Source organism: Aplidium turbinatum, chromosome 5 (assembly GCF_918807975.1).
Source record: "Aplidium turbinatum chromosome 5, kaAplTurb1.1, whole genome shotgun sequence".
Lineage (NCBI taxonomy): Eukaryota > Metazoa > Chordata > Ascidiacea > Aplousobranchia > Polyclinidae > Aplidium > Aplidium turbinatum.
This window is the reverse complement of record NC_137476.1, coordinates 3,743,231-3,814,394: the sequence shown is the minus strand read 5'-3', so window position 1 is coordinate 3,814,394 and position 71,164 is coordinate 3,743,231. Positions and strand designations below refer to the sequence as shown.

Here is a 71,164-nt window from a genome sequence, read left to right as displayed (position 1 = left end):
CCGGCCAAAACAAGTTTGATTTGATTCGGGAGTCCCGAATTAATATTTACGGAATATTTACAAACAAGTCCCGAATTAATTCCGTCGATGCGACATTTTGAGGAAGTTTTGCTCGCATCTCGGCCAGCACTTCGGAAGGCAGTCGATCGCCGATTTCAGACAGTGACATGACGTCAGCGATACGTTCGTTCAACGTCGGTTCGAAATGCTGAAGCGTTCCTTTAATTTATCATAGTCTGCCCCGGCGCTAATTAAATCTTGTATGTTGACAGTCATATCATAAGGCAGACACGATACAAGTTTGTCTGTTTTTAAACGTTGGCAATCAATCTGATATGTGGTGAATCTATTTTCTAAAATGGTAATCACAACCTAGGGGTATCTTTCCAAAAAGTGTCGCAAAAATTTTCGCCAGGAGAGATTTTAATTTTTTCAGTTCGCTTTCGGGTAGAGATTTTCTTGGGGCCATAATATAGATTGTATAAAGCTAAAAATTACAATTAAATTGTGAGATCTACAACAAGAGATATTGCGGCGATCGTAACACAAAAATAAGGAATACAAGTACTTACCAATATTCTGACGTTTTGTTTTGTAAAACCTACTGAAGTGCGGGGTCACCAATGTGGTTACTTTTATTTTAAGTATGAGAATGTGGTTGCGTTTTATTTAGGCCTATTTTATTATTTAAGGTCTTATGTTTGTTTATAAGTTGAATTAATATTAAGGCTGTCTAACTGCTTGATGAAAGTTCATCTATCTAATTTATCTAATTTGGCTATCTGACTCCATGAACTAATTTCCACACAATTATTGTTATTCGAATTATAATTTTAGGTTATCAGAAGGTGTTCGTATAATGTTGTAGGTCTATAACACAAATTGAATTTAAACGTTACAGAATAGTGAAATTGCAGAAAAGTAAAACATCATCACGAATTATTACATTCTAAGTAAACAATCAATTTAATGTTTTCTGAGAGCTGAACTGGTCTAACTGAACCCTCGTCAAATGCGAACAAATCATTTTATTTTCTGTTCCTTTTTTTCTATTTACTTCGGGAGCAGTTTACATGAAACATTACAGAAACACTAGGAAATAAATTTAAGTTAAACTAGTTCACTATAGTAAAAGGCAGGAAAACTTACATGATGAAATAATGGATCACTACAACACACTTGGCAGCAGGCCTTGCCAGTCTCCCGCCAAATAGGGTATTTCCCTTATATAAAAACAGTTATTTTAAAGTTATTTTTTTATCTGGCTCGGAGAAATATTGTACATTCGGCCTTGAGAGACCTTTTATTTCGTCTGTTGAGAAAATAGTATACGGTACAAATATAAACCGGTACAAATATATTCAACGACAGAGACAACGACACAGAGACCAACAACAGAAATGCGTTCAACAACAGTTCCTGAGCTGACTGGTCACAACCAGTGGCGTACGCAGGATTTTCTCAAGGGGGGGCCATTGAGAGTAGCGTAACCAGGAATTTTAAAAGGGGGAGTTTTACGGCCGGCGGGCGAAGCCCGACGGCGTTTTCGCCTAAAACGACACCCAGTGGCGGGGGTCTGGGGGGCCTCCCCCAGAAAATTTTGAAAAATTACTTCGAATTTGGTGCATTCTGAGAGCATTTTCAACAAAAATGTGGGTATGAATATTCCTGTAAAATGGTGCTGTCAGGTGGCATAGCAAAAGGATAAGATCATGTTTTCTTCGGCATTTTTCGGAAATAAAGCTAGACGTTTTCATGATATCCCAGTATGGTTTTAGTTTAGACTTTATCCATTTCTTTCTCACTATAATAGGCTTACAGAACACTATGCTACATTGGCATACCTGGGGTGGGGTAGGTGGATTGGGCCATGTATTTCGTATTGGCTTAGTCTATATTGTTAATTGCTTTGACAGAGCAATGCAAAACATATTAAATGGCTTAATCTACGTCGTTAACTATTAAAACATTTTAAAGGGGGGGGGGCCATGGCCCAATGGCCCCCTCCTGCGTACGCTAGTGGTCACAACGGTAAACCATAATCTCTTCGTGGGAAATTTGTAACATAAATTTCCCTGATCCGTTCGTCTGTATGCAATGACCGAAAGAAACACTCTTCTGAAAATGTCTATTCAATAATTGTATTTCTGTAAAAATAGTCTCAAGGCTGTCGAAGAATGGAGGAAACACCGTAGGCTACCCACTAAAACTTGTCACTACAATACAAATTACTGAGATAAAGACAGAAATTTCGTCTAGTTGGTAAACACAAACAAAACCGTTTTAATATGCGACCAACGTTTCAAGCAACAATTTTAAGAATGACGAGAATAGATTGCAATCTTCCAAACGCACGTAACCATCTTCTGTGACGTAATAATGATAAGCATTATGAAGCTATTCAAGCACCTGTTCAATTTGGCTTACACCATATCTCGTAATTCAAGATTTAACGATGATGTAATGTTTCAACAGGTGTATCAAAGGTGATGCAATCTTTGCTTATTTCTAGCAAGTCCATGACGTACGACGTCAGGTTCAGTAGACAACGGTTTTATGTGACGTTTGATTTGTACAGAGATTGTCCGTACACTGACCAAAAGCTAACAGAGAAGAGATGTAAACAGTTTACTTCGTCTGTTGAGAAAATATAACATTAAATGACACAGCACACAAACAAATCACACTTTAATAAAAAAATATAGTTAAAAAAAATACACTGTATTTTCAAGTGAATGACCATGGGAAGTTGCGATGATGAAGTGGCCATGACGATCTTCAAGCCAAATAGCCGCTCTCAAACAGTTAAGATCTTTTAGCGACAGCGTTCATTTTTAGTTTTATATCTGGTTAGGGATATCTGGTTTACGATGTCATCACATGTGGTGCCGAATTAAGGAGGTGGGAGGTTATATCCCCCCCAATATTTTGGCTGCATCCCCACCAATAATTTAGAAAAAAATATTTGCTATAAAGTTGTACTTCGATTTAGTTGTTTGCAAGCATCTCGAATTGCTGTTGTTTTTCTTTTATTGATGTTTGATCACAGTTCTAAATTGTCTTGGATTTGACGTTAGACAATGAAGGACCTTCATTGAAACAATCTCGAATTGCCATTGTGCCCAACGAGATGGTTGTGCACTGTGCAGGGTGACACCGATAGGCTACAGCCAACGGTGGTCAACTATCATGTCATCACGAAAACTTTGTCAGAAATTGTTGCTTTTGGTCTACTGTCTACGCTAGATGCAAAAATAAAAGCACAAGGAATTTTAACAAGCTTAGTTAAAGCTGAAACATATTTGGGACTTGTGTTGATCTTGAAACCTTTGGCACTTATGGAGCAATTTAGTAGCCTATCACGTTGCAAGGGAAAAGCTTGACATTGACTCTTGTGAAGAGCTGTTTCAGATCCTAAAAATCACTCTAGAGAAATATCGTGATTTGAAGTTTGAGAACAATTACAATAATGCAGTTTCACTTCCGGAGAAATTTGCTGCTAATTTTATTACGTCTTTGCAAGCTGTTCCCGACAATTTTCACCAAATCAAACGTCATATAAAAACCAGTTATGGTCTACTTAACCTAGCTGGCATCTTACGTCATGGAAATTGCTAGAAAATGTCCAAATATTGCACCATCGGTCGTAAGACCTGATGAAATATTGCATCACTACCTTTGAACAACGGTTTGAATTGCGTGACAATGTCTTTCATTATTGCGTCACAGTTACTGTCTACGTGCATTTGAGATCAGGGTTGCCAGATGGCCTTTTTTTAGGCCAAATTTCAGAAAACTGGCCTTTTTAAATTGCAGTTGGCCTAAAAAAATTGATGCAAATAAGGCCAGTAAATCTGGCCTTATTTGGCCCTTTTTATGGCTGCAAGTTTTGACCGGTTTAGAAAGTATTATTTTAAGGAAATTCAATTTCAATTGTAATATAAAAGTATCACCTATCATCACTTAGAGCCTAGCTTATATTCGTTTTAATTTTAATTCGTGAGTAGAGACATAGGTAGAGAGTAGAGAATGTGTTAGCGTTGGACAGGGCGGTTCTATTAAGTTGCACCTGCCGTAAACCGTAAAGTATACACTTGCCTTGTTTGTTAATGTGATGTGTTTGCATTCCATTTGTTCAATCTTGTCGTATTTTGTTTGCTGCTAAATAATTTCAAAACCGAGTATTAGTTTTAGTTCTTATGACATCTTAAATGTATTGATTTCGTACTGGGTTGGTCTGTGAATAAGTTTATTATCAAAGCCTACGACAACACATTTCACTGATTGTTGAACACTCCACGTTTACTTCTGATCCGGTTTGCAATACGCAAAATGCTACAGAACGACAAGGAATCTTTGCATTCGTTTATTTTTGATTTTTTAGATTCGTGGTTTTAAACTTCTATATTATACATCAAATAAGTTTTGATGTGAGTGAAGGCTATATTTTATATTGTTATTGCGAAATTGAATTTAGACATTCTTTAGTTGATACATACAGTGTTTTATTTTAATATATAATTCTTCTGTAGTCATGTATATCACTGAAAATAGTTTCCAATCCTGCAGTTGTAGACATCCCTGATTCCCTGGTACATATACTCAACTAGACAAATTCATGCTTATTGCTTAGCTAGATGTTCCGAATAGCACTGTTCATGAATTGAAGTAATATATAATGGTTTCTAGTTTATCTGCTACTACAGTAATTTTTCATTAATCAAATTATGCAAACGAACCGGTCATTATGCTCTGACAGTGCTAAATTATTATCTGTCACATTTGATTGTAAAATGGCATTTTCAAAAAATTATTTTAATTAAGTTGTTAGCGTTTATTTAGCCTTAGAAGTAAATAAAAAATTTGGCCTTTTTTGGCCTTATTTTATAATGGATTTGGCCTTATTATAGCTTGAGTATCTGGCAACCCTGTTTGAGATATCGCAAATTATTCTAGTCATTCGTAAAACTGTTTGTTGGAAGTCAGTCGCATATTTAACTGTTTGCTTGGTGCTTGCTAGCTGGACAAATTTTCCGTCTTTTATCTAAGTAATCTGTTCTGTAGTGACAAGTTTTAGTGGTGTACGGCGTTGCATCCAATTTCGACAGCTTTGAGGCTATTTTTACAAAAATACAATTTTGAAAAGACGTTTCGAAGGAGTGTTTCTTTTTCGGTCATTACATACAGACGAACGGATTCGGGAATCTTATGTTAGAATTTTCCCACGAAGAAATTATGGTTTACCGCTGTGACCATAAATAATAAAAGACGTGACTTGTTAGCTGGTAGGCCAAGAAGCACTAGAAGCAGTGGCGCCGGCAGGGGGGGGCAGGCGGGGCAGCTGCCCCCCCAATGTTTTGGGCATCATCTTTCAAATTTTTTTTTTTTTATTAATACATATTAATATTATTTTTTTAATATTTGGATCCCAACCTCAAGTAAGTCAACTCAAGTTGCAAAGGGGGGGAGGTAAAAGCTCTCTCTTTAAAAAAAAATATGGAAAACCTTTATGACTAAATTGTACAGTAGATAAAAAGATTTTCCACAGAAGCAAAGATATAGACTTTTTAAAGTTTTAACTAACGTCACATTGATGTAGAAAAATAACAACCTGTTAAATTTTTGATACCTCACACTCCCATGACTTCTTCCGCGCGCATTTTGACATTGGTTGCTTGCAGTGATTCTTTCACTTAAACAAAACGTTTTGTTTCAGCAGTTTTGAGTAGTTATTAAGTTGTAAAGGAGACTCCATTTCTCCAATGTTTATCATTTATGTTTCTTCTTTAATCTCAACAGAGTATAAAACTTGTAAAAGTTTTTCATCCATACGACGTCATGAATGAAATTATATCTCAAATCGGCGTAATGACGTGACATCATCTAAACATTTTACCGAATAATAAATTAACAAATTCGATCGTCAAAAGTGGTTTGGTGGTGGTAAATATTACGTAATGAAAAAATGTGATAAGGTTGGAAGACATTACGTCATGTATTTTCAATACAAATATGAAGTTTAAAATTTATTCTTTTGTTCATAGTCGTAATCCACCTTCAAAGCGGCACTACAAAGAACAATTTTCGATAAGGGGGGCATCAAGAATAAGTCGACATGACTTTTAACCCTTAGAAGGTTGGGCTCCTGGAGTCTTGCTCAGTTTGTGGGGGGGGGGGGCTGTCAATTCTTCTTATGCTTTAGGAGTGATATCTCTGTTATTTTGGCACGGTTTCAAAATTTGGGATTTACTTTGTAAAATTATTCACGCTGAGCATATCCGAAAATTAAAACTATGTGAATTTTAGAGATATACGTTGAAATGTTGAGGTCACTTATGAGTGTAATTTGTAACGTGAGTTTACACATTATTTTTTGGTAGAATAATGAAGAACGTGCACAGTAATGTTGTGATTAATTTTTTTTTTTACATTATTTTACATACAGCCAATGCCCTTCACGCTGTGAAACAGTTAGGATTAACGAGACATGGGCCAAATTAATTACTTTCATCCAGCTGGTGGGAAAATGTTTCACAATAGAATATGAAATATTTCAGAGGATGTGCTGAGAAATGCCTTATATCTTTTAATTTATAACCTTTATTCGCTCAAAATTTCAGCTCAATAAAGGTGAATAAAAGTTAGGAAAAGTCAAGAAATCTCGTAGTCGCAGCCTCAGTGGTTTTAGAGATACAACTGTTGATACAAAAAAGTTGAATTGACAGCCCCCCCCCAACCTTCAAAGGGTTTGCATTGAGTCAACAGATCTATGCCTTAAGGTTTACGTCAGCTCCGGAGATCAGTAAAATATAAGGTTGTCATCTTCAGTGCAACAAGACCATTGATTGATTGGTTTAGTGAGGATTCGTGGTCCCATTGCTTTTATTTTGAGTGATCATACTGATTTTCAATTTATTCCTACAAGACGTTACGTAATGAAAAAATATATAACTAAGGTTGGAAGACATTACGTCATGTCTTTTCAATTCAAAATGAAGTTTAAAATTTATTCTTGTGTTCATAGTCGTAATCTTCCTTCAAAGCGGTATTACAAAGAACAATTTTCGATAAGGGGGGCATCAAGAATATGTCGACATGACTTTTAAGGTTTACGTCAGCTCCGGAGATCAGCAAAATATAAGGTTCTCATTATCGTGATTGTAAGCCGCGGGAAATTTTTTCTCTAAAAAACAGATTCCCGAAAAGCTAAACATTTTTTCCAGCCCTGGTAGAAAACAAGAGAAATTAAATAACATACCACTGTCTTGCATGTCTTGCACCAGTGGCGTAGCCAAGGGAGGGAAGTTCGGGGGTTTCAACCATTCAAATTAAATGTACGGATGTTAATACATTGTTTACAAGAAAAGTTTTAGCCTATGATGTAATTTCTCGTCAAACTGTGCAAGGATGCAAGCCATCTGCAACTGCTGAGATCGCTTGTTCGATCTAGATTAACATCTAACCAGCCATTCGTTATACAAAACTTGAATATATCAGAAATAGCCTAAAGTAACTTCATTGTCTGAAAGCTTTTTGTTTGACACTCATCAAGATGTATGACCTCTATGACGTTACATTTTCTAAACTTTGGGTTGACTTCAGAGCATAAAAGTTAGTGACTTACCGGAATAAGATCGTCTTTTGAATCAACCAAGGAGAAAATTGATAAATAATAAAACTGTAATAATCTCGCAAAAAAAAGCAATCAACCTATGTCTTTAAAACAAACTTTGCCTAATTTTAAACGAAACTGCATTAAAAGAGCGAGTTTTGCCAATACCAAACATTCAAATATCTCAGTCTGGAATCAGCAACAAGCAAACATAGAGACTTAGCTTTATTTCCGAAAAATGCCAAAGAAAACATGATCTTATCCTTTTGCTATGCCACCGGACAGCACCATTTTACAGAAATATTCATACCCACAATTTTGTTGAAAATGCTCTCAGAATGCACCAAACTGAAAGTAATTTTTCAAAATTTTCTGGGGGAGGCCCCCCAGACCCCCCGCCGCTAAGTGTCGCCTTCGGCGAACACGCCATCGGGCTTCGCCCGCCGGCTGTCAACACCCCCCCTTTCAAAATTTTTTACTATGCTACTGTCTTGCACTGTCAATATTTTGCCCCCCCAATGTTGAAGGTCTGGCGGCGCCACTGACTAGAAGGCATAAATAATAAAAGACGTTTTTGTTAGCTGGTTGGCCAAGAAGCACTTGAAGGCATAAATATTAAAAGACGAGTTCTTGTCAGTTGGTAGGTTAAGAAGCACTTGAAAGCAAAATAATAAAAGAAGATCTTGTTGGTTGGTAGTCTACAGAAGCAAAAGAAAATTAAAGACTTTTCTTCTCAGTTGGTACTGAAGAACTTCAAGTTAAAAATTAAAGGCGTTTCTTTGTTGGTTCTGAAAAAAAAACAACATTGACATTCATTTGAAGAAAAAAGATTAAAGACAATCGATCTGTGCTTGAAGATTCAGGTGAACGAATCCAAGCAAGTTTTGTGGAACTCTAGGACTTTATATACGGTACCCCTACAACTACGGTATTGTGCAATTAAATTCTTTTTTGTATTTTTACGGTCTTTGAAGTTAAGTTTTTTATTACTTAATTTTGTGTGTTTGTGTAACTTAATTTTTTAATTGGTAAATTTAGCCCCAACATTTAATATGTCTACACTCGGTGGCGACAAGGACTCGACCGCCGTCGACTCGACTGAGTTTAAGCCTGATGATGTTCTTTGCAGTCGGGCAGGCCATTCTGGGGAGGGACCTAGTAACGATGAGGCTAAGTCAGTTCGAGAGGCCCGGCATCTTAGAAGGGATATTTTGACTCAAATTGGGGAACTTTCTGTAGCCCTAGGTTCTTTGAGTGATAAGCAGGAACTGTTAATTTTTAGATCTAAGTTCTCTACTTTGGAAGAGGATTTACGGCATTTCCATGCTCTTTTGACTAAAATTTTTAACTCTGCAATCTTGGCAGAACTTCGTGATAGGGTAGATCCCGAATTTAACTCGTTAAAAAATAACTTCGAACAAAAAGTAAGTGAGTTCTCAGATATGTTGGATGCTGACATACATCCTGAGGATAGCGCCTCAAATGTAAGCACTAGGATGTCTGAGAGCTTGTCACGGATAGTTGCACAAATTAACCTACAGCTAAGACGAGAGGAGCTCCAGATACAAGCTGAGGCCGAAGCAAGAGCTGCTGAGGCCATCGCGAGAGCTGCTGAGGCCATAAGAGCTGAGGCTGCCGCGAGAGCTGAGGCTGAAGCGAGAGCTGCTGAGGCCGTACGAGCAGAGGCCGCTGCGAGAGCTGAGGCCAAAGCGAGAGCTGAGGCCGCCGCGAGAGCAGAAGCGAGAGCAGAAGCGAGAGCTGCTGAGTTCGCACTCAAAGACGCTCAGTTGAGGGCTGAACAACGTAAAGAGGTAGTTTTAGCTAAATATCGATCAGAGTTGGGCTCCCGGCGTAGTTCTAAGAAGGGCTCTTCTAGCCATTCCAGAAATGAACATCAATCGCAGTTTAATTTACATAACCTTTTCCAGACGCCTGTTCAATCTGTAAGTGGACCAGTGCAATCCACACGTTTTCAAGCTGTTTCAGGAGGTCTCGGGGCCGCGGCTAAGGGTCTTCCGAAGGCTCTAGAAGAGCCAAGGCCTGCGAATTATAGCCGAACTCCTCCCCCAGAGCGTACAGGTCACGGGGCCGCTATCAGAAGTAATGCTTTGCCCCCTTCACAATTTTCTGCGCCGCTAGTTTTTGATCTCCCAGCTACACGTAATTTGGGTGATTGTGAGAGGCGTATCGCGTCTCCTGATTTTAACGTGTGTGAGGATCGTGATCGGGCTGTGCATGTGACTGAGCCCACTCAGCCCCTTAAGGGATATAGTTTGTCTTCTCCCGCTAAATCGAGTTCTCAACAACAGGATTGCTTTTTTGAATACCAAAATAGTAGGACGTTTTTCGATAAGGCGGCCTTGATTGGTTACGACGGTAATAATATGCCATTTATCTTCTTTAAAAATCGTGTTACGGCCTTAATGGCAGCTTCACCGTTTAAAGGAACTCGTTTGACTTTGTTACAAGCAGCTTGTGTTAGAACAGCTGCGCAAACGATTGCTAATTTGGTTTCCGACACTCCTGGCTTGTCAGAAGAAGACAGGATAGAAATGTCGTTAGCTCGCTTGTCCCAGCGTTTTGGGGTTCGTGGAGGTCTTTTCGCCGAACCGGAAATTAGAAAGTATCGCTATGGTAGCAAATTGACTTCGATCTTTTCCAGTGATTTGAAAGAGTTTAAAGATGAATGGTCGCAGTGTCTGCTTTACGCGCAAGCTTATGGTCAGCGTGACAAATTGGAAGGACGTTTTGTTTTGGATTTGGCTAAGCGACTCCCATTTGACGCTAAGCAGCGTTATCTTGACTTTTTAGGTGATCAGTATGGTGGTACTGATGAGCCTACTTTTCAGAGTTTGTTTGAATTTGTAGTACCGGAGGAAACGCGTAAGTCGACTGATTTTAGCATTATGCTAATGGGCGATTCTGGTGAGTCGCAGCATTTTAAAAAGTTTGGCAAAGGAAAATTGCCTTCATGTCCGGTTAGGCAGACGTCGGTAAAACCCCATGATAATGTGATTTCAGGGAGTTCGCAGTACTCGACTGCTGTTGGCGCACCGCGCGGTGGTGTGGCCAGACGTAGAGACATACCGGCATGTTTTTATTGTTCGTCACGTGGTCAAGTTGAATATCATTTTTTGTCTAATTGTAAAGAATTTTTGCGCTTGACACCTAAAGATCGGAGAGATGTCATTGTGAAAGCTGGCAAATGCTTGAATTGTTTGCGCCAGCATATGGTTAGGGATTGCGTTCATGCAAACAACTGTCGTCAATGTGGCCCTAACAACGATAGGAAGCACTATTTTCTTCTGCATGATTTTTATGTGACGTCACGTGATTCTCTGGATTCGGTCGGTAAAGATGATGTTGGTGCCAGAGTTCCTGTGCGTAATGTTAAGATTGGAAATGTTAAAGCAGCCTTTAACCGCATTACTGCTGCTCGTGTTTTGAATCCAATGACTGGCAAATCGAAGTTGGTGTATTGTCAGCATGATCCTGGTTCGCAGTTGACTTTTGTTTCGAGTGATTTGGTCTGCGAACTTGACGTTAAACCGTATGACAAAGCGTCGTTTAAAATGGATACTCTGGCTGGTCAGAAACCTACTTGTGCTGACCTTGTTAAACTCAACATTCAGTCGTTAGAGACGAATGAACTGTTTTGTGATATACCCTTCGGTGGTTAACCCAGCTTGGGCTGACGATGTTAAAACTTTACCGCATAAACAGGATTTAAGTAGTTTCCGTCATTTTCATGACGTGAATATGTTTCATTTGAATGATTGTAGTACTGTAGATGTACTGATTGGAAACGACAACGCTTATTTGATGTGTGCTAAAGAAAAGCGTGTTGGTGAAAATCGTAGTGAACCACATGCTTTGCTCACTCCTCTCGGTTGGTTGGCTTGTGGTGGTAAGTCACCCTTAGATGAAAGCGTTGCTAACGTGTGCAGAGTGCAGACGTCTTCAGAGTCGGATGTCATCTCTAGCTTTCAGCGTAAAATTGAGTCTCGTGATATGGAAATAGCAGACCTGAATAAAGTCATTCAGGATTTGAGTTTGCAAAATGAAACCTGTGAATTGTCTCGCAATGATATTTTGGCTAGAGAACTTGTCGAACCGAATATTGAGTTGAAAGATGGTCGATTTGAGATACCTGTTCCGTTGAAGGAAGATATTGATCTACCTAACAATTTTGTGTTGGCGTCAGATAGAGCTGCTGCTTTAAGGAAGAAGGCTTTAAAACAACCTGAACTTCGTGATTTCCTTACCGACACCATGAAAGATCTTAAGTCTAATGGTTATATTAAGCGTGCTGGTGAAGCAGGAAATGTAAAGGGCTTTCAGTGGTATTTACCATACTTTGTTACGTCACAATTAAAAAAGCGCATTGTTTACGATGGAAAGTCTGAATTTCGAGGAACTTGTGTTAATGATGTAATGTTTTCGTGTCCTGATTTGTTAAACCCTCTGGCAGATCTCTTGGCTAGATTTCGGCTGAGTAGATTTGGTTTCGTGGCCGATATGACTAAGTACTTTTTTCACATTTTAGACTCTTCAATACGTAAGCCCAATTTTATTGAACTGCTTACGTACACCAGCAGTGCCGTTCGGATCGTGAACGAACGCCCTTTGGTACCTTTGAGTGACGACCCTAGGGATTTTACTGTCATCACCCCTGCCTCACTTTGACCCCATACTTAGACCCATACTGTGCTGTTGGGAAACCACATGATCGTGACCAACTAAGAAGGGATTATCGGTTCAATTTGTAACTTTCTCAGCAGTTTTGGAGCAAATGGTTAGATTTTTACTTGCCAGGGCTTCAGGGCCGGAAAAAATGGTTAAAAATGGCCGAGAACTTGGAGCCTGGTCAACTTGTAGTGGTGGGTTCTCTCCAAGACATTGGTAAACGTGGGAAGTATCAACTTGGGAGGGTGCATGAGGTAGTTCCACAAATTAGGAAAGGGAAGCCTGTGGTTCGTAGAGCTAAAGTTGCCGTCTGCAACTATGATGAGAGTACGGGGAAAGTGAAAGTAGACTACGTGTTGAGGGATATTTCGTGCCTCGCCCCCGTAAAGAACACCTAAGTGTTAGGGTTTGAGCCTGGTTTTGTCTGCGGTGGCCGACACTTGTCTGAGCCCAGAACAGTCGGTTATTATCGCAACCATTGTATATAGCGTCATTTTAGCATGTACCTATGGTACCAATTTCATGTATCGTCGTGTATTATTCCGTATTGCTGTTCATTCGTTGCATGCCCTTTGTATTTACGTATTAACTTAAACGTGAGTGATTCAAACAATTTGTGTATCGTGTGTTTTTATTCATTGGCTCACAATTGTCGTCAATTCTTTTTTAGTTATGCCATGTCAGACTGTCATAACTAGGGGCCGCTATGTTCCAGACAATTTTCACCAAATCAAACGTCATATAAAAACCAGTTATGGTCTACTTAACCTAGCTGGCATCTTACGTCATGGAAATTGCTAGAAAATGTCCAAATATTGCACCATCGGTCGTAAGACCTGATGAAATATTGCATCACTACCTTTGAACAACGGTTTGAATTGTGTGGCAATGTCTTTCATTATTGCGTCACAGTTACTGTCTACGTGCATTTGAGATATCGCAAATTATTCTAGTCATTCGTAAAATTGTTTGTTGGAAGTCAGGGATATCTATAACTACGGGATTGGAAACTCTTTTCAGTGCTATACATCAGTAGGGTCAACATATTACTATGACTACAGAAGAATTATTAAAATAAAACACTATTTGTATCAACTAAAAAATGTATAAAACTCAATTTCGAAATAACAATATAAAATGTACACTCACATCAAATTTATTTGATGTATGAAAGTTTAAAACCACGAATCCAAATGTTCAAGAAGTAAATTAATGCAAAGAATCCAAAAATTCTCTGTTGTTCTTTAGCATTTTGTGTATTGCAAACCGGATCAAAAGTAAACAAGGAGTGTTCAAAAATCAGTGAAATGTGTTGTCGTAGGCTTTTATGATAAACTTATTCACAGACCAACCAAGTAATTACGAAATCAATACGTTTAAGATGTCATAAGAACTAAAACTAATACTCGGTTTTGAAATTATTTAGCAGCAAACGAAGTACGACAGGATTGCACAAATGGAATACAAACACATTAAACAAACAAGGCGAATGTATACTTTACAGTTTACGGCAGGTGCATTGATTGTTACACTTTTCCTTGTCTGTTTACTACTTGCTATTTTTAAGGTCAACTTATGTAAACCTTTATCACAGCGACGCAAAGAACAATGACCCTACTGGTGTATAAAAGTGTTTTCAGTTCCACAAAGTTTCCAATCCCGTAGTTATAGATATCCCTGGTTGGAAGTCAGTCGCATATTTAACTGTTTGCTTGGTGCTTGCTAGCTGGACAAATTTTCCGTCTTTTATCTAAGTAATCTGTTCTGTAGTGACAAGTTTTAGTGGTGTACGGCGTTGCATCCAATTTCGACAGCTTTGAGGCTATTTTTACAGAAATACAATTTTGAAAAGACGTTTCGAAGGAGTGTTTCTTTTTCGGTCATTACATACAGACGAACGGATTCGGGAATCTTATGTTACAATTTTCCCACGAAGAGATTATGGTTTACCGCTGTGACCACAAGCACCACGGCAAAGAAGAGTCTCTGAAAGATTGGGTGGAGGAGGCTCGATGGCAGCTACTGCAGACACTCAACTGCATTATAAAATACTTTACAATTAGTTCATGGACAGAGTTATCTCTGAACTGACCGAACGGTTTGAAAGTAGCCTGAATTCCGATTCGGCAAAGTAGGCTAGGCTATAAAGAACTTGCACGAATTTTCAAGACCGGTTTAGTTCCTGAAATGGTCAAAAATTATCCAGAGCTGAATAGACAATCGATGAGTTATCAAATTGGTTATTTGGTTTTGATTGGTTGGTTAGTTTTGAATCTTTATCCTCGGACTGACAAAGCCTTGATTGGTTATTCCTGGTAGATTCGCATACTTGTATAGACGCTCTTGACGCAGGGCTGCTTACCGAGATTGACAGAGTGAAGCTTTCCTATTGATTCGTTTAGAAAGGTAACAGGAGAAAAATCTCTGTATGATGCTAAAAGAGCTTACAAAGCATTGTCTGAGTTGGAAAAACTTCTCTATTCTCAAATACTCCAGCTGATTAAGATCTTCTTAGTTTGCTCGGTAAGCTCTGCTGCTTGTGAGAGGTCGTTTTCCAATCTTCGTAGATTGAAAACCTAGTTGAGAAATACTTTGGGACAGGAAGTCAGGTGTATGTCGGAAGGCGTACACCGATGCATAGCGCTCAAGTCCGCTTTCCCGCAATGCAGGATAAAGATAAACAAACAAACAAAAAAGGTCAAAAGTTGGAATCCCACTGGAGGTAGCCTACCAATTTTTCTTTGCTTGTTTCTTAATCTTGCAGCAGTCATTCATAAGAGCACTGGTAACTTATCACTTTTATCTCCATGATTTCTTATCTGTATAATTATGCTGTTAGCAGCTAATTTACCGAGGTCCGGCGATTGTTTAATAAACTTCATTCTGGTAGGCCTACCACTAAAATTGTGTATAAAAATATGCATCTCCCCAATGTTCAAAATAGTCTAAAATTTGATAAAATGTTGATTTGCGTTTGTGTTTGTGTAATATTGCGTTTGTAGCCAATGTTGTTGCATTCCTTAATTGACACCCACACTCGTTACTGTTAGGCTACATTCCAACTGAAAGAAACTCGAGGATTTAGGCGTCATGCTCTTTCAGTTCATTGGCTGCTTGTACACAGGCCCGGATTTAGGGTCGGGGCAGATGGTGCATTTGCCCCGGGCCCCCCTTTTGAAGGGCCCCCCGACGTGGAAAAATGTGATTTTGTGTTAGGCTATTATTATTATTTTCTGTCAGCCTTTGAAGTTCCTGCAAAACCCCTCATTTTTCTTTCAAGGTTAATTTTTAGTGACAATAGGTGGTGACTGAGCTTGGCGTAGCCTAAAGGCATTAACAATAAAGTTTTTCGCTCCGAGAGCGCGAATAACTTTTTTGCACGGGGGCCCCCCCATCAGTTAAACTCGCCCTTTAAGGTTTATTCGTGCAGAAAGACAGGCGCGTAACCAACAAAGCTATTTGGGCAGCAAACGACAAAGTCCAACATATTTTGCTGCATTCTAAATGAACCGCTATTTCTACTGCCTATAAATATTCCTATGCCTATTATAAATATTAAGAATTTTAGATTTTTTTACAAATGCCTTGAAACTTTTGAGCAAGTTTCTGATGTTGTTGACAAAATGCTCATCGAGGAAAAACAACAATTCATTAATACTACCGCTGCGGGGTTATCAATAGGCATATAAAGATTTTCGTATCTCAGCATGAAGAGTTTTGATTTCAGTTTAAATCTAAAGTTTTAAAGGCGTTTAAAATCAATAGTGGTACGGTAATTAGCCTAATGTGACGACTGTGAAAACGTATGAACAATTGAACATGCATTGATTTGTCTATTAAAACTGATCATAATTTGGTGTAGGCTAATTGTTCAAAGCCTCTAAAAGTATGCGAATCTATCAAGAATAACCAATCAGAGGCTTTTTCAGTCCGAGGATAAAGATTTAAAACCAACCATTTACCTTGAATATTTGAATTATCTCTGAAAACCGAAGAATATGGCCTATAAGAATAACACAGCCGAATATTTGCAGACAAGGAGGATGCAAGCGGTTCTTTGAAATTCGTTATTTGGATTAAGAATGACAGCATAAAATGTAGAAAATGATTAGGTCACTACCTGTTAGAACGAGGCAAAGCGGGTTGCTTGTTGATTTGCACCATAGAACAGGCAAGAGGTGTCACGACATCAAGCGATGTAGCCTACGTGCAAAGAGCTTGTGCAGGTTAACAGCTTGACCCAGTTTCCTAAACACAGCTTGATGCAGGCCAATGGCATTGGTTTAACCAAGAAAAGGTAATCTAGATTCTAGGCCACCAATTGTCTAAAATGGCCAATTATTCCTCGTAAGTTATGACCTTAATTATAGCAAAGTTGTCGGCCCATCCAGCAAAATTGGTCACTATCAAGCCAATCCAACGTCAGCAGATGTTAAATCAATGTAAAAAGACCAACCCGCAAACTAACTTTTTGAATAGACTTTGTCAACTCAACAAACTTAATCACACTCCGATAAACTAAAGAGAAGTGTAAATAACAATTTAATGCGCTTGCCAACTGCAATTAAGCTGAATTGATGCCTCCAGAGTCCAGACAAATTAACCCACTTTTAGGTTTTACCATCCTCTTTGGCTGTTTTCACAAAGAATAACGCTAGTTCTTTATCATCAAGTAATTTTGACAAATGCTCAGCGAATTGCTAATAACACCCAGCTGTGTTATTAGCAATAACTGTAGACCTGCAGTTGAGCATGTTTATGCAATGGATTGAGTTTCGCTCAAGCTTAGCAGTATGATTGTTGATTAAGAAAATAAATCAATAGTTTTTTTTTCTCACTTTTTAGTTTTAGTTTTTCTCACTTTTGATGATTGTTGATTATATCACAAGTGTAGTTTGAAATTACTTTTCAGCCTAATGCTGCAGATTCGCAGTGGTAAAATCGGTAAATATCTGCGGTATGACCCGACCTGGAATCGAGCTCAGATCTACCAGCACAAAAGAGTGTAGGCCTAGTAGGCTAATCTGCTGTAGCCTATCAAGATGCCAGCTCAGTGGTCGCGGGGTTTCGCTTTTAGCTTAGTGCTGGAAGGTCTGAGATCAATTTCAGGGTCGGGTCATACTGAAGACTTCTGTTGCCATCGAATTATTCCATTCATTAGGTGCCTCTGAATGGAGACCAATGCTGAAGTGCGTTGCTCAAGCGTGCACCCCGAGAGCCGGACCAGTGCGCGTGATCTTGTGTCAGGCTCCACTGACCTAACGAAGTGGGGTAATAATCTGGGGACATGGTTAATCAGGTATAGAAAATTAAACATGAGCCCTGTCGCCGAAAGACCTCAGCAGTTGCAGAGCGACAATAAATATGGCCTACCGAGGTTACCGTAGGCCTACATTATTTTCATTAACAATGATCACGTTTTTGCAAAAAGCAAAATCACGGGAAAGTCAAAGAAACAAACAAGTAATGAATCGACGTAGCCTAGTGACATTTCATTTCCTGGTATTTACCAAAAACTATTGTAACTTGTAAGTCCTTGTTTAGCGTAGGCTATATTAAAATTGGTTTCATGCTGATCTCAAGCTGTGCATTGGAATTGCGTATAGAATTTAATTCTTCATAGCTTGGTTGGTTGGTTTGGTTTTGAATCTTTATTCTCGAACTTGCGTTTGTAACCTAAAAGGCGTGACAAACACGTTTAATTTTTCTCGGTTTCTTCAGATGACCTGGTTGGTTGATTTTGAATCTTTATCCGGTGGTTTCGCATAGCCTACTTGTAGAGGCTCTTGACGCATGGCCGGTTACTGAGATTGACAGAGTGAAGTTTCCGATTGTTGAAGTTTTGTGCCCCGAAATTATTCCATTCAATAGGTGCTGTTGAATGGAGAGCACAGTCCTGAAAATGCGTTGCTCAAGCGCACACCCCGAGAGTCGAACTTGCGCCGCGTAATCTTGAGCCGGGCGCGTAATCACTCAGCTAACGGGGCGGACAAAACTCATTCTAGCCTCTCTTTACTCAGCTCTTATTAGAGTTGCCTGTTGATTATTATATAACATAAAAATCCTTTTCCTAGTTTCAAAGTTTGCGATAATTTTGTTCCGAATTTGATTTTGCATGTTTGGCTGGTTGTGTCACAGGTCGGGTAGGGTGGTTTTGAATCTTTATCTTCGAACTGACAAAGCCTTGATAGGTTATTCCTGGTAGTTTCGCATAGGCCTACTTGTAGAGGCTTTAGATGCATGGCCGAAAGGGTAGGGTAAATTTCTTGTTTTGCTGTATGGATGTGAAACCTGTGACACCTTAAAAGAAAACGCTTCAAATTATCTATCAGCACCGTGCCAAATTTTATTCAACTCAATAACTTACTTCGGGTCTCAAGCACGTTTTAACGTTCGCGTTTTGTCGCTTCTACCCTTTTCTCGACCTTTGCTATGCTGACGTGTATTTTTTTGCAATTCAATTCAATTTATTTTTCTTTGTCAGAATGCAAAAGAAATGATATTGTGAAAAAGAAATACAGTAACAAAACCAACAAAAGGAAAAGGTGGTAAAACCATAATGGTTTAAGACGTGCATGAAAGGTTCTAATATTTCGGTATATGCATCGATAAATAGGCTACAGTTAAGCACGGCCACCAAACCTGATACTTTAAAACAAGTAGATGAATTAGTTAAGAAGCAGTCGCCTCCTCGTTCCTGAAACAACCCAACAACATCACAAAAACAAACTAATACACACACACATATTGTAATTACGTAACGGACTATCAAAACAGGGACTATTTACAGATTTTATACAGAAATAAAGTGTTCGCAGCAACGATATTAAGTAGCCTATAGAAGATTGCAGAACAAATACACAATATGGCAGCTCATTATCAAGATAAAATAGTTAAAAAAGCTTTGTTTTTAAATTAATTTTCTGCACATGTAAGAGCATAAGAAGTGTGATGATATAGCAGCGTGTTTTTGGTATTGCCAATAAGAGTTGAATCATCTTTTATAGCGTCAGTGAGGGATGGAGTGTTTTTGGTATCGCTATTGAGAGGTGGAGACTCTTTGGTGGTGCCGATGAAGGAGGTAGTGTCTGAGTTGTTTCAAGCATCTTTTCCAAACCATTCTAAACAATAATCTTACGAAAAGTCAAGCGATCCTCTGAACGAACATAATAGCTTATAATAATCAAGGGGTAGTTAGATGCAAGCTTGTAGTAACTTAGTGATATAGTCTTATCTGGCAAATATTAAATTATGCAATACAGTATAGTAGCTTATTTATGGAAGAGTAAAGATAGTAATCATCATCTTTATTGATGATGATTATTCAACAACTTTCCCAGTTGTTGCTGCCAGTTGCTGGAACTGTTTGCCTATTTGTGTGAAAGAAGCTGAAAATTTAAATGAATTCAAAGCTCGCTTGAAAACGTTCTATTTCAATGAACATTATGACTGAATGTACCGTATTAATTATCACCATTGTCATGTACAGAGCCCAGGAGCATAGTTTGACTGTGGATGTGGCGCTATATAAATATTGTTATTACAGTAGAATTCGCCTATAGTGACTTTGGCTATAGTCACACTTCGCCTATACACCTGTTGCAAAGTCCCGTTTGCATACGCAACAGTTGAGTAGAATTCGGCTATAGTGACACTTCGGTTATGGTGACACTTTTTCCGCGGTCCCTTCAGGTGTCACTATAGGCAAATTCTACTGTATTATTATTTTATCCATTCGGGTGTAATATATACATATATATGTTAATGTAAATCATTATTTGTTCAACTACAAAAAGTTTGCGCTACCATTGGTTTCATGTATTGCGAGGTACAATCATCAGGCGCATACTGAAAAACACATAAGCAGAAAATTAAAAGCTATACATCAAAGACAATTTTTTTATCAAGCAAATTTAGAAATAAAGTAAACAATATCACACCAAATCAGAAGAATCGGTTTATTTAAATACAGAGCTTTCGCCACACAAGTGTGGCTTCATCAGTATAAACTGCAACAATAATAAAGAATGATATACTATTAAGATGGTTATAAAATTTAATGAAAGTGTTAAAAAAGTAGATAATATAGTAAAAAAATAGAAAAGATCAAATATTATACATAACTATAAGACTTTAGGTCAATACACTGGATAATAAGATGATAATCAACATGTAAAAATTCAAATCTATTAAAATTGTAATTGGAGAGAACTTTTAACTATAAAACTAGTTTCTACGTATTGTAGCTCCTATCATTTGTCTGACTTGTCTGACTTCTAACGATGACATAGCCTACACTATTTATTATCGTGATAGCAAGGAATAAAAACAAACTGAACTGCTAATTCAAAGAATGTTGAGATGCAAACAAACTGAACCGCTAATTTAAACAGAACTAAATTCTAAGAATGTTGAGATGCAATGACATTGGCATAGCAACGATAGGTTAAAAGTAAAAATGCATTTCAATAATGATGTCATAATGAAAATTTTATATTAGAAATGAATTAAAAATGAACAAGGGAGTAGTAAAGAAAAAACGTATTGAAATGTTTAAATCAATCAGTGAAAGAAAAGAACATCTAAATCTAAAACGAGAGAATTAGGAAAATAGACAAAACAAGAAGGTCTAAAAAGTAGTTAGTAAAAAGATCGTCAGTAAAAGAGTGATAAGATAGTTTATTCTGATAAAGTGAATGTCTTCTGAGACACCGAGACCTAACCCTGGCACGCCGTCAGCAAGAAGCGGTTGACTTGATCACATCGAAAATTTTGTTTGAGAATTATTAAAATAAAAGTCAACCAGCCTCATGTGTAAAAAGAATATATATTTCGCTACATAATGAGCATCTTCAGTTCTGCAAACAAACAAACAAATTACTGCAATGACTGCTGCATAAAGGGAAACTATGCTGTAAGCCTCTATAATTAAAATGATGAGCAAAATTTCTTCAATATTTACACATTAAGAAAATTGTTTACGTCATGGGATATAAAGACCAATGTTTAAAGTGAAGAATAAAAACCAAGAATGGATTTGGTAAATCTTCTCTCGTCGGTAAAAGGCAGTTCACTCTAAGAGCTATCAATAGGTAAAATAAAGTGGTATCAAGAAATGAACTGAAACCTATTGATAGCTCTTAGAGTGAACTGCCTTTTACCGACGAGAGAAGATTTACCAAATCCATTCTTGGTTTTTATTCTTCACTTTAAACATTGGTCTTTATATCCCATGACGTAAACAATTTTCTTAATGTGTAAATATTGAAGAAATTTTGCTCATCATTTTAATTATAGAGGCTTACAGCATAGTTTCCCTTTATGCAGCAGTCATTGCAGTAATTTGTTTGTTTGTTTGCAGAACTGAAGATGCTCATTATGTAGCGAAATATATATTCTTTTTACACATGAGGCTGGTTGACTTTTATTTTAATAATTCTCAAACAAGATAGTTTATTCTCTAATATTTATCCCAGTAGGTTCTTGTGAGTGAAGTGTTTTAATCCAAAATTGTTCTTTAGTTTTTCTATATTCACACGTTTTGTTAAGTTTATCAATGGCAATGGCGTGAAAACCAACAGTGGTAATCAACAGCAATCAATCATTTTTGTTTTGGAAATTTAGAAATGTTTTGAAGATGTTACTAAGGAAAAGCGGACAATCATTCATTGTGACGTCTGAATAACAAATTAAATATAATTTTTTGAAAAAGGAAAGGGAGTAAAAAAAACTAAAGGCAATGGTTAAAAAAAATATGCGATATGGTAAATAAATTAAAGCGAATGCAAAAAGCAATAGGCCTGTTCGATAAGAAGCAGCAATTGAGCGTAGGCTAATTGTGAAGATGGAAAAAATGCAATAAACATGAAAAGTGCGTCACAAGCAATACTAACGATAATTTTTTAATTTAAATTTGTTGCGATGTCTACATTTTGATATGATTTCCTCTCTCTTGTTGATACAAATTGATTGATCAGCAGTTGCAATTAAAACTTTTTCAGTAAGGCACAAATCACATCTTCTCGATCCGCAGCGGTATGGTTTCGAATGGGCAATAATTTTCCAGTTGATTCTATACTCTTGATTATTACATTTCAATAACCAAATTAATTTGGAAAGTTCAGTTTCATTTTTGTATTTTATATTATTGAAAGACTTTGTGTGGTTACGGAATCTAGTTTTAAACTGTCCCTCTGTTAATCCGTAGTATTTCTTTTGAACGTCAGGTTGATGGAGAACTGTAGCTTCGTAGACTATGCATTCTGCAAGACAATTACCATTCAATGGGCAATCGTCTTTTTTTCGGCAATTGCATGTTTTTGCTGTTTTTGCTGCTGGTGTATCCGGGTTGTTTAGAATTTTGCAGTTGTGGCTTTGGATCAGGTCTGATATGTTCTTCATGCAAGAATAACTGAGTTTAATGGTATTACGGTTAAAAAGTTTGAAATATTTGTGATGAGATGTGAAGTGTTTATTAACAAGAGATAAAAATTGTTTTCCAACATTGGTTTTTACATTGGTACTAAAGGGGGGATTAAACCAGATGACGTTTCTTTTTCTTTGTTTTTTCACCGGAGAAATAGATTCGTACTTCAATGAGAAGTCATATCCACTTTTCTTCAAGGCATTGTTGTTAATGGTCTTACACTTGTCAAACTCTTTTTTATCAGAAGACAGACTGCTTATCCGCTTGTTAATCATCTGTGGAAGTTGTTTTGTGATTGAAGGAGGATGGTTAGATTTGACATTAATGTACAGAGGATTGTTGTTTTCTTTCCTGTATGGCCAATATTTGTTGAGATTTAGATCAAACGTTACGTCCAGAAAATCTGTGCAAGAAAGATTGGTATCAACTGTGATGCTGAGACCATTCATTTTGAATACTTTAATGAGATTTTTTCTTAACATATCCAAATGTCTGCCGTTAGAGTTGTGCACTATTGCAAGACCATCATCTCGGTATAGTCCAACGTTCGTGCTGCCAAAAATACTGGTAAGCTTGCTCAGCAAGTAACTCCCCACTAATTCACAAATTTCAGCACCATCATAGCTTCCCATAGTTACGTCAAATGTGCCTTTATTTTTAGATTTAACCCAAGGACCATTAGAATCAAACAAGAGAGAATTCCTTGCTTTCCAGATCGTGTCCTCTTGGTGAGGGGTAATTTTTGTGTGAAGTTTAGCAAACTCGATGGAATTTTTCAATAAGGCAGGAGTAATTGAAGGATAAAAATCAACAATGTCGAACTGGATGAACTTTGCTTTATGCTTATTGTTTGCAGCTTTAAACCAATCAATGACCATGGACGAATTACGCCACTGGTTTATATTAGTACTGGCAATTAATAGGCTATTGATAGAGTCCAAATATTTCTTGCTAATGATGCCCAATTCACTTTTAGCTGGATTGATTAGTCTGCATTTTATGTTGTTTTGAAAATTGGCTTTATGATCTTTCATAGTAATAAAGGCCTTTTTTGAAGCAAGAACTTCCATTTTATCGTCCAAATTTAAAGATTGAGCCGTTTCTTTTGCACTTTCATTAATCAAATTAATATCAGAATCTGAAGCTTTTTCGTAAGATCTGGTTATATTTTCCTGAAGGAGTTTGTTGTATTGTGTCTTTGGCAATTGGCATTCTGTATAAGTTAGTCGACTTGTCAGCAAAAGCAACTACTTCTTGTGACGATTGAATAGATGATATATCGCTACAAAATCACTTTCAAATGCTCGTAAATGTTCATTCGTAGGCGGAGAATTTTCTGATTTGAACCCAAATGATGTCTTCACATTGTCGGATGCAATACTTAAATCACTAGTTGATTATGTTAATTTCTGGATTATGTTAATGTAGGCCTATATATGTTATATAAGGCTTCAAATAGTAATAACTATATTTGATTTATGTTATATATGTTAATGTATAATATGTAATAGCCTATATGTAGGATAAATTTACAAAAGTGGCATTTGGAAAGGCATGCTATATAGCAGGATTTGGTGCAACAATTTATAATATGTATTATGACTGGACTGAACAGTCAGATAATTAAAGAGTTACACTGTTACAGCATAGGTTGATTTTCAGAACTCAAGTGCTTTTTCAGGTTACTGCAAACAACTGCAAAATATTGAAAAGGTTTCAATTTCAGTGATGGTTTTCGGGAGATTGTTCCACACTTTAACTCCACTAAACTGGATGGAATGTTGAGTCAGTCTTTTGGAGAAGTAGGGGAGGAAAAAGTTATTGTTGCTTCTGGTTGATATTGAGTGCAAATTGTTATTAAGTTGAATGTGATGGTCAGAAATACAAACAACTGAACTGAACAGCAACTCCAGGCAGCTTATAAACGTTGATTTTCCATTTAAAGCTTCAAAACGTGGTTTTCGTTTGGCTGGCTTGCTCAAACACTAAAACCTAGGAAAAGGTCAAAGTCCTGGGCTAAAACTTGATTAAATTTAAAAAAAAGCCGGTTTTGAGAGGACAGAATTCAGAACGAGAAACGTTTTGTTGAATATTGAAAAAAAAAAAGAATCCAAAAGACGTGACTGATGATCAGCCATTTAGCTAGGTAGTAGGTAAAAAGGTGATCTGTCTCGTGACGTAATATAAATAGACGTGCTTGCACACGGTGACACGGTTCACGATGAAAGAAAAGGTTTTTGGAAATTTTTTTAAAGAAAAATTTCTTTGTCGACACATGGTTGATTTTGTTGGATTAATTCTGACAAAAAGTAAATTCCTTACTTCAACTATGGCAAAATATTTCACTCTTTGCATTGTTGTAGAAATTTAAAAAGATTTCTAAAGGGTTGTAAGTATTGATAAATAAAAAGTGTATGACAAAAGTTTGCCAGTATTGCATTTTGAGTTGTTTATCTTTAAAATTACAAAGCACGTTTGAACACGTGACCAGACGTCACAAAGGATTTCGAAACGTGTCATCAGAGAAGTCGGCCATTTTTTTTGCGCGCGCGTGGTGTTCAGTTGTAAGGATTGGTGTTAACTGTCGTGTTAGTATAAGATCTGATATAAACTGTTCTTGAACGTGAAGCTTGTTCTGTTTCTCAACAAAATTGGAGAACGAATCAAGTTGCTCATCATGACACAGGTCACAAGTTTGATCTGTGCTCCTGAAACGTTCAAGGCATGCCGCTTCTCCACCAACAAGCTGAAGGGCGTTGGCGGGATGGCGACCTGAAGGATCAGATCTTGATAAAGTAGCTTCTTTCATCTTGTGGACCTGGGAAATAGACGCCTCCGGGTCAACAGATGAAGGAATTAACTATACCGTAAAAACCGTAAGTTCTTTTTTCAAGTATATTTTAGCCGTTTTATGTTGTGGCAATGTTTGCTTTTCTTAACTAGACTTGTGGTTATAATTATTTGTTTCAAAATATGTTTAGTTGTCACAAGTAAGGTAAACAACCACTAACTGTAACGGCTAATCATCTGTGTGTTAAATAGTTTAGGTTATATGTGAAAGTGCATGGCAGCAGATGTTTAAAGCTACTGTCATAAACTTTACATTTAGCCGAATTGAAATATGCACAGAATTCATATACTTGGATTAAATTTAGATTGTGTACACCAACCAAAGAAGCATTGAAAATCTTAATTTTTAAACTCCCCACCAAGTTACAACTTAAAAAGGAACTGCTTCGAATTGTTGTGGCTTAAAGCTTGAGCAATATTAACAATTATGATTAAAACTTTGTGAAAGTGGAATGTGCTGCTAGATTTAACCTCATACTGCAATTTTTTTTTAAATTAGTCGCTTTAAAGTTTAAACCATCACACAGGGTTTCATTATGCATCACTCAGTTTATTTGCCCAGTTAAAGGTAGTTTCATTTTTTGTCATGCTTGCTTTGTAGTGCACTGCAAGATCTAATCGATTAACTGAATCGAAGCTATGCGAAAAGCTATGATATCGTATTCTAAAGTTATTCAAATGTGAAACCCATTTACACTAATCGAAAAACATAGCAGTGGCTATATCTATAGAGCTGGACGTATGGCCATTCCATGTATTTTTTCAAATCTATAAAATTCTTATTGTGCATGTTGACAATCATGCTCGTAATCTCATTGACATCTCTTTAAAGTGTAGTAGTAGTCCAGTTTTAATCCGGTGATGGCCCAGTTGCCAGTGAAGCATAAGTGTAGATGAAAAAAACGTATGCAATTGTAATGCAGCATATTCCCCAGTTATAAGCAACTAGGTTTGACAAAAAAATCAAACTAAAATTTCAGAAACTATTGGATTCTAAGGCTAATTCAAAATGAGTTATGAAAATTTTGTCTCCATTATGGTTTCTTTGCTTGACTTATCAGTCGCTTTTGGTTGGCGTTCAGCAATTTTCGAAATGATCAAACAAAATAATGAATTTGGTGAGCAAAAAAGTGCCGGGCAAATCTCTTAACAGATGTTGTTTACAGAAATTAATCAGCAAAGCAACTAGTTTTGCATCGATTCAACACCTGTAGACATTTAACAAAGTATGTCCAATGGCATGACGTGAACAGGTAACTCGCCATGTGACCGTTCAATATTATTAAAACAGATAGAAAAATGCTGTTTTTAAAGAATTTGTAATGCTTTTCGAAGCGAATTAAGAAATATACCCATTTGTTAAATATAAAATGCACTTTGTAACATAGCCGGAAGAACTGTCGTAAAGTCAAGCATTTCATAAATGTTTATGGATGCACCCAAACTCATACCCTGAACAATTTGTACCTTGAAAAGACCGATAGAAAAAATTAAAAAAAGCCGAAGTCGGTGATTGCAGTTTTCCCAAACAAACAAAAACTCTTAGGATCATTACTGGAAGTTTTAAAATGTTTGCAGAAACTCCGATCAACCCTAACCCTTTTAAAATGTTTGCGGAAACTGCGATCAGCGACTTCGGCAAACTCTTTGGATCATTACCGGAAATTTTTAAATGTTTGCGGAAAAACGGAAACTGCAATCACCGACTTCGGCCATCTTCTATTTTTTCTATCGATCTTTTCAGTTTGTTTGCGAAACTCCGATCAGCGACTTCGGCTTTTTTAATTCTTAGGATCATAACCGGAAATTTTAAAATGTTTGCGGAAACTGTGATAGCAACTTCGGCTTTGTTCTATTTTTTCTTTCGATCTTTTTAGTTTGTTTGCGGAAACTCTGATCAGTAACTTGGCTTTTTTTATTTTTTTGCCGATCTTTTTAGGGTACGAATTAGGTTGCACCCAATGTTTATGACTTTATGAGTGTAATTCAACACACTGAGAAGCACTTAAATATCCTGAAGTCTTAGTGAGCTCACCTAACTGAGTACATTATTACCCGAATCCATTCCACTGCTCATTGCCAAACATGAATTAGATTCAGTACAATTTTTAAAAGTTTTTGGTATGACCCAACTGGGTATCGAACCCATGCCTATTTTCGACATCAGCTTAAATGACTTATTGTTTTTGCCTGAGTGAGATTCCATAGGTTCTCAGTTCGAGACAGCTCGGAAGATCTTCTTTAAAAACTTATTCACGTTCTTAGGGCTCAACTAATGATAGTACTTATTTGCTGCTTTCAGCTGTCTCTTGCATCACATTTTTAATTGCACTTGTGAGCATCAACTAATTTATTATGATTTTTCAATCACTGTATAACTTTGGCATTTTTCATCTGGGTCACCTTCATGTGAATACTGTTCAGTATGCATGCCCCACATTACATTTTGCAATAAAAAATGTTTGAGCACATGTCGTGCTGTACAGTGATTATAGCTTCAAAGGCTGATCACAAAATGTAGTCAATATAGCCTATGCCTGGAAAATAAAAGAATGAATTTAGCTCATGACAAAAGTAATAAATTATTGATAAAAATTTAGTTTTTGAGGCATTCCATTATAATTCAACAAATTTTAGAAAGAAATGTAACCACTAGGTTTCAAAAGGTGTTGGTTTTGATATATTTTGTTGTTTTCAAAATTTGAACTTGGGCAAAAAAATTTTTTTGAAAATCGGACAAGCGGTTTTTGAAATATTGCTTTTGAAATTTTGTTGCTGTCACTAGGTGGCGCTGTTGATGTTCTCAATGTTTTTTGATTTTAGGGTTATATTTTAGGTAGAAATTTGGTTGAAGTGTCTATTCCACCATTTTTCATATTGCAGAATTCAAAAATGGTCTCAATTTTAGTCTAAAAGCATTAGCTAAGGAGTTATGGGGAATTTAAAAAAAATTGATGGACCAAATGCCAACCCTCAAATTGTCATGTGGGTAACGAGATATCCCGCAAAAAAATTCTGTTCTTTAAAGTTTTTTGCATTTACTTCATGATAGCATAATATTTTTTTATGAGACTTTTGTCCTTTTTGCTCAATGCGATCAAAGATCTATTAATGCAATATTTGAATGACGCTTGCTTATGATGTCACAATAACAAATTACAGATTTCCCCAAAAAACTATTTTTCATTGTGAAAATTGCCCGGGAAAACAAAATTTGACTGCAATTTTGAAACAAGGGCTGGTTTTCCTGAGCAATTTTCACAATAAAAAAAGTTTTTTGGGGAAATCTGTAATTTGTTATTGTGACATCATAAGCACGCATCATTCAAATATTGCATTAATAGATCATATAACTTCTCATGCAAGTCTTTGATAAAAGGTTGCATTGTGCAAAAAGGACAAAAGTCTCATAAATGAACAGTATATTATCATGAAGTATACGCAAGAAACTTTAGAGAACAAAAAAAAAAGGGATATCTTGTTACCTTTGGGGGTTGGCATTTGGTCCCCCAGTTTTTTTAAATGCCACACAACTCTTTAGCTAATTCTTGTAGACTAAAATTGACATCATTTTTGAATTCTGCATCATGAAAAATGGTTAAATAGACACTTTAACCGACTTTCTACCATAAATATAACCCTAAAATCAAAAAACATTGGGAACATCAACAGCGCCACCTAGTGACAGCCACAAAACTTCAGAACGCAATATTTTAAAAACCGCTTGTCTGATTTTCAAAAAAAAATTTTGCCGAGATGCATTTTTCACATACTATGACATATGCTTTAGTCATCAAAATTGAAGACTTAGTGGTTATTTGGATTTGTTGAATTATAATCGAATGCCTCTTTTGCCTATTCCAACTACTTCAACCTTATTTGAGTTTTCGAAGGTACCTTGATTTCTAGGTGTGCTTGTATGTCATGTTTTTGTCTTTAAAAAAACAAACAAAAAATAAATCATTAGCGATACAGCCAGATGAAAATCATTTGGGCATCACTGAAACTGGGGTTTTTTTTCGGTCGTTCAACGGTCATTGACCAATTTTTTAGCAAAATTTTGGTTTGTATCAGCTACTTGAAAGGAAATATTTTCATCAGAAAAATTGACCGAAATAAATAAAAATTGACCGAATTTTTTCAAGTCATTTCGGACAAATGACCCAAAAAGTCTCAGCAAAAAAAAAACCAGCACTGAAAGCATGTGAAACATGCAATTTACTCAAATTTTCAGATGCAATTTACTCGACTTGCTAACTACTAAAAAATCACCTGTCTAGATTAACTAATAATTTGAAGCCAGATGTTCAATAGTTTTCTATGGAAACTTGAATGGAGGGATTTTGTAATATTTTTAGAAATAAATACTTTGTTAAAGAAAATGTGAAATAAATTGTACTTTTTTTTGAGTAGCGTTTTTTAAATTTCCATTTTTCAAAAAATGAAAATGACAGAAAAAATCCCCTCCATAGATATGTCGCCATTATACCCTGCTATAACTGCAATGAAGTTGATACCATTTTTTCAAGCCTTTGGTTAAGTTTAGGGATTGGCAGTGAATTTTTAACCAAACTTAAAAGGCTGCAACATTGTAATATTTTGGCTAATTTAAAAAATATAATCGTTTTTACTTTTTAGACAGCTTGTCGTAGATCTTTCCAGTGATGTATCTTCAATTGAGAACAAATTACAAAATTGCTCTTTGGTTGGTGAAACCTTAAATGAATATTGAACACAGTTGCAATTTCATCCAAGGTTATATGATGGTTTTAACTCTTGGTCGGTTATAGCCACTTTGTAACACCACCTTATTGCATTGCAGTTGGAATTCCACAAGGATTAGTTTTAGGCTTCAAATTTAATTGTTAAATCTAAATTACAATGCCTGGTTACTCACGAGACGGAGGTTATGGCGGCGGCAGAGGATTCCGTGGGGGAAGCAGTTATGGTGGAAGAGGCGGAGGAAGAGGATTTGGTGGTGATCGAAACGGAGGAGGTCGATTTGGTGGTGGGAAAAGTTATGGAAATGACAAGGGTGGGGGACCAGGACAAACATTACGTAAACCAAAGTGGGATTTATCTAAATTATCCCCCTTTCAAAAAGAGTTCTACCAAGAACATCCTAACGTTACAAATCGCCCAGATCAAGCAATTCATGATTTCTACACCCAGAAGGAAATCACTGTATCCGGAAAACATGTCCGTAAACCTATTTTCAATTTTAGTGAAGTCAACTTTCCGGACTACATCATGAAACAAATTGCAAATAATGGCTTCCAGTTTCCAACTGCTATTCAAGCAATAGGATGGCCTCATGCCTTAGGTGGGCAGGATTTGGTTGGAATTGCGCAAACTGGTTCTGGCAAAACTTTATCTTTTATTCTACCAGCTCTTATTCATATAAATGCTCAGGCATACCTTGAAAGAGGTGATGGGCCTATTGCTCTAGTTTTGTGTCCAACTAGAGAGCTTGCTCAACAGGTTCAAAAAGTTGCCAATGAGTTTGGTTCAATGTGCCACATTCGCAACACTTGTGTGTACGGCGGAGCTCCAAAAGGCCCCCAATTGAGGGATCTGGAGCGAGGTTGTGAAATTGTAATTGCAACACCAGGTCGTTTGATTGACTTTCTGGAACAAAACAAGACTAATCTTCGTCGTTGCACATACCTTGTTCTTGATGAAGCAGATCGTATGTTGGACATGGGCTTTGAACCTCAAATTCGCAAGATTATTGATCAAATTCGACCTGATCGTCAAACTCTTATGTGGAGTGCAACGTGGCCAAAAGAAGTTCGCAAAATGGCAGAAGATTTTCTCAAAGATAATGTTCATGTTCAAGTTGGGTCATTACAAATCTCAGCAAACCACAACATTTTACAAATTGTGGATGTTTGTTCTGAAGATGAGAAGCATGAAAAGTTGATGAAGCTCATGGAAGAAATCATGGGAGAGTCAGAAAACAAAACTATTATTTTCACCGAAACAAAACGTAAAAGTGACATTCTCACTCGCAACATGCGCCGAGATGGATGGCCTGCAATGTGTATTCATGGAGACAAATCGCAGCCGGAAAGAGATTGGGTTTTGAATGAATTCCGTACAGGAAAGTCCCCTATTCTTGTTGCCACCGATGTTGCTTCACGTGGACTTGATGTTTCCGATATTAAGTTTGTCATTAACTTTGATTTTCCGAATCAGTGTGAGGATTATGTTCATCGGATTGGACGTACAGCCCGTGCCAACCAAACAGGCACCGCATACACCTTTTTCACTCCAGGAAATGGTAAACAAGCTAAACAGTTGATTGAAATTCTACAAGAAGCCAAGCAACAGGTCAATCCACGTTTGTTAGAAATTGCACAAACGTCTGGCAGATTTAGCGGAAGAGGTGGTCGCAATGGTCGTTACAGAGGAGGCGGAGGTGGATACAGCAATGGGTACTCGGGTTCTAGAAATGGCGGGTATGGTGGAAAGTCAAATGGGTATGGACAATCCAATGGTTATGGAAATTCTTCTAAACCTCAACAAAGCTATGGGACTATGTCTGGCACCAATTACATGATGATGCCTGGGGGACCGGTACCAATGTAACACTACCGTTAAACACATATTTTGTAGTTAACATTTTTAGTCCAGTATTGTGCTTTCAAGACAATTTCAATATTGACCCTTGGGTTCACTTTCTCATTGAAGTAAACATTCAGTTGCTTTTGCCTGCCCACTGCTTTTCTATTGCTACTTGTGTATTTAATAGTTAATTTTTTTCAGTCATGTAGGCTCATAGGAATTTCATTGTCAGTTGAATTCATTTGCTGCTTTGAACCTTTCGTCTAGACAATTTTTTTCCACCCGGAAAGTTATTGAAATCTTGTGTTGAGTAGTATTTAATATGTTAGGATATTAATGTTCGAGCACATACCAGCTGTGTTTCAGGAAAGCGTACCTGTGATTAGACCAATTTTGTTTCCTAAACCAGCTTATTTTCGAATTTCTACTTCATGCTATTGTATAGACATTTCTTTGTAGTTGCATTTCATTGTGCCACCTCTAGGATAGCCTAAGATTTTTACTGGTGAATTTGAAAGATAACATGGCACAGTTTCTTTTCTTTTTTTCTTGTGGAATGGTAAATATTGTAGTCGCCATACAAATACTGCAGTTTGCTAAATTGCTACGGAGTAATGAGAATGTGGTTTGATACAAATTCAGCCTTTTTCCTCACAAATCACAACACTTTTCTTTGAGGGGCTAATGTGTCAGAACATGGACTTACAATGCTGTTTTTGTCGTTGTATATTCTGTAAGTATCCACTATTTCCATGTTGTGCATACAAATTAAGTCATAAGTTGTAATTTTCTTGGGGTAGCAATTGAAAACCTACATTGAAAGTGACTCCAACTAATCGTTGCTGTGTGGCAATTTTGATTTCCAAGCATCGTATGACGGGCCAATCAACTTTTCTTGTGTCGGTTCTTTTGCGAGTTATCGAGTTGATTTGTTAATTAAACAATTAAACGTGCTCCTATAGAGTATTAGAGTTCTCATAAGCGTATCGGTGAGTAAAAATTTATTTTTGAGAAAACATTCTTATCCATAACTTAAAACACAGTTAACATGATATTGGTTTGCGAGATAGCATTTTTTTAAGTTTTATCTTACTTCGTATGGCGGACGAGGCTTCAATTTTTCTACCACATCAAAGATGGTTGTGCGCACAATACACACTTTGACGGTACAATGCTTGAAATGTGCTTTGTAATTGAAACCACATATTCAGCTAATTTATGCTTTATATTCATTCGTAACAAAGGTTGGGTGTGTAATCACAACGGAGTCCCAAGACAGCAAATCAACCCTTTTTACATTGATCGAACGTTTGTAGACGTGAAATCATAAAAATTGGTTGATTTGCTGTCTTGGTCGTTCGTCAGAAAAACACTCATAGATGCAGCTGCAAGCACATCTCAGCCATCTACGCAAGATAGAACAAGTTTGAAAAGAATCTTTGGAGTCCAGAATAAAATAACTAGATAGCTGAATTAAAAGTTGCCAAATAGCTGGAACGCTTGGTCAATCTAATCAAAAGATAAACAACCCAAAATGTAATTGAGCCACTGAACTTGCGGTGTGTTCAGCAAAGATTACGAAAACGACTGGTTTTAGATAGGCTACTTTTAAAGCAGGAATTCAATGGCACGAAAGATAGAAACGGTCTAATTTGCTGAACATACGTTCCAGGTCGTATTCAGTTTTGTGGTTAGATTTATTGCAGTTTTGTGGTACGATCGAAATTGCACGAACTAAACAGTTATGATGACATAAAGGCCCATGTTCTGGGTCGACATCACTCTCTTCATTGTGGAGTTGGCTCGGAGCTACAATTACTGTGTAGATCAGTGGTTTCCAGCCGGGATGCCGCGAGGTATTGCAATACGACCCATTCTTTATTTTCGTCCCACCTTTACGTACATTAGCTCGGTGGTTACGCGCCCGACTCAAGTACACGTGGCGCAAGTTCGACTCTCGGGATGTACGCTTGAGCAACGCACGGACTGCTTTCCATTCAGCGGCACCTAGTGAATGAAATAATTCCCCGGCAACAACACTTCAATAATCGGAAAACTTCACTCTGTCAATCTTGGTAACCGGTTCAGCGTCAAAAGCCTCTACAACAGTGGTTTCAAAACAACCTGGGGTCCGCGGACCCCTTGGAGGTCCGTGAGGAAGCATTTGGGGGTCCGTAATTACCTTGATGAATTTTGGAGAAAAAAAAAAACGAAAACCGATGTTTTCACTTCCATTTCTCTCATTAAATTTTGTTGGGTTGAAAAAGTTTCGGCATGGCACTTAGGGTCACCTTAATATTCAAATACTGCTGACATTTCTTGAACAATTTATTCATTTTCCTATTTGAGCTACTGTTTAACCCGATATTTGCTGCGAGAGTCATAGTGGCAATGCAATATGACACAGTACAGTAGTTGTGTAGCATAATTAATACAGTACAATAGTATGTTAATTGAGTTTCAGGCAAAATTTAGGTAGGGGTACGCAGAATTAATAATTTGTCTAAAGGGGGCGTGACAACAAAAAGGTTGGGAACCACTGCTTTACAAGTATGCAAAACTACCAGGAATAACCAATCAAGGCTTTGTCAGTCCGAGGATAAAGATTCAAAACCAACCTGTTAAGTGTGGATTTATTTTAACTCCGATCCGAGGTAAGCCTTTGTTTTCTAGCCCAGGCAAAACAACGTGAAAGAGATTTTGACTCGTTGCTGTTCTTTCCATGAAAACGTTTGAAACGCATCATTATTGCCATGCTTCATGATTTTATTTTGCGTTTCACGGCGCACTGAGTCAATTTTTTTTTATTTTTTTATTATCTTTATCCTGCATTGCGGGAAAGCGGACTTGAGCGCTATGCATCGGTGTACACCTTCCGACGTACACCTGACCCACGCTGCAGCCGACTGCAATGGCTGTTTCCGGTTGACTACTCTACTTATGACTTTTCCACCAGCTGGATAAAAGTAATTAATTCGGCCCATGTCTTGTTAATCCTAACTGCTTCACAGCGTGAAGGAAATTGGCAGTATCCGTCGACCTTTTGTTCTCACCACGGCTTATAAGCGACGTCGATACAGGAAAAGCTTCAACTTTGGTACGATGAGTTACCGTCGCTTGCGGTTGAAATTGCATAAAATTAAACATAAGACTTGGTGCCAATACATCTAGAGCGACAATTGTTTTTCGCAGACAATGATGTCCTTTCAATCAAACAAAGCATAGGCTACAACGTTATTGCAATGACTCAGTGTCATTTGGAGTATGATGTCCTTTCAATCATGTATTAACATTTGATGTAAAATGTGAGATAAGTATTGAAAGTGATCGGCTTGTTTCTTTTGATTGCATTTTCCTTTCTCGTGACATATTCAACGTTGTGGACTGTTTTTAGATTGTTCTGTTTGGGCCACAACGCTTTTTTGAATAATTAGAAATTTACCTACTGTAGAAGCTGCGCTGTAACATATTATGATTTTGGTTTCAAATCTTTCCTTTTGTCCGACACACTATCAAAAGCAGAAAAGGCGTCGATGTTCCCAAAGCTTCTCACATATACTTGTAAACACTTATTCCCAAGTCGACATGTAAAGATTTGAAATGCAATACGCTTCTCATTTGTGTAGGATAAACCAGAACATCACGCTTTTGTGAAAAGGACGATCGTTCCACCACGTTTATACGTGATGCGGCTTAGTTGAATCAATATATTCGAGGCTTCTTGTACCAGGTTCACTGTCACTGATAAACTAAACCGCAATGCAGTACCTCGCAAAGCAATTGTAGCGTAACATTTCCATGTGCTATAACTCGTCATAAATTGTGAAAACTTGTGTATTTACTTGTCAAGTTGTCTCATGTGCAGTATAAGTTATTAAGTTTACATAGCAATGTCACAATCAAATATTATCTCCGTTTACCAAACTAAAGATATGAACTTATGCGACGTCTTGCAATGTTGAATCGACGGAAAGGCGGGTATCGGGTAACTGCCAACCTGAACTGAGAATGCATGAAAGAAATCGTTTGTTGTCGAATGGACGTGACGTCATAGAACGGTGAATCGAGGTAGGCTAGCGGCGAGAGATATTTTAGTTAGATAATGACACGCGGCAGCGAGTTTACATTGAATAAGAATACCTTTATTTTATCCATTTCTATTTCCATTCTTCCTAGTTTCGTCTCACAATAAAAAACAGATGAAGTTACGCATATTTACTAAATTATTCAATAAACAATAATACATCATCCAGCATTATGTCAGCGCTGATTGACTAGACATATTCACGAGTTGTGTGAGAATTGTATTCGATTAATCGCATTATTTATTGTTGGTAACACCTGCAAAAATTCAAGTAATTGCAGACTCTGCCTTCATAAGTGTAGTTTAGAAGTAGCCATCTCATATTGAGCCAATCGAATCAACGTAAAATAGAACGCTTTTACTTGATAGCGCGTGTGATATATAGGTTTTATCTAACAACTACTTTCAGTTACATTGAAAGTGAATGAGTGAGCATTATGCAGTCTGTGACAAGGACTGGAAATGTATAATCAGAAAATATAATATCATAAAGTATATTGCGTTATGTACATCTAGTAATTTTTATGAACATGGTATCATTTTGCAGGCAGGCGTTTTTATAGGGAAACAAACTTATTCCATAGTTTGATTTATGGCACTTATCCAACTGTTTCATAATGCGAATAGCTGTTTTAGTTCAATTTAGAAAAAAATATAACTTATAACCGCAGACAGGTGCAACTTTTTTCATGCTTTAGGCAATCGGCAGTACGGTGAACTATAGTGGTACAGTAGCCTACATAACATAACCCATATGCGGAGTAATCGCAAGGGTCAACCCAAGTAATGGAAAGGTTCTTTTTGAATTATGGTGATGGAATTCTTGTAATGCTATTGAACTTCATCTTGTTATGAAAAACTTATATTGTTTGCATTTGCAAGAAATATCAAACTTTTGGATTTTTTTATCACTGAACTGTCCGTTAGTAGAATGTTTCTTTATTACCTTAGTTAGGCCTATTTGTAAGTCAGGAAAGTATTTGTTGATGTGACATAGGCCTATGAGGATATTCTAAGAGACCGAGTTATTTTGTAAATAATATTTGATTTTTGGACACCATCAAAATTTTCACACAATACACAAATGCGCATCGAGATATAGTGCTCATAGTTGGGAAAAGTGTCAAAAATTATGGATGAACAGCGCATCTATATTTTTCGGTTTAGGTTCAACAATGCATTCTATAGCCGTCAAAATGATGGAATATTTGGTAATTTTGTTGAGACATACCATTGCCCAATCGTTGAATTTACATCAGAGATAGTTTTATTAGATAGATTATCAGTTTCATGCACATGGTTTCATTCAGCGTTATAATGTTGTTTTTCAAGCCACGTGGCGTTCATGGTCATAACGCAACATTGCAGAAACAGCCAATATTGATACCAGGTAGGCCTACTAATTATTACGCCGCTTTCGTCGAATCTACGTCGCTAAACAACGAAATTGTGCAAACGCCTGTTGGATTTCCCTTCTACGTGTAGTTTATCATAAACGTGAAGCATTGCTCAAGAAGCTAATCTGAATCACCATAGATAACCATAACATTCATATAGTTTCATCATCAGTCAATATGTAAAGTGCACTTCACAATTTTTGACAACGGTCTGACAATTTATTATATTGCAAAGTTTTGGTTTATTGTTGACTTTTATAATTCTGTGTAACATTTTTTTTCTAACTAGTTTCCATGTGACTAACAATTTGTTTCATTATACATTTTCTTTAGTATTTCAACGCCATTATTAAAAAAATTACGTCCTTTTCACTTTTAAATAAAACATGGCAAGGCAAGGATTCAGTGCTGAAGAAATATTGCAACATGTTTTACTGGATTCTGACGACGAAAGCCAGGCGGATGATTTGGAGAATTTATGGCACTCCGATTCAGATGAAGAAGCGGATTCTTCTCCGTCAACTTCCGCAACAGCGATTCCGATCGAGATTGACGACCAGTTACCTTCCATGGGCGATGTTCAACCGGAGTTTGCGCCACCACGACGGATTATAACATCGAAAAGACTGGTGAACAGCATAGATTCCTCTCTCGACATGCACAACTACGATGCTGTTGAGTTTCCCGACACACTGAAGTCTTATACAACTTTTGTAGAAAAGCCAAAGAACAGACAAGAGGGCGGCGTCAGCAGTACTTGATCTAATGCGAGACCGGTGCACAATGGGAGAAGGGGCCGGGCTAACATTATATCTGGCCCGACTGGTGTTAGAGGAGAAGCCAAAGAAGCCAAGACTCCTCGGCAAGCATGGGAACTATTTTTTTCTTTTAACATTTTGAACATTATTGTTCAAGAAACAAATAGAAAAATTGCCACACTCATTTCTCAATTGCCAGAGAGAATTTTAGATGACAGCAGGTACTGCTATTTTGGCCCAACCAACAACGAGGAGATGCTGGCCTTTGTTGGATTGGGGTATTTTCGGGGGCTTTTAGGACAGGCTGGTCATTCCACGGATGTATTGTTCAATCAACTGCAAGAGCATCCCGTGTTTAGTGCAACAATGAGCAAGAACCGCTTTAAATTTTTTTTTCGAACATTTCGTTCGACGACCAAAATACTAGGCGCAACGTTGGAAGAATGACCGGTTTGCCGCATTTCGAGTCGTTTTCGAAATGTTTAACGAAAACTGCGGCAAACATGTCATTCCAGGTGACTACTTGTCGTTGGACGAAACGCTATACCCCATGAGGACACAAATTGCCTTCAAGCAATATAATCCAAACAAGCCTGCGCAATATAGCCTTCTGTTCAAGTCGGTTCAAATATTTTTAATCACAACATTGCAATGCATGTTTTTCATTACTCTACCAAAAAATAATGGGTAAACTCACGCTACAATTGCTTTAATCGCAAAATAATCCAAAAGTCATAAGTCACCTCAACATTTCAACGTCTATGAGCAGTTCTAAAATTCACATAGTTTTAATTTTCGGATATGCTCAGCGTGAATAATTTTACAAAGTGAATCCCAAAGTTTGAAACCGTACCTTAAAAAATAACAAAGATATCACTCCTAAAGCACAAGAAGAATCGACAGCCCCCCCCCCAAAACTGAGCAAGACTCCAGGGAGCCCAACCTTGTAAGGGTTAAGCCGCCGAACGTCACTGCTCGAAATCGATCACTGGGTAGAGGCAATTATCGTAAAGTTTCTTGCCCAGAGAAACAACAGCCAGTGCGGGTGGCTGGAGTCGAACATGCAGGCTCTCGACTGCAAGCCCAACGCGCTAACCACTCGGCCACTGCTGCCGATTGGATGGATTATCGAATTGTGTGAACCAGCACGATTGTTTGGGAACCATTATAAAATTGGAAACTTTTGTTGGATAAAAATTCAAAATGAATATCCTTGCGTTGGAAAGAAAGCTATTTTGCTTCAGTTTTCCACGTCATGCCTATGTGAGAGCAGATTTTTCGTATTAACAAACTTAAAAAAACGAGAACGACTGCTTATAGTCGAGGAAGAAATGCGGGTGGCTCTATTGAATGTGCCCTCAGATATTAGCCTAAGGAACTTTGTGCAAGAAGTCAAGCACAAATTTCACACTGACTTTTGAATAAATGCATTTATTTACGCGCGGTATACGCCTACTGTGCGCTACAACTCATTCTGTGTTATTTCATACAATTAGCCTATTTGAAATACAGAAACCTCATAAAATTGATCCAGTTTTGCCAGGGTGCCACAAAGTATTTAGGCTATCTCTTTGATAGGGTGCCGCAGGGTTAAGGTTGGGAACCACTGGTCTAGATTATTGCAAGAATCAATTACCAGGGCTCTCCACTAAAAGATTGACAACTTAGTCTGAAGACATTGTAAAAATGACGGACTTTGTTGTCTGGGTCACTGTTGGGACAGTTAAGGTGTCCTGTGAAAAACAATTTCATCCAAATGACATCGGATTAGTTTTTATAGTGATCAACAAGAAGCACTTGAATCACAAGATCTAAAACATAAGCTTGTAGCTTACTTTCTTTTTGATAAAGTTTATAGGCCTACTGCACAAAAAAATCGAATAAGTTACTGTAATAGAGCATTTACTGGCATTACAGAAGATAATTCTCCTGCCAAAACAGCAGAGGTGTAGGTTTGCTGGACTCCTGCTCCAAATATGTTGGGAATACTGACTCAAAACATAAAACCACAATCCAGATGTTTTTATGTCCTACTGGGTTACACATTGAGTTGTGGGATTAAGACGTCGGCTTTCCAACTATGCAAAACCTGGTTCGACACCCAGTTATAGATTGGGTAAGCATAATTGCTGCAGGAAAGGCGGCCGAAAGAAAGGAACTGGGCACCCTAGGCCTACTTAGTGCCGAAGGCTTAGTACAATGAGAACGTTATCTTCTCATACCCTACACTTGAATCAAGTAACTTTTACCCTTTTTAAACATAACAGTTATGTCTTCCCTATCCCCTGTCATGAACAGAAAAGCATATTTTAAATGAAATGCATGTCAGTGTGTGCGACGGAGCAAACCACACACAAGCGTGGAAAAAAATTATTTTTTGGATGTGCAAACAATTCTTGCCAAATATTTTTTGCGACAAAGCATAGACCACCTGATTAATAAAAATTCTACACTGCTCCCAATAGTCTGGTGTGCTGTATACAGTAGCCTAAATGTAATTTGTCAACCACCAGTAGGCCTATCGCTCAAACAATGCGAAAGCACTCAACAAAATAAGACTTGTATGAAAAAATATAGTAAGTAACAACATATGAAAGCATCGCCAAAACGACGCGATTGAAATAATAATTATATCATAATATAAATAAATATAGGCCTAGGCCTATATCATAAATAATCATCATAATCCATCGTCGGTTTGTTCCCCACTAGTGGGGGTGGCCGATTGTTTCCGCGCAGCAATTGTTTTTATCCCTTTTCTCCATTTTACCCTGTCCCTTGCATCTTCCTCCTTCAGTCCGACTTTTTTTAAATTCATCCTTCACTTGTTGTTTCCACGTTCTTCTTGGACGACCGCGTTTCCTCTTCCCATCCACCTTTAGATCTAGTGCCTTTCTAAGAAAACTTCCTTCCTCCCTCCTTATCACATGTCCATACCATCTTACTCCATTTGGTCTATGGTCTCTCTCATCTCTAGCATATCCAACAATTCTTCAGTCCTTTTTTCCCTTCTCGTTTTCACCCCTCTCATCATTGACCTTTCTGTTCTTCTCAGGATTGCCAGTTCACTCTCTCTCAATACCCATGTCTCGCTACCATATAGCATTGCAGGCCGCACACAGCTCCGATATACTTTTCCTTTCATCCTTAGTGAAAATTTTCTGCCATACAACATTTCCCCACATTCCCTGAACTTTGCCCAGCCCAATCTTGCCCTTGTTGTCACCGCATAAATAATAATAGTCTTAATATTTTAGATGTTGAAAAAGTTATTTTAAATCTTATGAACTAAATTTGCAGGCTACAAATTCAGCTGAGCAATGAGCATGTTGAAATTGTAAGTTATATGTTTGCAGCATTACTTTTAATATTGGAGCACATTCGATCGGGATATGTGCAAGCCCTACCTTCGGCGTGTGAGAGACTTTGCCTTGTTTGTGAAAGTGTGAAGAGAAACAATTTTCGCATGCGAAGGCGAGTGCGGAAAAAAGTTTCAAATACCTACAGTAGTATGATATCAACCAAAGGGAGAAATGTTGGCTTGTGGAAACCGGCAACCAAACATGGCCGACCAGCGCGGTAGTTTTGGAGGTTATTCCACGACTTCTCGGCGGTCACGCACGCCGGGAGCTCAGAGATTGCTTGTCTTCTGATGTCCTGACTATCTGGGCTGCTAAAAGAATAGAGGCTACTCTAGGCCGGAAAGTCCATCACAAACATAATGAAAGCGGTAGTTTAGTCCTCAGTATGTGCTAAAAAAAATTATTGAAGCAATCCTCTCGTCTCACTGGCACAAAGACAACAACAATCTTTTTTTTTACACAAAAGCAACCAAAGCGTTAGAACTGTATCGTTCTAAAACTGGACCTGTTAAATCATAGCCTACGTGTTTCAAGATGTGCTCAAACGTTAACACTTATAGAATCAGCAATGACAGGCTATATGGTATTAAAAGTGGCTTGTGGGCGAAATCTACCAGTGTAGATGTCGAGCATGTTTTTCTTATTTCAGCCTAATTCAATCTGAAGCTCGAATTGGGTGATGTTAAAGCTGGCAAGCTTGTACAGTATTTATGTAGCCTACAAATTTCTCAACGCAAAATAAACTGCTGATTTTGTTCCTCTAGTCTGAACTTTTAATTTTTTTGGTCCGTATTACACTCAGTAGGCTGGACTCAGGGCCGGATTTAGCTGATGGGGGGCCCGGGGCACTTTTACATTGGGGGCCCCCGTGCAAAATTTTTTTCCAGAAACTTTAAAGGCTGAAAGAAAGAAAAAATAACACAAAATCACATTTTTTCCACGTAGGGGAGCCCTTCAAAGGTCGGGGGGCCCGGGGCACCTGCACCCTCTGCCTCCCCTAAATCCGGGCCTGGCTAGGCTCAGGGCCGGATTTAGCAGTAGGCAGTTGCCTAGGGCGGCAAAATATACGAATATATTACATTGATAATACTGTACGTGAATATAATAATTCACAACAGATATATAGGAATTAATAAATATGTTATCACATCACACACATTTATAAACAGTGCGGCAAGTCATCGCCCCTAGAGTACTTCACGCTTGATTGGTTTTTAACAATATGTGCTGCTTAGCGCTTCTTTTATTTATCTGTCTCGCTTAGTATGGAGGACTAGGCTTTGTCCGTGCAATTTTTATTAATCTTTGTTTCACTGTTAGTAAATTTAAAGGAGCCTAGAAAAAATGTTTTTAGTCAATGTTAGGTTGATGGAAAAGTTGCAGGCTATTTTGTGTACTTGCCTTGATGCTTAAAGTATGTAAACAATGAATGATCTCACATTTTTGAGCATTAACTCATCTTTACTTGTTTCTACAGACTTTGAAGAAATTATTGATTTGTTTGCAAGAGAAAAAGCCCGCCGGAAGCGATTTTAAACAATAGTTCATTATACAATGACATTCATTGATGTAGCCTATTCAAATAAACAGTGCAAATAACTTTTTTGTAAGGAATTGAAAATATAAATCGTAGCGCACCATCTAACAAATTTTTTGGGGGCGGCACTTTTCGTATCTGCCTAGGGCAGCGCTTAGGCTAAATCCGGCTCTGGCTAGGCTATTACAGTATTAAACTTTTATTACAAAAAGGTCTATTTAAATGTATCTAATGAGCAAAAAGCAAAGTGAAAAACTGAGTTTGGCTTATTATGAAACGAGTTCTGACCTCAGCCCCAAAGATTAAATGGAAAACGACACAATTAATAAATAGCCTATCATCGGACCAATTAATGGGTCTAAAATGAACTTAAACCTATCACTAAAACACCCTTTTCCAAATAAACAGTAAACATCTGATTTCAATCAAAAAAATCCATTTTTTTTAAATATCATGATTTTTTCAACCTTAGAAGGTTAATTTTCGGAAATGAAGCCGTTCAGATGCTGTAACTTACATCAAACGGAACAAACAAAGTGAAATCGACGAACAGGCATCGACGTTTCAAATCGGGTTAAAAAGTTCGATTCGATTGTTATGTCACAAATATAGATTGTCTGTTACTGGTCCTATGTGGTTCTTCTGGTTCTTGCTTGAAATGAAACGATAAGAAACCAGCAGGGGTAGAAAAAGATCTTTAATAAATATCAACCACGCCATAGAGAGGAATGAAAGAGTGAAAACTATCCTTCCTGGGATTTTCGTTTTTCCTCTACAGCATCTTTGATCTGTCCTCTGTACTGTTCTTGTCTTTCAGGGTTTTCGTAATCGAAATCCGACGCATACCTGCAAACAACCATTTGTCAACAGCGTACGATTATTTTTTTTAAATAAAATGACGTGAAAACGCTTGGATTTGCTGGCATCGTGCAGTCTTTCGCAGTGTACACAAGTCTAAATGGGAAAGACAGTCAGCAGTGTATAATAAGACTTGAAGCAAGATCAAGGATCACCGGTTCAACTCTGGGACTGTATGACTTAGCAACGTGTTTCAAGGACATATCGTAATTTAACGGCACCTGGTGGATGGGAGAATTCACAGACTACACTTCAACAAGAGGAAAACTTCACTTTGTCAATCTCGGTGACTGGGCTTATGTCAGTGGTTCAAAGCCTCTACATACGTCATACAAGTATGCGACACTGCCAGGATTAAAGTATAAAGTTACAAACATTTTTCCCAGTTAAAAATGCTTCATCAGTCCGAAAATAAATAGCCTATCACAGATTTCCACAACCGACCTTCGATTTTGATGTGATTAACGTTTGTATTTGCCATAGGCTGAGAAAACAATTTCATTTCATCAAGTATACTGGAAGCCCACCTGAGCATCTTCATGTAGTCTTCGTACAACATGCTGTCAGAATTCACGAATAGAGGACGATTTTTTACATAAAATGATGTGAAAACGCTTGGATTTGCTGGCATCGTGCAGTCTTTCGCAGTGAACACAAGTCTAAATGGGAAAGACAGTCAGCAGTGTATAACGAACATACAGTAATAGAGTGCTACGTGTTGCTTTGTTGATAAAAAATACACAAAAAAACGTGAAAATTGATAAAATATTCAATTGGGACACAAGTTTAATCTTCGGTTTGGATGACTTTTCAATCAGATGTTACTTTTATAGTGAGCTGGTGGTAGTTAATGTTTGCCACAACAGCACAACAATGAACATATGAAACAATATGAATCTGTCAACAATTAATTTTGCAAAACAAAAGTTATATTACACTTCACTTATGGTCACCTTTTTTCATTGATAACAGTCGGTGAAAGCATCACAGCAGTGTATGTGTCACTTTCCTTGTTGAAGTATAGTTCATTGACATATCGCTTCCCAAATTGATAAAGTCCGACAGGATTTAAAATAACAAATACAAAAATATGAAATGCCATAAAAATAGTCTGTAAAAATAATTAATAATATGGTGAAGAAATGTTCTCCATCAACAAGTTCAACATAGCAGAGAAGTAGTCTACTATTTTCAATTTTCAGTTTACAGCAAAACAGGTCGTTATCACACTGAAAAAAATATAAGAAAATCATTAGTGTAATTAATTAATTATTATTAAGTTTATTGTTTTGCAACCAAGTTTTCTGCCGTGTGTTTGGTCTGCAATATTATATTTGGACTAAAAAGTTGAAATGCATTTAGAAAACACACAACGACTTACCGCTGCAACAGAGTTGGATGACATCTGCAGCAAGTAGGGAGTTGCAAATGCAACTACTCCACTTAATGAATAAAAAACTCCAAGTAAACCTGCCAGAATACATAGGAAGTACATACATAAACACCAAAAAAATTTGCAACATGGTCTCTTAGCGATAAAATCAGTTACTCATGCTGTTTCAACTGCATCATCTATTACTGCATTTTAAATTATAAACAAAGAGTTATGTATGAACCAAAACAAAACATATGGCTTTACAACTTCTCAAATAGAGCTTATACGAATGAGTTTTCATGGTTACTATGTTTGCAATCTTCTGTATCATCATCATTGATTGTATTATATTGCAACAGATGGTTTGAACAAGTAAAGCATAGATAAGGTCTATGCTTGGAGAAAATGAAATTAGTTTCGATAGAAATTTTAATACCTTTTAATTTCTTTTTATCTTGACCAACATACAACAACTGTCCCAATTGTTTCTTGTCATCATTGTATTCTGATAAACACATCGTCTGTTGTCTCCAAATCATCTTATCCACTTTTAATAAATTGCAATTCCTGCATTGCAGTGGCTCGATGTGAAAAACTTTGGACTGCACAACTTGTGACAAACTTACTGTTCTTGTTGGAAAATGAAAAGCTTTCAAAATTCCATAATTTGGTAACCTCCTCAAAGTAGAATAGCACAATAACATTATTTTGAATAATAGACTTGAAGTTGATTTATGAAGTATAGCTTATTGATCCAATTCTTAAAAAATATTATAACAACATTTCTTTATATATATATACTGTACTGCACACTAATGTAATTGTTGAAAAACATGCTAGCTTACATATTTTCAAGAAGTTATCAAAAAAATGTGCAAACTGTGTTGTATTATTTTTTAGCTGCGATAAACATAATCAAAAGAGACACAAAGATATGCTTCATTAGATGTCCACCAAGACATCTTACCAATCCAAATCTGTACCACCTATCAGAGATGTGCACAACTGCACACCATCCTGCACATCCAGGCCTTTGATATCCAGCTGCATTTAGGACTGTCCTGCCTGTTGTGCTCCAAAACTGTCCATCATGACACCTGCACACATGTTTTTTTCAGTTTATGAGCATTTTTTAAAGGCAGTGGCTATCTTCTTGTGCTGATAGACACTCAATTTTTATATATGTACTTTTTGTTTGTTTATCACCAGCAAAACAATAAACTGAACTGACCAGCTCCGGTCTTTTAATCTAAAACACTATTTGACCGGTCATGACATATTTTTCTTTCACCTTCTCTTTCAAAGCAAAAGACGAGAGGAGAAAAAAAAGTGCCTATAGAACTTCTAAATTTAACAGTTTTATTCGATTGAATCAGTTGCGCGTACGATGTTTCTCGGTTTTTGTAATTTGAGAATTTCTCTGGGTACGGTAAGTTTTTGTTCGTCATAAGAGGATGTGACCGTGCTTGCCGAACGACGCATTACATTTCTGCTCTCAACAAGTTAGTTTGGTGGCTGTAAAAAGTTACAATACTTCTTTAATAAAAATGGTTTCATCAATGTTCGGTTTACTTTTAGGCAGTGTTTTTTAGCAGGCAATTTAGTTTGAAATAAAACGCTTCCAGGTAGTATCAAATTCATTCCGTTAGGCGTTAGGGATACCGGCCCAAGAAATATCGTACTCGCCACTGATTCAGTTGAATAAAACTGTTGCATTTAGAAGTTATATAGGCACTTTTTCTTTTTTTCTCCTCTCATCTTTTGCTTTGAAAGTGAAAGAAAAAATACGTCTTGACCGGTCAAATAGTGTTTTAGATTAAAAGACCGGGGCCGGTCAAATAGCCAGCTGCCTTTTTTAAACATTGCATGAGACAGAAAAAATTGTCTGTATGAACATTTGGTTGATTATATTGATTGCCTTGGGTGGAAGCTGACTTTGGTGAACTTTTGTTCTTTCGCTGCTATCCTTGCTGTGCAATGTATTATGTGTGTTTTGTATTACTTTTGTTTATTTGCCAGCAAAAAAACTAAACTGCTTGATGAAAATGGGCCATGAAGGAAAAGGGGTTTAGAATCACTACTCTAAGCTAAGCTACATCAAGTCAGCTTCCTAGTTACGTGTTACATCACAGATGACTTGCTAATTTAAGGATAGTTACAAATATTTTTTTTACATTTTTTTTGTATTTTTTCTCGCTTTTTGTACTATTTTCAATCGTTTTATACATTTTTTCAAGCAACAAGTGTTTTCAATTATCATAACAAAGAACTGCAAAAGAAAGTGGTGAGCTATAGCTGCTGAATAATTTATTATAAATTAGTTTACTGTAGTTTCTACTAGGCTCTGCAAGGGAGAGCGTGGTTGCATGGTCAGCAAGTGGTACCAATGAACCACCCAAACCCAACAATGAATAATAAAAAATAATAAAAATTGTGAGAAAAAAATAATTCATGAGTGAAAGGGTTAAAACGTTACAACTTCAAACGACTATTGTTATGATTTACCTGGCGTTGAGTACGCTGTTTGTGAAAACTTTTTGTAGCACCCTGTCCAGGCGAAAAGACGACGTTGTTGTTCAAAGAAATTCGGAAATAAATATTTTCAAATTTGCTCTCTCAATTTTAGACCTTATTTATACCATAAATTAGTCAATGCATGTTTTTTTAAAGTAAGTACAACGTAGATTCGTGGATGCATGCTAGTAAAATAACTTTGCGATTGTAAAATATGCAAAACGTCTGTGGGGTAATTTGTTTAGTGGCGTCTGGCAACACTTGTTTGCAGATGCTTGTTTGCTGGACCAATGGCTAGGCTATGGCAGAGAAAAGTTCAACCTTCAGCAAACCATTTACCATTGCATTGAACAACCTGCAAGGCAAAGTCAGAGCTGGTTGGTTTTAAATCTTTGTCCTCGGAATGACAAAGCCTTTGATAGCTATTCCTTGTAGATTTGCATACTTGTAGAGGCTTTTAAAACAGGGCTGGTTACGGTACTGCGTTTAACAGAGTGAAGTTTCCAATTGTTTAAATTTTGATTTAAACCCTTTTTAAAAATCGAAGTGGCTATTTTTACCCACATGTTGCCATGGTCACAATCAAGAGTTGCCATAGTTAGGATTAAAGTTAGGAAAGGTTAGAGTTAAGAATAAGGTTAGGGTTTTGATCTTTGCCAGGACTAAAAAAAGTTCCAAAATACAAGTTTTTTGTTTTCAACAGCTTCAAACTTTTCTCAAATTATGGCAAAATTTCTTGTCTGGCAACATTATATTGTGTAAATATAGCCACAGCCTTTATCAATATGTGTTTCTTCATTGCAACAACATGCCTGTTTTGTGTTCATGTACTGTAAAGCTTGTTTTCCACTTCCAGGAAGCATAATGCCTAAGATGATGAGTTTTTGTTCCAGATAACATAATATTGTGAACCTCAATTTCAAATCTACTAAACATTGGTCGTTAGATTAGGATATGTTTTATGTTTCATTACATCAATGATTATTTAAATACCTAATTTATAAACCTATTTTTGTGTTGAATAGCTGTGGCCAGACATATTTGTTACTGTTTTTATAATTTCAAAACATAAATAATGTCTGTCGATTGGAATTCTATTGGGATTGGATGTGTGATGACCACAATCGCACATCCTTTCACTTTTGCCAAGGTTTTAGTGCAAGTGAGTAGTTCAAGTTTTAAATGTTTTTCTTTTTTGTAAATTAAGCTGGGCCTGCTGTATCCCAGCAGCCTATGAGTTAGATATAACATAATTTAGTTTTAACCATAAAGTAGGCATACAATTGTACAGTTTTTGAAATATTTTTGAACTTAAAAGAATTAAAATTTGAATGAACAGTGTTACTTGATTCTAGATAACAGCAATTTAAACGCATGTTCACCAGAAATTTATTTAAAGATAAACGATAACCTCATGACAACTCTTCCATGCCTACCTTATGCTTGTTGTTGGTTTAGCCTATTTCAAATAAATATGAGTTGTGACATTTTATCAAGCCAAAAAACTGCTTGCTTTTGAATGGTGATGCTTTGTTTGAATACTACCTCCCTGAGAATATATTACTGTAGTTGTTTTGAGAAATTCATTTACAATAAAGAAATGAAAAATCTTTACTATACTTTTAAAATCATGTGCAAGTTTTTGTTTATGGCATTAATACTAAAACGGAAACAGAAAAATAACAAAAAAAGTTATTTCAAATGCAATGACCAGTTGAATTGGAACTATTTTTGTTTCAGCTCGGCCATGAACCTCTTCCACCTGTGCTTGGTCGGAACATATTCTTCCGTAAACAATATCAATATCCCAGTGTATTTAAATATTGTGAGTACCGGTAGTACAAGGCAATGTTGTGTTAATTTTCTTGCAATAGAAATGTGGAAAAATTAAGGTGCGGTTTCGTGAATGCATTATTATCAGTTTTGTTAATTAAATATAGATGTTAGTTGACAAAAACATAACTAACCTATTTTTTACAGTGAAACACATCCAAAAAACAGATGGGTATTTTGGAATATATCGCGGTTTGATGCCTCGACTAACTGCCAATGCCGTGACATCAATCACGTATTCTGTAGTTTCAAATGTGAGTTGTTTTGGTTCTAACCCTGGCCTACAAGCGTTGTATCATAATTTGTTTAAACATAAATACAAGGCGATAGATTCATCTTTATCAGAAACTGTTGATGTTGGATATGTAATAAGTATTGTATATACAACATATATATAAATATATGTATAAAATAAAGTAACACACTTGTATGATTATATTAAATGAAAGTACCGTATATCAACTCGCTCTCCTTGGCTTTTGTGGTCAATATTGAGCTCTTTTTGTAGTTTTGATGTATTTATTGTCAGGGGCGGCTCGCTAGTGTGTGCTGTGGTGCTGCAGCACTCCCATAAAAGTTTTCACAAAAAGTTTCTCAAATATCTTAGCGTTTATTTTGCCCAAAATGTAATTTATGTTCTCTGTTCACAGAATTGCTCGCTGTTATAAGTGTAAATTATACTTGGAAACTCTGCGTGCCAGGAAATATGTGCTGCTTTGAAACAGCACATGAGCATAACGTCGTAGACGCATCGATCGTTACATCGTAGAGCCGCGTGTTTTCTTGAATTGTCTGTACAAACGAATTGCAAAGCGATGTGCTGTCTTCTGGACAGCACATCAGACAGAACGAGAAAAAAAGGAAAAAAGACACAGAGTGAAAAGTCGATGCACTGTGCGTGGTGACATCAAAAGTAGTTTATGACGCAATAGCGACACCAGTGTGAATCCACCTTTACACTGTGAAATTACACATTGTTAAATATTATGCAATAAACCAATTAGTAGTTTACATTTTCGCTGATTAGTATTAGGGTAGTTTTAGTTAAAGAAGAACGCAAATACGAAGGCACTAGAAAAACTGATACTTTTTAGGATAGGTCTACTGTACTTCCCATGCATGGAAAAAACTACTTAAATTTAATATGTCATGCAACAAGCAACGTATCTACATCCAAAATGTAAAGTGACATAGGCCACGGAGAATTTTTTGTCGAGTAGGTAATGAAAAAAAAAACAAGCATTTTCTCTTTTATAATTAAGAACGTGTTATTCACATATGTTTGTTGATCGTCCCCTTCAAAATATTACACATTTGCAAAACCTATAAGGCAAGTTTTACCTTAAACTTGTATCACAATTTAGAGTTAAAATATGCTCAGAATGCACCAAATCAAATGTAATTTTCTGAAGGAGACCTCCCCCCCGCTGTTGTAGGCTATTTGCCTTTGGCAGACACGCGGTCGAGCGAAGCCCGGCCGCAGCACCTCCATTTCTGGGACTCACCATTTCTGGGACTCACCGCCAATGTTTATTGTTTTATTAAATAACTTGACAATAATAGAATGCGATTTTTACTCAACTGAAATAATACAACTCAGTCTCTATAGCCCACACCAGACAACAACTCTTGAGACTGTGAGTTAGAACAATTTTGTTGCAGATCTATTTTTGACAATATTTTATCAAAAAGAGAATGTATGTGTAAGCATCAAATTTGTAGGCTAGAATATATGTTTTTACTTTTGTCACACAATAAGATTTGCAAGTTGAAGTCTTGTATTTGACTTAACTAGATAAGCAATTAAGCACGCTTGTGAATTTTTGCATAATATGCAAACATGTGCTTTAACTGCTTTAATTACAAAGACACAACATGCTTAGTTTGAAGTAGTTGCCATATATTTGATTATTTGCAGGGGATTGGAGTGTACATGCCAAAGGTATGTTGTTAGTGATTTTTATATTCATTGTGAATGTATAGTTGGATTAGTAGATATTAAGTAAGAGTAATCAGCAGACGGTTAAAGAAGTTAACCTAAGTTTTAGTCTGACTGGTATGGAATCATAATCATTTAAAGTAAAACATCGAAGGTTTATCTTAACCTATGTTTTACTTTAAATGATTATGATTCCATGTTATTATTATCATATATGTCATAACTATTATATTTTTCAGGAGAACATAAAGTCCAATGCTGATTTGGCGGTTGTGTGCAAACAGGTAGGTGCTGTGACTTTTCTCGTTAATTTAATTGCCATCGTGAATGGAGATGAAGCAAATTATAAGATAACTTACCATGAAAAATAAGAAGATTAACAAATAACCAATGGGAGTTGGATGTAAATCTTGGAGCAGACATTATACCGAAAGACTTGCTGAATGAACGTCGTTATATAACATGAAAATAACTTTACTCTGTCAATCTTTATTAGCGGATGGGCATCCGTGGTTCAAAGTAATTGTACAATCATGCAAAAGTGCCAGGATTATGCTTCCGAAAAGCCTTTCTTAATCCGAGGGTAAAGATTGTTGCAATTAATCAATTAACTTGTTAAAAAATTCTCGTATTTATAAGTTATCTAGTAATTCTAATTGATCTTTGCATTCTTGAGTGTCCCGTGTACAAACTATCAGATAAAAATGTACAGTTGCACAATGTCATCTTGGCCTGGCTTTCGTCATCTGCCTCGAAAGTTTAACAATCTGTCTCACACGATAGCAGAAGCCTTATACAATTGGTGTGGTTTCTCAACGAGCCGTTTCTTTTCCAGACTTTCCTAGAGATGACAGCGAGATGCTCTGCTGTCATTGTTTCTCAGCCCTTACATGGTACGTCATTCATTACGTCACTGTTTCATCAGCAACAAATATTGCTTTGGCGTTTTCGTCCACAGCCATTCTCCAACCCAAACTAAACCGGGCTTAACCTTTTCTTTTTTCAAAGTGATCGCTATCCGCACGATGGCGCAGTACATCGGCCACGAAACCATCTACAACAGCATGCATGGATCGGTCATCGAGATTTACAACGAAGAGGGTTTGTTGGGATTCTTCGCGTAAGTTGATACTTCACGTGCTGCAGAATGCAGATTTTGTGTATGCGCGCTGACTTGACCGTAACTTACCATACGGCGGTCGCCATTATGACCTTGAGGCTGACAACACGTTCCAATGTTTTCTTCAGGGCTGTGGAGTCGGAAGGATTTTAGCATGTCCGCAGTCGGAGTCGTAAAACGCCGACTCCGGCTTGATCCGAAACGATAAACAATAAAACTTTTGTTTGCAATGCCTTTTTTAAAATATAATTCTCTATATGGCTCTCTAAAACTATTCTAGAAAATACATATGTTGGTTCTTGTCAGTTTTTGTGAACGTTGCCATTTCAATTTTGATTACAACGTAAGTGAAATTAATTTTAAAAAAAGACAAAAGTTCAAAAAAATCTGGTAACCCTCCGAAATCTGGCAACACTGAAGTCGGAGTCGGCCAATTATAAACCGAGGAGTCGGAGTCGTATGTTTTTCGCCTGACTACACAGTCCTGGTTTTTCTTTTGCGCACATTTCAGTGTAAACTTGCTTGCTTTTAAGTTTTTGGTGATCTAAATTTGAATTATTGTTTTTATAAAAAAAGCTTCATTTTGATTGTATATATTTGTGTCGAGTTCCATTGAACAAGTTTAGAGGGGGACTAGTGATGTGGCTGCGTTGGTACTCCAGCATTTTGCTTCTGTAGTTAAAATGTTTTAAACACTGATTTTTCCCTTTTTTTTGTTTCTATTGTTTTTACGAGCAAGCGTCACATAAAAACAAAAGTTTAATGGAAGACATTTTTTTCTGGTCGTCGGACCACTCGGCATGTGACAAATCAGCAAGTGCTTTGACTCAACAAGTACATTTTAGCTACTGTCAAGTCAGCAAATAAGATTTATGTGCTCACGTCGGACTTGCTTGGTCATCGCTTGTCAAACTCACTTGTGACATACCAAGTTTCGGCCTGCTAAGTTGTCGCTTGCTCACTTCACAACTGCTGACTTATAGGAGACTTATTTTTTTCTGAACGCGAGGTTGGGAGAGCAATACAGCAGACACTGATGTTTTTTAACCTCGCTCTGTTGGCCAGATGATAGCAACAAACTTGCACTTTTACATTGGTTCATTTGCGTTTGTAACATGTTACTTTGCTATAACGATGAACCTGCAGCATCTAACCCAGTTATACAGGCATAGTACAAAGTTAGTATAATGTTCACATTTGAAAGACGTGTCTCACTGTTGGTCAATGCCTAAACATGGGCCGCGATGCAGCTTGATGACATCAGGCACAGTAGTGGTTGATAACGTTTATTCTTTTTTTAGGGGACTGGTACCTCGAATGGCCGCAGAAGTTGTCAACATCTGGGTCTGCAACATTCTAGCTTACCTGGTCAACACTTATGTTCTTACAGATTCTGTGAGTTACGCAGTGTAGCGGAAAATGCGTAGCACGTAAAATTGATCGTTGTAACGTTCAAGCATTGTTGTGTACTTATGTAAATAGTTTATAGTGAGCTGAGAAATACTCCGTTAAGTTGTGCTTTTCATGTGACTGGAATAATTTATTTTTGTGTTAATTTATTTACTGGTTGGTATGTTACCAGAGCGATTTGAAGGACGTCCGCCAGTACACCCCGATAGCGATGAGCTACTTTGTCCAGTCCTTTACTTACCCCCTCCTTCTGACCGGCACAGTGATGGCGGCCAACGGGGCGAACATTAAGGCCAGCAACCCCCCACTGATCTCCAAATACGACAGCTGGATCTCTTGCATCAAGGATCTCCATGAGAAGGTTTGGACTGGCGTTATAGGCGACGAAATATGTAATACACTTTTCCGGTGTCATAAGGTGGTCCCGAATTGAATCATATATTAATCTGCTTGATACCGTTTGCGATTGTGTGATTCTAGAAATCTATACCTCCAGACTGAGAAACCTTCTTTTAAGCTTAAATATGAAAATTTGGCGTACTTGTAGAGGCTTTGATGTAATGACGTAGGCTTGGTCACCAAGATTAACAAACGGAAATGTCCTCTTGTTGAATCCCTATTGTCTGAACCACTCCGTCCACTTGGTACGGTTGAATGGAGAGAGCCGTCCTTGAAATGCGTTGCTTAATCTTGAAAGGTTCTCGTGTTTATTCAACTCCACTATCTGAGTGGCCTGGGTCGACACGTTGTGGTCGCGTGGAGGCTTGCGAGCACCGAGGAATCTGTCAGGCAAACGAGGCCATGGAACTCCCATACTTGGTTTGACTACAGATTAGCTGCCAAGATTGACCCAACCCTGGCATCATGCTTGTATGCTAACAAAGTCACATTGAAGCTTATATAGTATATATCTAAACTAAGCTTTCGGGCAGAGATCACTGCCAATTTCCCTACATTTGCAAGAATATGAATGACATTGAATATAATCCCTCCGTTGTTTTATTTGCAGGGTATCTCGAAGCGTGGATCAAGCATGTTGTTCAGGAAGGTTGCCTCTCACGTCATGGCGGCTACCTCTGTCAGCCCTGTGCCAGTGTCATAACTTTGCTCTCCACTTCTATTAAGTTATAACGTTCTTGAGTATTAAGTTTAACGCGTGTGCTCTAGATCTATTTTTTGATTATTATTATTTCATAATTACGCGACGACAATGACCGAGGCCACGTAATTGTAATGCATCCATCTCGTGACGAGTAAGCGTAATGTCGTTTCGCATGAATGATTTTCTAGTTTTACCTTGTTTCGGGTTAATTGTCTCATGACGTAAGGCGGCGTTATACTAAGCTACGCCCGACATGTTCTTTGTCGGTTTAGTTTAATTTCTAATTTTGTAAAATTTTGCTCTCACTGCTGTTTCGGGGTTCCTCGTTTTTCCAAACTAGCCTACCCCATGGAATCCCGTCAGTTCTGGTATTAGGAAAATATACGTTGCGCGACCTATTGACGCTGGAATACCGTTGGTCGATGGTGCACTGCGGGGATTCCATTCTTTCGCTTCCACTGCTAAGCTTGTTCTCTGTACATCGCTTTTACGTTGAAGTGATGTGCCAAGGACATGTTTGGAAGCCTAAGCAATTATGGCTAGTCCCCAGACAAGAAAATCCATCAGACGTTGCATCAATGTAAAAATGAGTTTTGCTGTGTGGGATGAATAGTGAATAATGAATAGTGAATACCGTGGCTATAGTCGCTCGACTGGTTTATGCGAACGATATAATTTTTAAAAATGTATATGCAAATATAAATTTTGATTGACCAAATAATCTTGTTTTGTGTCTTTATTGTTTTTCATTCACAGCTGCGCCAAAGGGATGCTTAAACGCGACTGCGCAAGCTAAAAGAGCGATACTTTTCTTAAAATCCCCCGGACGAAAAGATTGAAAAAGACCGTGAAAACAATGGACGCTTTAAGGGCGGTGTCCTTCAAACCTTTCTCTTGAAGGGCACCGCCCCAACAAGCGTGAGCTATAGAATCACCCCGAAAACGTTTTATCATCGATGATGCGCAGACACTGCATTTCGAAATGATGGCGGTTGATGTTTCTGTCCCATGCCGTCGCACTTTGGTTAGGGCTGATTCGATTTCAGTAAGATATCGTCAGCTACAGTAGAAACTTTGGTAACGATCGATTGCTCGGCGTAGTCACAACGCATGCATAGATTTAGTTGTGTAAATCCACGGTGTCTTCAAGTGGTTTAGCGTTCAAGAGAAAAGAGTTGTTTGCCGTGTTACATTATTAAACTTTGTCCGCCCCGTCAGCTCAGTGGTTACGCGCCCGGCTCAAGATCACGCGGCGCAAGTTCGACTCTTGGGGTGTGCTCTTGAGCAACGTATTTCAGGACTGCTCTCTATTCAGCGGCACCGAGTGAATGGAATAAATCCCCGGCAACAACAATCGGAAAACTTCACTCTGCCAATCTCGGTAACAGGCCCTGCGTCAAGACAAGAGCCTCTACAAGTATGCGAAACTACTAGGAATAACCAATCAAGGCTTCGTCAGTCCGAGGATAAAGATTCAAAACTAACCATGTAGAATGACGGCAAACGTCAAGGGTTGAAGCGAAAGCATGACGTGGTATGGCATAGTATTTAAATAAACCTTCAAGGGTAAAGTTTAAAACATGACTAATTGGTTGTAACGCACATGTCTTATTGCTAACAAAGTTTTTGTTTGATGAAAGTCCAGAAATAGATTATTGCAGTTGAGTGGCACGGTACATGTAGTCTAGGCTACCTTTTAAGTTTTGAAAGTCTGATTAAATTCAATAATTGAGGACAGCTGTTAGGCTACAGCCGACCAAAACGACTGGTTGTGGCCCTGTGGGAATGTTTATCTACGGACTGAGAAAACTTCTTTGGGGGCTTCGTCCTGGTAGTTCGCGTACAGGTTATCAAAATTGACTGGGTGTAGATTCCGACTGGTGTTGTTGTTGAGCGATTTCATCAACTGGGTGCTGTCGAATAGAGAGCTGTCATTGAATGCTAAGCGCATACCCCGAGAGTCGAGCCAGGCTGCTTGATTCTGTGGATTCTTTATGAACAAAGTGAGGCGTTTAACCAGCTGAGCTATTGGGGTTGACATGTATCACCTTGAATGCTTTTTTATGGCATCAAATTGGCAACCGTCAAAGTGCAAGCTAAACAGTAGGTTTCTGGCGCACAGAGTAACAAATATACTGTAGCGTTTAATGTTTATTTTTGAACTTTTTTTGGTTTGTTTACAACACTGTACAAAATATCGGTTTTCGGCACTTCACTGTAAGCGGGCTCGCTTGCTTGAGCATCATTGTGGCTACTAGGTAGCGTTTTCGAGCTGTCAGAAATTGTAGCGTATTCCGACAGGCCAATGTCAATTTGCTGGTGAATGAAACGTGGTGCGTTGATTGTCGTAGACGTGGAAGCTGATTGGTTATTGTCAGCTCTTGCAACGTTTGTCTGAGTTGTGGCCACTCTCTGTGCTTCTGGTTTCAAACCATCCTCTATCGACGCGTATTCAGGTGAGGAAATCACACTCAGCTTTTCAGCTGGAACAGAGCTGTAGTAAACAGTATCAGATTTATTGCTGTGGGCACTTTTTCCGATTATTTCTCGGTGCTTTAATCGTCTTTTATACATCAAGATTCCTGCAATTCCTGCCACAATTAGTATCAGCAATCCTGCTACTAATCCTCCTGTTAATCCAGAAGCAAAGTGAGAAGACGTCTTGTCGTCGCTTGTTGTATGAGGATTAGATGGTATCATTGTTGGTGGGTGAAAGTTATCTACTTCGCAGAGGTAAGCCAACTGCAGGTTGCAAGACACAGCCGAAAATGCTGCTCTTTCAAGATTACCTTGACCTGTATATAGACCAATGCCACTACACTCCCCGGCTGTGTTGTCTTGGCGGATTTCGCGGACACTATTTTCAAGCGGACTCCCATCGGTCCATTTGTAAGGTTCATTTTTGCGGGATCGTTTTAAGCCAATTCTGTAGTAATCAGACACACAATGCACATTTTCATTCGGATTATTGGCGCCATAATTAATATTAGTTCTAACATCTTGCGGTAGTTTTGGGGCATTTTTAACGACTGTTTTCAATGTTGTTTGGTCTTTGATCACAGCAAGAGTTCCGCCATGTACTTCAATGCAATGAAGCTCCGCTTTCTGATAACTCAAGCCTCTTCTGTGGTAAAAGTAAGTCTTCTGAGATGTTGCTACAGAAATGGTGCACGATGTCATACCGATGATGCCTAGAGCCTACACAGCAGTATACATTGAACATGAAACATGAAAAAAAAGTTAGAAATCCTTTGTTGAGATCTTAAAAATTAGATTACTTTTCGATAAAATTCATAGAAAAGCATTAAATCAGCATTAATACTGTAGATTGGTGATTTTTGATCCTGTATGCCAACATATAGCTCACAACATAACTTCGTCGTCGCAGCCTACGTATGAATTGGTTTGGAAGTTACGAGAAACGAGGTGACGCGATATAGCCACAAAAATTAAAGATAAATTTTTATTTTAGTGGTCCGCGAAGACAAAAAGGTTGGGAACCATTGGTCCTGATGTTCCTTGGCCAAAACACCGCTTGGTTTTTTGCTATAGGTAGGCTACGTGCCATCTCCTCCATCGATGATTTCACTAATGGATTATTTTATATGATTATTCAAGTTCTATTTTTTACTGCTGGCGCAAACATGTACAGAACGGCAAAGTAAACATACGGATTTGACACCAACAAAAGGGAAAGATGGTAAATCTAAAGGTTTAAAATATACATCGATAAAGCAGTGTTACCACTGTCTTAAAATAGCACAGCCACCAAACCGAGAAGCTTGATAGAAAAAATTAAACTTTTTTTTGTGCAAATAGTCCTACAATTAACACTTGCAAGTGCAACGGCTCTATCTTTCAACCTACAGTCCAACATTAATTTCGCTGGGTTGCTCAAAACCTCCCAAAACTAAAATATCAACTTCGTTTTCACTCAAGCCAACAAGAAAACTTGAATGCAGATCAAATACAACATTCTTTCTTTAAAATTGCTATAAGATTCAATAACTTCTATCGATATCAGCTCTTGCAGAAGCGAGGCAGCCTGTCTGTTGTGGAATCTAGATTGCAATGGTGCTATTTTATTCGTATCGTTTATAATTGTACCTTATGCTATTCTCGCAACAGACGAAATCTCTCTCAGCGCGATTTCTTGTCTCAGTCACTCATTTCTAGCTGACCTTTGCTGACCGCTGGTTCGCCTCCTTCGTTCATTGATTTACATTCTTCTGATGAATCAGCTGCTTCATCAAAGTTGTCAGCTAGCTGTAGCTTCCGGTTCGATCAATCGCTGAACAGGCAAAACTTTCTACAGCAAGCAACACATTTTCAGTCGATCTGACACTTCAAGACATCACGTTGATGTAATAACAGTTTTGATCTACTTAACTTTTCTGTCTCAGCACAAACTTAAGCCATTTATTTCTACATCAACTTTGTGTCATTTGAACAGTGAAAAGACTTAACTGGAGTGGCATAGAGGTTTCCAAACAGAAAAAAATCGTCATTTTTACATTGGTTTAACGTCCGCAGACGTTACATAAATGTAAAAATGACGGATTTTGTTGTTTGGGTTGAATCGCAAGGCTCAACAACTTCCGGAATGACGAGAGTTTATTGATGAAGCGTCTATAGGTTTGAGGCATGAAAGCAATGCACCGACGGTATAAACAAGCTGGAGGTTGATTGTGGCGAAGCCCTGACAACAAAATCCGTCATTTTCACATTGATTCAACGTCTGGAGACGTTGAATCAATGTAAAAATGACGGATTTTGCTCTCTGGGAGGTACCAAGTTGCCTCAGAGTTATCTCACACAGTAACACCAACAAACTTGTCACTCAGTATTTCTAAAAATAGACAAACCACACAAGTGATAGTGCCAGGGACTTTGAACCACATATACTGTACTTGTTGAATTATAATTGTTTTGTGCAAGTGCCTTTAAAGTCACGATACCATACAGGTGCACTAGAATAGACAAAATAGCTCTCACAAGTGATAAATACTAAAATAAGTTACAAAATACACTTTCGAACTTATTGTAAACCTTAGTTTAAAATCTTCTAAGGAGCAGTCTTGAGTTTGCGCTAGAAGTGAGTGGTTTGATGATTAAAACATTTTCTCGTCTAAAAGTTCATTTCTACAAACGATTGATTTTACCTGAATAGCAGTATCGCTCAAGTTGATCTGGCTTGCAACAATTTCAAGGTTTGCAAAGCAAATTACACGCCAAACGAAGTTGCATGGAATAATTCAACAAAATGTATTAATTGGGAGAGAAACTTTGTATGTTTTGTTTATATGATTCGTTTTTACTGTTTTTGTGTGATTAGTTTTCACTAGAAGTCAACAAATGTGACTTCAATACATCTTAACCTTAGGCTGAGTAACGCCTCGTGTGGTTTCAACGCTTATATCAAGAGGCTAGGACATATTGTCACACCAAGGCCCATGCCCGGCAGTTGAAGATTTAAATGAAGTGAATGGAAAAAAGAAGTCAATCTTCGCGTCCACCTTCAGGGTGCTAAGAAAACGACGGAACATTATCTTGTTTATGATTAACGGTGCGTTCAATATCATGTGAGTGTGAAGACAAATGTCTTTGAAATTGCAAAAGTTTCACATAAAACTTAATACTGTATGCGCGAGAAGCGTTATATAGAAACAAAACGCAACAAAACCTGATTACAACGAAATACACAACATGTGACATCATGACAAAGTAAAATATTGTAAGTTTGCTAACGATGACATCATTTCTTAAATATAACAACTATCTGGATTTGTTTGGTACTATGGTGACGTCACTACGTCGTGACGTCATTTTCGTTCTTGGCCGTCAGCTTAAAGAGTGCTTCGTCATTTGCGTCCAGTTTAGATGAGTCGAAGTTCTATGGAAGAAAGGAATGTTTAAATCACAATGACAATTGTTTGAAGCCTTATAAAGATTTTACCACCTTCTCTTGGTCATTGGTGTGCTGGTATATCGCTTATTGTAGCTGGTATTGTTGTCATGGACACATAAATCACAACAAATAAAATAAAAACATCACACCAAAAAGTTAGGTTGTATGCAATTACGCCACCTGACGGTAAGCTGACGAGGGACAAATGAAACCAAAGGCGTCCGTCGATGTTATCATACAGTAGTTTCAATGTGGCATTTAAAAACTATAATTGAAGAATGGTAAACCATGTTAGCCCATTAAAGACGATGTGGTCTGTGGTCAATAAACGTGAGGGATTGAAATGGCAACACTGTACCACATCTCACCACTAGCTCAGCCAACACTTGGTCCACGTAGTCGGTAGGATTTTGCTGGTAGGCATAAGCGGCTTTTATTGTGTCACGGAATAACTGAAAACATAAACAAAGCTTTCTTGAGCAATGAAACATAATCTCCAACGCGTTAGAGGGGAGCTGGAGCAAAACAAAATTAATGCATTGCACTGAAAACTAACCTAGCTGTGCCAACTGTGCCATGAAGTAAAGGAATCAATTCACATGGTCAGTGATGTCAAGCAGTGCCCGCACCGGAGGAGATCAAACAATAAACTACCAGGTGTATAAAAACTATATGCAAACAGTTTGGTTAACATTTTGTTGGTCAAAATAAACTAAACCCTGGATATTTTCTTAAACAAAATAAAATTGTCGAACTTACTTTAACTACATTTGTGCCATCAGCGGCCGACACAAAGTATTGGGGGAGACCGTGTTTTTTACCGAATTGGAAACTTCGTTGAGTAACTCCTATGTCAGCTGAAAGGAAACCAGAAAGTTTAACTAAAAGTGGACAATAGTAGAGATGGACACACGATCGATATGAATATTGAATACTGTAACCAAACACGAAACGACACGATTATATTATTTCATCTTTACACTTTGTCTTTGTACACAATGTCTTTTGACTTTCAACGTTTAGTTTTCAAGTCCAAGAATCTATTCTTTTACCACCCTAGGTTGCTAATATATTCCAAGTCACCAGGTTTACAAACACACAAGCAAGAATTGAACTGCAAACTCACCATCGATTTTGTTAGCGACGAGCATGCAGGGAATGTTTGGACGGAATTTGCGCAGTTCTTGGTACCAGTTAGAAAGATTCTTATAGGTTACTTTTCTAGTGGCATCGAATACAAGAATACAAGCTTGAGCATGATGGTAGTAGGAGGGGTGCATGCTAGAGAACCTCTCCTGACCGGCTGTGTCCCAAAACTCTGCAACAGATCTTAGATCTTTGATTTGTTTCATTTTAACTAATAACTTTTACATAATTTTAACAAATTATATTTCAACTAATAAAATTCAACAATGACCAAAGTACAGAATACTTTTGTATTCTTTAATAACAATAAAATGTTGTAGCTTTAAATTTAGGAAAATTTTAGAATCTACTGAGAATGTTATGTAGTCTAGATGTCTATCTGCGACTTCTTGCAATGTACAATTGTATGTATATAATACTAATTCAACCAACAATAATGTATATACAAATTATACAGTACATGGAGTGAATTTATACAAGAAATCCCCAAACAAATAAAGATACAAATTGGACATAACTCCCAATCATGGGAGAGTTTTACCTATTGAAATCTTGTTGCCATTGATCTTGGTCTCATAGTTAAAGAGAGTAAGAGCATACGTTGACTGTTGTTGAGGTTTGCTAAGTAACAATCGTCAAGGAAGTTGCTTTTTAAACATCTTAAAATTAACATGTTTGTAATAATTTCAAAAATAAACAATAATCTAAGCAAGCTTTAACCATAATGCAAGATAAACACTGGGAATTTATTTTGACCATTTAAAAGAAGCATATATACATCATAAATGAACATTGCACAACTAGTACAAAGTTTGTAAAAGGATACTATCCGTCCATTAGAAATCTTTCCACCAATCTAAAAATTGAAAAAAAAAAGTTATCAACCATGATTGTATTGTGAAAACACAATTGCAGTTCTTCTTCTTCTTCTTGCTTATGAGGCAGCAGTTCAGGCAACATCTCCTAATTGTTGTAACCAGAGTAATGTCTTCATATCAGGGTCTATGAGATCCACATGTTCTGCAGGTCGAAACACTGGACAGTGATTAATGATGTGCTGTGCTGTTTGATGGTCACCACAAACACAGGCTGGTGAGTCACACAATCCCCAGGTAAACATATTGTGCTTGAAGCGACCAACACCAGTACGGAGGCGATTCAGAGTCGCCCATTCTTTTCTTGGCAGGTCTGAGCCAGGTGGTACCGTAGTGTCTGGTGTGACTTGGAACTGGTTGGGCCGTGAGATGGTTTCCCAGCGATCTCTCCATGACTTCATCAGGTCAAAGTGACCTTCATGAAGCGCCACAACGTGTCGAGAAAAAGGGTGCCTGGAAAGCAGGCGTTGACGTGTGAGGTGTTGTGCGTCAAGGACTACATTGTGGAGGAGATGGCAATCATTGACCTCTGCCTTTAATGCGAGCCGTACGGTGGAATTCTCTCTGCGTAGTTTTGGTGGGGCGATGCCTGAAAGCACTGGTAGTAAGTCTGTGGGAGTTGGACGCAGGCATCCAGTGATTATGCGCATGGTGTCGTTAAGGGCGATACCTACTTTTTCCGCGTGTGTGCTGCGGCACCAGACTGGAGAAGCATATTCGGCAACACTGTACACAAGCGCTAGGGCACTAGTGCGCAGTGTTGAGGTTTTCGATCCCCAAGTCGACCCAACTAGACATCTGAGAAGGTTGTTTCTAGCTGATGCTTTGGCACGAACTGAGTCACAGTGTTTTTTATACGTGAGTTGCCGATCCAAGGTCACTCCCAGATATGTAGGGCAGGGGTCATGTCGGATAAAGGTTCCATCTAGTGGGACTCGTAACTGGCGGCCAGCTTCCTTGTTGTTGAGGTGGAAAGGTGTGATGGTGGTTTTAGCTGTGCTGAGTTTTAGTCTCCAATCCTTTAGGTATTGTGAGATCAATTTCATATCCTCGGTGAGGACATCCTCTACCTTGGTCCAATTTTTGTTTGTATATAGTAGGGCCAAATCGTCTGCATAGCTGTACTGTGTGGACTTTGTCTGGGGAATGTCGCTAATATAAATATTGAATAGCATGGGTGCTAAGCAAGATCCTTGTGGAACTCCATTCCTTAGACGACGGGGGCGGCTGGATTGTCCGTCGCTAGTTTTCAACACAAATGAGCGGTTTGCTATAATGTTAGCGAGAAAGCGAACAAGTTGTTTGTCAGGAATTTTTTGTAGGAGTTTAAGCACTAGGCCTTGGTGCCACACTGTGTCATAAGCAGCCGTTAAGTCTACTAATATGACACCGGCTTTATTTCCCCTCTCGAAACTATCCTCTATGTCACTGGTCAATTTAGTTGTTTGATCGGTTGTACAACGCCCATGGCGGAAGCCAGCTTGTTCTGCGGGAAGTTGCGGATCAATGACTGGTTCAAGGCGTGTCATAATGAGCCGCTCAAGAATCTTGTAGGGGACACAGAGGAGAGAAATAGGACGATAGCTCTTGGGGTCGTCCAACGGTTTTTTCGGTTTGGGTAGGGCAATCACACTGGCCTTCCGCCATATCTTTGGAATTGTGTTGCGGTTCAGACAGATTGAATAGAAGTCTTTTAGCCAGGAAAGACATGTAGGGCCGCAGTGTTTTAGAAACTCTGGTGGTATGTGATCGGGTCCTTGAGCTTTGCCACATTTCAGTTGTTGGATCGCCGTTTGCAGCTCTTGGGTAGAAAAAGGAGCTGACAAAACGCCATCAACACTCGGGGCACTCCAAAGTCTGCTACACTCCTGTTTTACTTTAAGTTCGTGTTTCTTGTCAGCACCAGGGAATTTTCCATTAGCTAGAACAGGGGTGGGCACACTTTTTGAATTAGGGGCCAAAATTATTTTGTTCTTAGACTGGCGGGCCAAGTGATCGAGCCGCCACTTACATATAGTTTGTCACACGAATAACAAAGGGACAAAAAAAACGGAAGATTAAATTAACAAATAACTGAAAAATACAACCAAAAAACAAAATCGAATTTAAATACGACGTCTGACAGGATTGTCAAGCTTTATTTTTTGCCAAAGCATCGAAATTTGGCATCATTTTGGTTGTGGCGATAGTCAGGATAGAATTTTTGGCAAATAAGGCATACCGCAGTTGATCCCACTTCGGTAAAAAAGTATTTCGTCGTCCACTCCTTTTTGAACACTCTGCGCTCACTATCGACTTTACGCTTCTTCGCTGCACTCATTTTAACAATATAATTTATTAACAACTTAGCAATGTCTATTTCGCTTAGCATTCCACACTGACGAAACTGTTGATAAAAACACTAAACTAAGAAATATGGTACATTACTGGTTAAATTGACTAATAAAACTTTCTGTTTTTAGTGAACCTCCCAGCAAACTGTCCACTTGAAGCGGTTGACTGTCTCTTATCTATAGTCTCGTTCTGTTGCTCAACACAACAAACAGTTTACCAGCCTCATTTTTTTAAAAAAATGAGGCTGGTAAACTGTTTGTTGTGTTGAGCAACAGAACGAGACATTACTGGTTAAAAGCAGAAAGCACTGTTGCGTCAAGCGACGCACAAATGTACCTGTGACATCATAATGCTCTACATTCTACATTGTATCGCTATTTAGAGACAAGAGGTATCTAATCCTCCTATTGAAACTTCACAATAATAAAACTTGCAACATGTCGATAACATCCGGCGGGCCAGAATACAAGAGCCGGCGGGCCGGATTTGGCCCGCGGGCCGTAGTTTGCCCATGTCTGAGCTAGAAGTTGGTGGGCAATGCTGTTGGCTGATACAGGGCAGGGTTTAAATGGCTTTGAACTGCGGCCAGTGAGACGGTTGAACGTCTTCCATGCCTTCCTGCTGGAGTGAGTAAAATCGATTGATTGGACTGTATCTTGCCAACGCTTTAATCGCTTTTTGTCAAGACAGTTCATCAGGTCAGAGGCACTGACTGCAGCATATTCATTTGAGTCAGCGCTCAAAAAGGCATTGTAGTGTAAGTCACATTCTTTGTCCCAAGTGGGAATGAATTTGTGTCGAACGCCACGAGGGACTGTCTTCTTAGCTACCCGAGAGAAGATATTGCAAAGGGCTCGGTAGGATGCGTTGATGTCGGCAGAGGCGGGTTGAGGAAGTTTCTTTATCTCTTTATCAACCTGTTGTGTAAACTTTTCCCACTTTGCTTTTTGAAAGTTCCACCTTTTAACTGTTGGATTTGTAGGGATGGGTGCGATGGGGTTTGCTGGGGTAATCAGTGATGGTCGGTGAACTATATAACAAAAACTATATAGTTGTAAGTAAACTATATAACAAAAACTTGTAAATAACTTTTTGTTATAGAGTTGTAAACTATATAACAAAAACTTTGTTGCTACTTCCATTTCAACCAAGTAATTTATGAAGAACCTAATTTCTTCTTTAAAGTAAAAAATGTAAAACACATGATGAAAGGTTCCTTTAATGATAAGCCTAACAACCAGCTCCAAAAAGTATTTTTATTTTATTTCAAGTTAGCTCCAGTTTCTAGGAAACTCATCTTGCCTAAATAAATTTGATATTTCTGTACTTGTGGTTATTATCTACTTGGGTTAAAAACATGTCTAAATTAAATTACATGATTAACTTTTATATATCTTTCAAGTAAAACGCCTATTTGCAAAACAAACACTCATTTCATGAACTAAACTTCAAAAGCAAACACTGCAAATTCAACACAACAATCATTTGCTAATATTTTGTCCAAAAAAGTTATGTTGAGCTTCCAGTTAAGTTAGCTTTACAATTATTCAACATGTTTGCTGGTTTAATGTTTGTTGGTTGTTTGGTACTAAACTTTGATATATAACACACTGCAAAGCAGACATAAATTTTCTTTTTCTTGTTACGTAAACAGTAGAAAGTAGACAGTAGAACGTAAACTTTAACGTAAACATGAAACTGGGTACATTTGTACATGTAAATTGTAAATCCAATAAAAACTATTGTTTAGTTGTACCCAGTAGTTAATACAATAGAACCAAAATCTTTGTTATTTAATCAGCTGCTTGTTTTTGTTATTAAGCCACCACAACTGGCAATGTTCAGTCTTTAAATATTTATGACTTACTTTGACTTTCCAACAGCACTGTCACCAAGACAAATAATTTTTAATTTTTCTTCTGCTTTTGCCATTTTAACATTTATTAATAACAGTGAAATATACTAACAATGCTGATCTACTGTAAAAAAATTTGAAATTAGCTTTTTTTTAGAAAAAAAAAAACTTCTCTTGGACCAGTCATTGCATGGCCTATACGAGCTAAGGATATGTGAAGGCTAGTTATCAACAGGAAGTATCACTTTCACATGGGATGACATCTTGAATATAAAATGGACAATCACAACAATAAAAAAAAAGCAGAAACAGCAAATATTAGGATAATTATTGCATACGGTATTATATATATTATACGTACATTATCGAAACTATAGTGTGTATTCTAAAATTTGTCTTAGTTGCAGTTAAGTAGCCTATCTATGCTTTCAGACATCACAACTTCATTTGTTAAGTGTTGCACTTTTTAATCAATCAATTGGATACGATAATGAATGTCCTTAAAGGTTTGTACAATAAAGTTCTTGGACTAAGGCACTACTGGACTAAGTTCTTGGACTAGCGACAAGGATTGAGATCATCATTAATTGCAAATGAAAACTGATTTGATTTACTTTTAGACTATACATTCTCAAAATAAACAAAAGCACACTAGTCTATAGTAATTATAAATCAAAATCTATGGACAATTCACAGTTTTCTGTAGAAAGTAAACTTAATTCAGTAATGTCAGATTCCGATTGCTTAGTTGAACAACAACGTTTTTAAGAACAATCGGAAAGCCTGGTCAATCTCTTCTTTTCTTAGTGGTCTTTATTTTTTAATGAAGCATCCTTTTCTCACCAAGCTTCTAGGCCCACAATCTATCCACAATTTTGTCCAGTTCAGATAACCCGATTCATATTTCATAGCATTAACATTTAAGCCAAATCGCCAATACCAACAAAGCGTTTATTTTTGCCATTGGTATTTCTGTGTTTCCATTTTTAAAATCACAAAAATGAAATGTTGCAGCATTTTCTATAAAGCATCAAAAGAACAAATACCAAACGATGTATCAATCAATGGTTTATTTGCCAAAAACAGGAACAATACATGGTCGATAAATATGCAAGTTGTATAGCTTACACAATCTTCTTCTTTTTCGTTCGAACCTTCTTTTCCACTTCAGGGGTCGAGGGGCTTTGCTTTTTACCACCCTTAGACAGTCGTTTTGACTCGGTCTACATGTTTGGGCAGGTGTTCTGCTTATACACGGCAAAAGTAGGGATATCTAAAAAAGGGGATGCGAAGGCTCACAGCGATTGCCTTATTCTTATGGCACTACCAGGGCGTTAGGCGAATTGTTTTCCCACAACTTCCTGTCTCATTTGCATATTTCTGTAAGTGTAGCCACTACTGGTTACCGCGCGGCGCGCGTAACTGTTTTCACCAATTTTCGCCCTCACAGCAGCCGATTTTCGCCCTCCAGGTCCAAATCTAAACATTAAACTTGAAAAATATGTAGCCTGGAGACACACCTAGTCAAGTTTAAAGAAGTTAAGTGAGAAAAGAAATTGATTGTGGTCACCATAGTCTCAAAGTAAGATTTTTCGAAATGATTAAGAATTAACCCTAACCCATTAGCCCTAATCTTAGTTTTTTTTTGAAAAGCTTTTGTGCACCGCAAAAAGTAATGTAGGCCTAAAGAAAAAAAAATGACTTCGATGGGCGTCGAATCGATATCCTCACGATTATGAGGCAAAAGGCGAAACCACTGAACCAAACGCACCAACGAAAAGTGCTTGCATTAATGCATTCACACGGTATAAATACAAACTCTATGCAAAGTAGCAAAAATTTCGTAGGAAAAAAATTTCGCGGGCGGTAGTCAGGGGCACCAGAAGGGTTTTTGACTGGGGTGGCAAGATTATGAAAAAATGGCACTTTTGTTGCTGAAAGGCCATTTTCTTAAAAAGTTTTAAGATAAGATATAGCAATAATGCTCATCCATTAGCTCATCATCGAGTAATGATAGGCAACTGTCCGGTATACAAAGAACAATGGCACGGAAGGGCATCATGCTATGTTATGATGATGCAGGCAAATTACCTACCGTGATAGCCTACAGAATTTTGTGTCGTGAATATTATTTTGAGGCAGAAATGAAAGATTATAATTAGGCTAAAAGCTAATGGCTGAAATTGTTATATCGAATTGAAAAATTTGCAGTAGCTTACATGACTTTAAAAGAGCACCCATTGGCCATCCCCCCCGCCCCCCATCCACAGAAAAGTTGAGGGCAGGAGGAGCATCCGCCGCCCCTGGCGGTAGTTTGCATGCGTTTTTTTTCAAAATTGCAGAAAGTTTTGTAGTGCAGCTGGTAGTCTACAGTCACCTACAGAAGACAGCTAGTGAATGTTACATGGAGCATATTTAAAGAATAGCCTACTTGTTTGGAAAGACAGTTAAAAAGTTAGCAGTAAGCTGTTTTTCTTAAAGGGCCATGCAAGTCCAAATTGTACTTTGTGATTATTTTGTTTGTATGTGCTCTGGGTGTTTATAATAAAGGGTTGTCGTTGAAATTTTCCAAAAAATTGATTGCGTTTCCTTTGTAGGGCTGTTTTTGTTTGCTCTATATTTGTTGAAGGCGCGCGCGCAATGAACCGTGCGATAATCACGTGTGACGTCATGAGAGTACTAGCCGATCTTATGTTCGCGCAAGATGCATTGTAAGCAAGTGTTCGTATAGTGTCGTTTCCAACAAATACAATGAACTACCGGTAGCCTACATGTATTTATGTCGATTGTAAGCGGCTTAGTAGTTGATAAAATGAACACTGAAAGCAACTACCTTTCGGCAAGTACCATATTAGTTTGTAAAGAACTAGGAAGATTCTCTCAGGACCTCTAGCATAGCTTACTGGACATGTGCAAAATTCACTCTTTCTGTGCACACAAAAAAGCTTTTCTCAAAGCAGACTTTGTATTGTGACTTTATTTCAAATCAGGATACTTAAACCCAACTATTCATTTTGTCACGTGGAAACTTCGATCTAATGGCCGAAACGACGCATGACATCAGAAGCACACGGATTGATCTACCAAGACAAACCCAGATCCACCGAACAAACTGTCTGTGGGAAAAGTGCTTATAGCATCTGCAAAAACAACTTTTGGTTATATTAACTCTTGTATCTCCAAAATCCTAATAAAATAAAAAGCATCAGTCAGCTATCAAAATTGCATAAAGTAGCAGTCACATTCATTGTGACAATATTCTAACTGTACCTTTCGCAACATGCCAGACATCAAACACATGTTCAACTTCTGGCATGTGATCCCGCATATATGCAATGATTTGTGGATGGCGGTCAGTGTTACGGACGATTTTCAAATCAAACGTCATATAAAACCGTTCAGGTCTACTGAATCTTAGCGTATTACGTCATGGAATTTTTCTTAAAAAATGAGCGAATGTTGCACCATCGTTCGTAAGACCTGATGAAACATTGCATCATCACTTTTGAACACCTGTTTGAATTGCTTCACAATTCCTTTCATTATTGCGTCACACTCATTGCTTACGTGCGTTTGAGATATTGCTATGTATTCTGATCATTCTTAAAATTGTTAC

The 71,164-nt window shown here is 37.7% G+C and overlaps 3 protein-coding genes and 1 pseudogene across 6 annotated transcripts; 2 read left to right on the top strand and 2 right to left on the bottom strand.

The window, feature by feature from the left end:
• The first annotated feature begins 25,294 nt into the window (after window positions 1–25,294).
• Window positions 25,295–33,315, top strand: LOC145769855 (putative ATP-dependent RNA helicase DDX5 pseudogene; annotated as a pseudogene). The gene is made up of 2 exons (XR_014289104.1): window positions 25,295–25,600; window positions 30,397–33,315. The product of XR_014289104.1 is annotated as a putative ATP-dependent RNA helicase DDX5 pseudogene (transcript).
• Window positions 33,316–42,159: 8,844 nt separating this feature from the next.
• LOC145770348 (transmembrane protein 70, mitochondrial-like) lies at window positions 42,160–48,097 on the bottom strand. Of its 3 annotated transcripts, XM_082581965.1 has the most exons (7): window positions 48,018–48,097; window positions 46,480–46,609; window positions 45,949–46,079; window positions 45,519–45,607; window positions 45,091–45,248; window positions 44,665–44,796; window positions 42,160–44,125 (listed from the first exon to the last, which is right to left on the bottom strand). In XM_082581965.1, exons 2-7 carry the CDS (start codon window positions 46,560–46,562, stop codon window positions 44,023–44,025), a joined length of 696 nt encoding a protein of 231 aa, XP_082438091.1. In that variant the 5' UTR covers window positions 46,563–46,609; window positions 48,018–48,097; the 3' UTR covers window positions 42,160–44,022. The 3 variants fall into 3 exon arrangements, with proteins under 3 accessions (XP_082438091.1, XP_082438092.1, XP_082438090.1); XM_082581966.1 differs by lacking the exon at window positions 48,018–48,097 and having other exon boundaries at window positions 46,499–46,877; XM_082581964.1 differs by lacking the exons at window positions 46,480–46,609; window positions 48,018–48,097 and having other exon boundaries at window positions 45,949–46,265.
• Window positions 48,098–49,049: 952 nt separating this feature from the next.
• LOC145770340 (mitochondrial carrier homolog 2-like) lies at window positions 49,050–56,145 on the top strand. The gene is made up of 10 exons (XM_082581948.1): window positions 49,050–49,188; window positions 49,767–49,851; window positions 50,007–50,113; window positions 51,778–51,801; window positions 52,038–52,082; window positions 52,634–52,691; window positions 52,807–52,918; window positions 54,220–54,313; window positions 54,501–54,689; window positions 55,338–56,145. The coding sequence occupies exons 1-10, from the start codon at window positions 49,102–49,104 to the stop codon at window positions 55,428–55,430; spliced, it is 894 nt and encodes a 297-aa protein (XP_082438074.1). The 5' UTR covers window positions 49,050–49,101; the 3' UTR covers window positions 55,431–56,145.
• A 3,705-nt stretch (window positions 56,146–59,850) lies between these two features.
• Window positions 59,851–67,674, bottom strand: LOC145770031 (rab-like protein 2A). Its single transcript, XM_082581614.1, has 7 exons — window positions 67,561–67,674; window positions 63,311–63,340; window positions 63,026–63,105; window positions 62,465–62,656; window positions 62,098–62,195; window positions 61,707–61,790; window positions 59,851–61,323 (listed from the first exon to the last, which is right to left on the bottom strand). The coding sequence occupies exons 1-7, from the start codon at window positions 67,623–67,625 to the stop codon at window positions 61,240–61,242; spliced, it is 633 nt and encodes a 210-aa protein (XP_082437740.1). The 5' UTR covers window positions 67,626–67,674; the 3' UTR covers window positions 59,851–61,239.
• Between the last annotated feature and the right edge of the window lie 3,490 nt (window positions 67,675–71,164).

Excerpts from the sequence above, each read along its gene's own strand:
- LOC145770348 (XM_082581964.1), bottom strand. The coding sequence starts at position 46,216 with ATGTTATTGTGCTATTCTACTTTGAGGAGGTTACCAAATTATGGAATT. Across the intron at positions 45,608-45,948 it reads AGATAAAAAGAAATTAAAAG|GTTTACTTGGAGTTTTTTAT; the intron begins GTATTAAAATTT and ends GTATTCTGGCAG. Across the intron at positions 44,797-45,090 it reads ACTGTTATCAATGAAAAAAG|ACTTGTGTTCACTGCGAAAG; the intron begins GTGACCATAAGT and ends TTTCCCATTTAG.
- LOC145770340 (XM_082581948.1), top strand. The coding sequence starts at position 49,102 with ATGTCTGTCGATTGGAATTCTATTGGGATTGGATGTGTGATGACCACA. Across the intron at positions 51,802-52,037 it reads TTGGAGTGTACATGCCAAAG|GAGAACATAAAGTCCAATGC; the intron begins GTATGTTGTTAG and ends TATATTTTTCAG. Across the intron at positions 54,314-54,500 it reads CTTATGTTCTTACAGATTCT|AGCGATTTGAAGGACGTCCG; the intron begins GTGAGTTACGCA and ends GTATGTTACCAG.
- LOC145770031 (XM_082581614.1), bottom strand. The coding sequence starts at position 67,625 with ATGGCAAAAGCAGAAGAAAAATTAAAAATTATTTGTCTTGGTGACAGT. Across the intron at positions 63,341-67,560 it reads AGTGCTGTTGGAAAGTCAAA|ATTGGTGGAAAGATTTCTAA; the intron begins GTAAGTCATAAA and ends TTCAATTTTTAG. Across the intron at positions 61,324-61,706 it reads AAGTGTTGGCTGAGCTAGTG|AACTTCGACTCATCTAAACT; the intron begins GTGAGATGTGGT and ends TTTCTTCCATAG.